The sequence below is a fragment of the Peromyscus leucopus genome, chromosome 14, assembly GCF_004664715.2.
Source record: "Peromyscus leucopus breed LL Stock chromosome 14, UCI_PerLeu_2.1, whole genome shotgun sequence".
Taxonomy (NCBI): domain Eukaryota; kingdom Metazoa; phylum Chordata; class Mammalia; order Rodentia; family Cricetidae; genus Peromyscus; species Peromyscus leucopus.
The window spans coordinates 54959309-55014987 of record NC_051075.1 but is presented as its reverse complement, the minus strand read 5'-3'; the positions used below and the strand labels follow the sequence as shown (position 1 = coordinate 55014987).

Here is a 55679-nt window from a genome sequence, read left to right as displayed (position 1 = left end):
TACAGAATATTTGGGTTCATGCGCTGATGTTTTATTGACTAAAGAACCCCCTTCGCTACAAGCCAATTCTCCATGAAGCAGAAATACAGTGTTTCCCTGGGCTACCAAGCAAGGATCCCCTCTCCATGACTCAGGCTCATACTCTTAAGACCAGCTCTGTCATGTTTGTTCATTGAGGGATGGACACCTGTGGGGGGGGCATTCGAGGGGACCAACAGGTGGCACTGAAACTCATGGAACACAGCTGGGCAGTCGGCAAAGTCATGCCTGAGTGAGCCTTGCAGAGGTAAAGCCCAAACTATGGGTCCTGAGGACCTCATGCTGTTATTGAGCACAGCTCTGTTGCCTTCATGGTCACCACATCCCTCATAATCTATGAGTTGTATGCAAACTCTCAGGGGCTTTCTAGCTCCTCACTGGGCAGTGTTACTGGTACTTACAATAACAGTGATTGACTTTTTCCAATCATTGCTGCTGGAGCAGATTAATGATTCAACCACCACCCTTAGAAAGTATTTAGACATGTAGAATTGTTAGTAATGTTAGGTTAAGGTGTTTTCGTTAATGGCTTTAAGGGAGAAAAATCTTGAGGGGACAATTTAAAATTTAAAAAGGTACACTTTTAATAGTTGAACAGGAAACTGGTTGAGGTCAAGAAACAGGAACAATGGGAGCCTGGCTATTGTGGGTGGATGTACCTTTCTTGCTAGGATGGGTTGGTAATCAAAGATGATGTTTAATTCCTTGTACCCATTTCTGCCCTCAGCTTCCTGATATAAAAATCTGTTGATGAATGGGTATGCACCCTGAGGATTGAAAGAAGAGCCAACTGTTTTTCATTTATAAAAGTTTAGATTTATGATTCTTTTAAGATTTTTTTATAAGATTACCATTTAAGATAAATAATAAAGTGATTGATCCTTTCTTTGTAACCACAAAGTGCAGCCTGCCAGTAAAAGAACTGACTGAGAAAAAATACCTTGCTTGCTCACACTCTGTTAACCTATAACAAGCTGCTTGGACATGAATGTATGCGAGTTCTTAGAGAAAATTTGTTTTTCATCTGTAATACATAAAATGTTTAATCATGTATGGGATATGGAAAACATGTTGGTTTTTACTTGTATTCATTGTAATTACTCACTTAAAAAGTAGCATGTAACCATGTTATAATTTTTATACTGCTTGAGAGATTTTGCTGGGATATTGAAGCCGAAGGGGAAAATTAAGAATAGACAGAGGGATACATCTGGATAGAGGTGAGAAAAGAAATAAAGGAGATGAGAGAGACGATAGAAAGACCCTAGAGGTGTGTGTGTGTGTGTGTGTGTGTGTGTGTGTGTGTGTGCGCGCGCGTGCGCGTGCATGCCTGTATTTCTCTTTTTCGATGGCCCCAGAAAATTAAGTTTTGCTCCACTCACCAGGCCCAGAGAATTAAGTTTTACTCCCTCAGAGAGAAAGGTCAGTTGAATGATTAGTCCACCAACTCCGTGACTCCCCCCTCAATTCCTGAGCTGCTGAAGGCTAGTCCTCAAACAGCAGACACCTGCTTAGTGCTGGACCTTTTCTTTGTTTTATAGCCTTGTGATATAAAATACAGACAGAAAATTATATCTGAAACCCAGATAGTACTCACAAAGCGAACACTGATCACCGGCACCCGGATCAGGGAATAGAACATTTACCACCAGAAGTCTCCTGTTGCTGCAGGCCTCAAAAAATGTATGAAGTAGGATTTCAGCTGATTATGACAAGCTAATACCTGGAAGAAGCCAAGGGCCTTCCAGAGGTCAAGCCAGGCTTAAGGAGTCTTGGTGATAGTGGCTCTTGAATATTAGCCATTTTCTTACAATGAAATTTCTTGCATATTATCGTAGCTCTTTCATTCAATTCCTCTTCTAAGAACAGTGTGTTGATCATTTATTGAGCACCATTTCCCTTCTACTAATGGAATATTTAGATAACTTTCTGTGCTGACAGCTATACACAGCCAGAACCCCAGTTCAAGCCTCCCTGTAATTATCATCATTAGCAGCATCCAGCCAGGATCATCCCTGGACAGACAGAAGTATCTTATCAGAGATACCTCTATACTCTCTAAGAACAGACTTAAGCACACAGACTACCTGTCTGAGAAGGCCTGGCGGGTGTGCTAATTAAGCTTAATTTCCTCCCTTTCCAAGGTCTTATCTCTAGTTTTAGATTTACCTTTAACTATTAACTCAGAACCAAAAGGTTTCTACATACAGGTACTTCAAGCTGACTCAGACTGCCCAGCCACTGAGTACACTCTCCTGCCCTGCCAGAAAAATGAAGCAGCCAAAATAGCTTGGGCAGATAAGGGGCCAAAGGAAAATAAGGCAGTTTTATTTTCACTCACCATTGGTGGATTCCTAACACTTTAACAACTTCTAAGAATATAGTTGAGCACATAAAATCTCCTTTGCTCAGATATTAACCGAATTTAGCCCTCAGTTGATTCTATTCCTCATTAGTCACTTCCCTTTTGGGTTGCAGACAATTACTGCTCTTTTGTGTGGATCTTATTGCCCCTCCTTTTGACGGAATTGAGGGAATTCAAGCCTGGTGACCTTGCCTTAACCAGAGCATTGCTATAGCATGGGTATATAACTGTAAACCTCAGAGACTTGGGCAACTAGACAGAGAAGAAATAAGAGAATGGAAGAACTAGATGGGTAGGAACTGGAGAGGAATGAACTGAGATGGGGAAGAACTAGGTTGAGGGACTAGAAGAGAGGCTAGAGAAGCAAGATGGAAGATGAGGAAGAGCCAGGTGGGGAAGAACAAGATGAGGAAGAAGAAGATGGGAGAGGAGCTAAGATGGGAAAGAACTAGATGGATGAGAACCTAGATGGGGCGGAACTAAGATGAGAGAATTAAGATAGAACTTAGAGGACAGCAGATAAATGTAGAGAGAAATCAGGCAAGAAAGGAGCTAGGCATGAGAACAGAATAGAAGCTGTGTAGAGTGAGAACTGACTCAGAATAATAAAATGTATGGACTAAGGAGTTTTGTGTATGTAGATTCATTTGATATTGTCAAAGGTTAGATTATCAGCGGGTTGTAAGTTCTTCCGAGGATCCTGGGAGAGGACTATCAGTGGGCTGGACCCCAACTGTCCCATCATCCTGTGCGGTCTCCCAGCCTCAGTCCTTCCTCTCCTGCCCTCCTCCTCCCAGACACAGCTCTAGATGGACTTTCCTGGAGGTCTCTCCTTGCTTTGCTTTATAGTTAGAGCAGCTAATTATTCATCCATAATTGGTATGATTTGCCTTGTGGTGTTGTGAAATATTTAGCTATGTAAAGATGTGTTACATTTGTTTATGCTGCATTTGTTTAATTATGTAAAGATGTGTTGCATTTGTTTCACCTTGCCTGACTAAGGGCATTTGATTGGTCTAATAAAGAGCTGAATGGCCAATAGCTGGGCAGAAGAGGGATAGGTGAGGCTGGTGGGCAGAGAGAATAAGTAGGAGGGGGGATCTAGAATGAGAGGAGAAGAGAACAAGGGGGAAAGAGAGGAACACACCTGGGGTAAGAAGCCAGGCAGCTGCCAGACAGACACAAGCAGTGAAAGTAAGATATACAGAAAAGTAAAAAGCTCCAAGGCAAAAGACAGATAAAGAGAAACAGGTTAATTTAAAAGAGCTAGCCAGAAACAAGCCTAAGCTAGGCCAAGCATTCATAACTAATAAGAAGTCTCCGTGTCATGATTGGAAGCTAGTTGGTGACCCAAAAGAAAAAGGCTGGTATATTGTGGTCTGGTTTTAAAGTATGCATTAATGCAGTCAGAACACCACACACACACACACACACACACACACACACACACACACACACACACCTTTTAGGTAACATTGTACTTTTAAGACACCTATAAGGGCTGGGGATACAGCTCCATCAGTAAAGTGCTTGACTTAGATCTCCAGAACCTGCAGTGATGTGTGCTTGTAATCCCAGAACTAGGAAGACAGAGACAGGTGGATCCCTGGGGCTTACTTGCCAGCCAACCTAGCCTACTTGGCAAGCTCCAGGCCAGTGAGAGACTTTGTCTCAAAAAACAAGTTGGATAGTGACTAAGGAATGCCACCCTAGGTTGTCCCCTAACCTCCACACAAGAGTCATCTATGATAGGGTATGCAGTTGTAGTTTGTCCAATGTCACTGCTCTGTGGTACTCTAACTATATATGCTATAAATCCCTTGACCATGGCTGATGTATGTTTAGTTATTTCCAATTTCTTTCTTCCTTCCTTTCTTTTCTTTTCTTTTTTCTTTTTTTGGTATATTGATCTTTGGCTAAACAACGTGCATTCTCACCAGCAAAAAATGAGAGTTCCCATTGCTCCACATCCTCACTAGCATTTGGTGATGTCAGTGCTGGTCTAGATTTCGGAGATGCCAATAGGTGTGTCTTCCAGGTAAGAAGCAGCAGCTTATTATTGCCTTCATTTGTAACCACCTAACGCTGGAGGACTTCCCATGTTCTTATTTGGTATTTGTGTTGTGTTGATGTGTCTATTATTTGTATTTTGTTAATGTGTCTTTTGCTTGTTATAATTGGTTTCTTGATTTTTTTTATTGCTGGGTTTTAAGGATTCTCTATATATTTTGGATAACAGTACTTTATCAGATGTGGCTTTTATAAATATTTTCTCTCATTCTGTGGCTTGTCTTACCCTTTTGACATTGTCTTACAGAGCAGAAGTTTTAAATTTTAATGAAGTCCAGCTAGCCGATCAATTATTTCTTCATGGATTATGTCTTTGGTGTTGAACTAAGATGTCATCACCATACCCAAGGCCGTCTTAGCTTCCCCTGTGCCGCCTTCTGGGGGTTTATAAGTTTGCATTTTATACTTAGGCTTAGAATGTATTTTGAGTTACTTTTTGAGGAAAGGGTAAAGTCTATGCTTTGATTCATTTTCTTCCCCCAGTTGTTCCAGCACAGTGTATGAAGGACTTGGTTTTGCTCCATTATGCTGCCTCCACTCCTCCATGCCTCCACTCCTCCATGTCTCCACTCCGCCATGTCTCCACTCTTCCATGTCTCCACTCCTCCATGCCTCCACTCCTCCATGCCTCCACTCCTCCATTCCTCCACTCCTCCATGCTCCACTCCTCCATGCCTCCACTCCTCCATGCCTCCACTCCTCCATGCCTCCACTCCTCCATGTCTCCACTCCCCTCCCCCCCCCCCCCCCCATCCTCCACTCCTCCATGCCTCCACTCCTCCATGTCTCCACTCCTCCATGCCTCCACTCCTCCATGCCTCCACTCCTCCATGCCTCCACTCCTCCATGCCTCCACTCCTCCATGCCTCCACTCCTCCATGCCTCCACTCCTCCAGGCATCCACTCTGCCAGGCATCCACTCCGCCACCCTAGACTCTAACCTTGGACTCTGGAACCAGAGAACCAATTAAACTTTCTTTTATAAGTTGCCTTCTCAGGGTGTCTTATCTCAGAAAGAAAAAGCAGTACATGTATAGAAGTGTGTCTGAATTCAACATTTAATTCATGTAATGGATTGTCTACCTAGACAATTCTGTCACCTAGGGACAGAGACAGTTCTGTCTCTCCCTTTCCCATCTGTGTGATGTCATTTCCTTTTTCTACACTGCACTAACTAGGATTTCCAGTGTGGTGTCAAAAAGCTGTGGTGGGGGAGGGGGTGGATTTTTCTTGATCTCATGGGAAAGCTTCAAATACCTTACTACTGAGTTTGATATTAGCTGCACATTGATTTGGAGATATTATTTACAAGTAAAGGATGTCCCCTCTGGTCCTAGTTTGCCAGGAGTCTTCATTTTTACATTTTAAAAGGTTTCTATTAATATTCTCTCTCTCTCTCCCCCCCTCTCTCTCTCCTCTCTCTCTTCCCCCACCCCCCGCCACCGTCTGTGTGTGTGTGTGTGTGTGTGTGTGTGTGTGTGTGTGTGTGTGAGAGAGAGAGAGAGAGAGAGAGAGAGAGAGAGGACAACTTCTGGGAGTCAGTCCTCTCCTTCCATCATGTACATTCTGGGGATGAAATTTAGGTCATCAAGCTTACTACGCCACCTGCTCAGCCATCTCACAGGCACATGCCAGAGTTTCTAATCATGAGTGAACACTGGATTTTTTGCTAACTGCTTCGTCAGTACTGCTACAGTTTGGATCTTGAATGCCCCTAAATGTCCACATGTCTGCGTGTGGCTCCCAGGCTGGCGCTATTGGGAAATGGTGGGACTTTTGGTGGGTGAAGGCTAGTGGAGGGGAGGGAGTCAGGTCCTCGGCTGAGGGGGGAGTTAGAAGCCGAGCCCTGGCTCTTCTTTCACACCTGCCAGGAGGTGAGCACCTCACTCCACAATGCGCCCCTCCCATGTGCTACCTCACCACAGGCCCGGAAGCAGTGGGACTGACCAACCATGGACTGAAAACTCTACGACTCTGAGCCAAAACGATCCCGTTTTCTTTACTAGCTGATTATGCTAAGATTGGTTCCTATAGTGGAAAGCTAACGTACTTGTGCTGACATGATGATATTTATTGTGTTCTTCTGCCTCAGATCACATGAACTGATTTTTATTTTTGAATCTTTATTGTCATAATCATGAGTGTTCTGACTGTATATCTGACTGTACACCACATGCGTTTAATATCCACAAAGGCCAAAAGAGTGTGGGATCCCCTAGGACTGAAGTTACAGATGGTTTTGAACTGCTGTGTGGATACCGAGAGTCCAACTCGGGTCCTCTGGAAGAACGATCAGTGCTCTCAACCACTGAGCCATCTCTCCAGCTCCTTAACTGTCTTGTTTTAGCACCCTGGCAAACCTGGAAAAGGTTCCCTTTGATGTCTGTATAATTTTTAATCAAGTGTTGTATTTGAATTGCAACATTTTATTGAGATTTTTTTTGTATCAATGCCCTTAAGTTTTATTAATATCTTTGTCTGGGTTTAGCATCAGTGAAATGGTAGTTTTACAGAATAAGTTACAAAGTATTCTTATGCTCCTATATCCTGGAATAAATAATACAATCAATCAATAAATAAATAAAGTACCTGCAGAGGCCAGAAGATGGCATCAGATCCCCTGGAACTGGAGTTACTGACGGTTGTGAGTGCCCATGTGGGTGTTAGGAATTAAACCTGGGTCCTCTGCAAGAACAACCAATGCTCTTAACCTCTGAGACATCTCTTCAGCCCCTAGACTAACGTCTTCACCTGAGTAGATTCAAATGGTGTTTTTCACTATCTCAACTGGCTTAATACACTTAACACAATGCCCTAAATATGCAGCTCCAGCACCGTTCCCACAGGAGTTTCTACTGTGGTTTGCCGTCCTTGTGAACTGCGATTCTCTGTATCTACCTCCCCGTCTCTCTATCTGGGGCAGGGAGGCAGTGGCTTGCCCTGTGACCTCACTCCTCTCTCAGATAGCTAATCTGGTTTTTGCTGCTACAACAGAGTGGCCAATTCTACGCTCTTCACTTGCCAGCCCAGGAGCTGGGAGTCCTGGTATCTTCAGGGAAAGGATTTGTTGAGGTCTTCCATCCATTTTCTGTCTGTCTTTTCCTCACTGATTTGAAGCGTGTTACTTCCTCAGGTGCGGACGTCTCGGTTATCGGCCCCTGAGCTGTGACTGGTCCTTCCGTTGGCTTTACAGCTATCTTGGATGAACCAGTTCTTGGATGTTTAACATAGTAAGATGTGTTTACTCCTTTTTTGAAGTTATTCTTCGCATCACGATTAAGAAATATTTCCAAACCAGACAGGTGGTGCGTGCTTTTAATCACAGGACTCAGGAGGCAGAGGCAGATAAATCTCTGAGAGTTTGAGGTCAGTCTGGTCTACATAGTGAGTTCTGGGACAGCCAGAGCTACATTGTGAGACCTATCTTAATACCTGTCTCAAAATAGATGATAGATAGATAGATAGATAGATAGATAGATAGATAGATAGATAGATAGATAGCACAGACAGAAAGACAGACAGACAGACAGACAGACAGATAGATAGATAGATAATAGATTCAGGTCCTGGGGAGATAACTCAGTCATGGCCACCAAGGTTGATGACCTGATTTTGATCCCTGGAACCCACAGGGTAGAGAGAGGACTCCTAAAAATTGCCCTCTGACCTCCATTTGCACACGATAGCAGAGGTACCCACCCACTCCACCACTCACACAGCATACACATTTTTTAAAAAATTAAAAAGAAAGAAATATTTTGCTTTTCTGGGGGCTTAAAGATACTCTCCTTCATGTTCTCCTAAAAGTTATGGGGTTTTGGTTGCTGTTATTGTTGATTTTTGTATGGCTTTTTATAGGTGGTGGTAGTAGCACTCTGGGGATTTGGGTTTTGGTTTGATTATTTAGTTGGTTTTGTTAAGCCCAAAAATCTACCTGGCAAGATGTCTGTGAGAATGATGTAAGAGGTACCCCAAAAATCTATTCCTAGCTGGTTGTGGTAGCAAATACCAGTATGATATGCTGAAGAGGCAGAGGCTGAGGCCGGAGGATCAAAAAAGCCTACCCTTTTACAAGAGTATCAAGTAAACTGGCAACGCCAGCCTTTGTGGAACCACAGAAACTCCAAATGCTGGCATCAGCCCGGGAAATGCTTACTCAAACAAAACAAGCCACAGCAGAGAACACCAGCCCTGTCCCAGCAAGTCAGTGCTGTGGGTTCCCTGCTCTCAACCTCTGCCCGCCAGGACAGTAGTTTTGGTAACAACACCCCTTATATCCTGTGTCAGCCCTGAAACGAGCAGAAAGAACCCACCTTTTGTTTTAATGTGATTGTTTGGCCTCTTTGGCCCAGGGAGACTTTTTTCCTTGTTGTGCTGGCTCAGGGCTGGGGGCAGTAAACACTTGTGTGTCAGTAGAGGTGGGGGGAGGGGGCAAAGAGCAACATGGACGTCTTTCTTGATCACTCTCCACCTTATTTTTGAAAGAGTCTTTCACTGAACCTGCTGTTTAGTGTTCCATAGCCTGGCTAAGAGAGCTCTGGGGTCTGCCTGTCTCTGTTCCCCCGGTGCTGGAGTTAAGGTCCATACCACCACATCCTGCTTTTTTTTTTTTAAATATGTGGATGCTGAAGACTGATCTTGGGATGTCATGCTTGGCAGGATTCGATTTGCTCGCTAATTACCTTTCCCAACTCTTCCTCCTCATGCTCCTTTTTTTTTCAGGTAGTATCTGACTTCGCAGCCAGGCTGGTCTTGAACTCATCACCCATTACTCAGCCTGCCAAGTGCTGGGTGTGCTTCTTCTTCTCACCTGCCTGGGAACTGTCTCAGGACGGAGGCTCACGAGAGGCTGAGGCAGGAAGATGTATTTTCTGAGCCCAACCTGGGCTACATCGCATGTACCTATCTCAAAAGCTAGCAAATGAGATGCTTTGAGAAATAGAAATTCTATATTACTAGAAATTATATATTACCTAGTATACTATAACAGTAATTGGGTTTTTTTGTTTGTTTTGTTTGTTTGTTTGTTTGTTTGTTTGGTTTTGGTTTTTCAAGACAGAGTTTCTCTATGTAGCTTTGGTGCCTGTCCTGGATCTTGCTCTGTAGACCAGGCTGGTCTCGAACTCACAGAGATCCGCCTGGCTCTGCCTCCCGAGTGCTGGGATTAAAGGCGTGCGCCACCACCGCCCAGCTAGTAATAGCTTTTCTTGTGTGAAATCTTCAGACCATTCAAGACTGTATTGTAAATAAAAATTCTCCTTGTCCCAGTACAGACAGCATTTTCAACAGTTGCATCATGTGTTATTGTATAGCGATGCCATAACATGAAAACAACACCGTTTCTCCCTTTGTTTCTATTATAAATAATGCAATATTGAAATTTCTTCCATATTAACACTTTCTGTTATTCCTTCAACCTAATGATATTTTAATAACCTTATGACTATCAGGGTAATAGATGTATTTTTTTTAACTTCAGAAATCATAAAAATTCTTTATATCCAAGACCACTGGGACTAGTAGATGGCTGATTAATTGTTAAAATATGGTAAAACAAATACTCATTAGAGAAGAATTTTAGGTAGCATTGTTTGCTACCTAAACTGCTCTGGAGAATGAGAGAGAGGAATAAAATGTCTGTGTTCTTTTTTTATCCACGTGTGTGTGTGTGTGTGTGTGTGTGTGTGTGTGTGTGTGTGTGTGCTGTGAACGCACAGGTACCCAGAGAGCACAGAACAGGGCTTCAGATCTCCCTGAGCTGTAGTTCTAGGCAGTTGTGAGCCACCAGGCATGGTGCTGGGAACCAAACTCAGGACGCCTGCATGTTCAGTACACGCTTTTAACCGCTGAGCCGCCTCTCCAGATCCATGTCTGTTTTGTCTGATGCTCACAAAACACTGCATACAATATGCAACAATCATTTCACGTGTGAAAAACAACCCACCATTGACAAGCTTTTTTTTCCCATCGTGGCCACTGCCTGAGAATCGAGACAAGGGACAGGGTGCGTACAGATGGTTTTGGTGTATCTCATTGGGCATACCAGCCCCTACAGGAAACACAGTTTGGAAGCAATACCAAGAAAACTTTTCTCCTCTTTTTCTGGCTTTTATACATTGTCCCAAAAGTTTAACAAAATCTGTTTAGTCTCTAGGTAACCATTAAGCCAGCAGGACAGAGATTTCAGTGTCCATAAACAACCATACAATGTGTAGCTTAAAAATTGTTCCAGAAAAGACATTAAGCAAACCTACACCAAAAACTATAACAAGCAAAGTAATAGACTCTGGATTGGGGAAGGGTTGCTATATTACAATATCAAAATTTCTAGCTTACAACAAAAAAAGATGAAAGGAAATAAGAAAATATGACTCATAATAAAGATGGTAATGAATAGAAACTGTCTTTGAGGCAGTCGGAAGTTGGCCTTGCTTTTTTTTTTTTAAAGATTTATTTATTTATTATGTATACAGCATGTATGACTGCAGGTCAAAAGAGGGCACCAGATCTCATTACAGATGGTTGTAAGCCACCATGTGGTTGCTGGGAATTGAACTCAGGATCTCTGGAAGAGCAGCCAGTGCTCTTAACCTCTGAACCATCTCTCCAGCCCCTTGAACAGTTCTTATATTCCCAGGTCTGCTGGCAAGCAAGTCTCTAAAGTAGAACCTCATTCTAGAGTTTGTCTACTTGGATTGTATCAAAGGCGTTGGCTTCTGTTGTCGCCCATGAGAAGTCAGAAGTTGGTTATCAGGGCTGGAGAGATGGCTCGGTTTTGCAGAAGACCTGGGTTCTATTCCCAGCCCTTCCGTGGTGGCTCCCAAACCATATGTAACTCCAGTCACAGGGAATCTGATGCCCTCTTCTGACCTCAGTGGGCACCGTGTATACACGAATGGTGCACAGACATACATGCAGGCAAAATACTCATGCATGTAAAATAACAAGTCCAAAAACATGTGAAATGATTGTTGCATATTGTATGCAGTGTTTTGTGAGCATCAGACAAAACAGTGCAGACCTAGGTCTGGAGAGACGGCTCAGCAGTAAAGAGCGTGTACTGCCCATGCAGGAGTCCTGAAATGCAATTATCAAGCCGGGCGGCAGTGGTGGCGCACTCCTTTAATCCCAGCACTCGGGAAGCAGAGCCAGGCAGATCTCTGTGAGTTCGAGGCCAGCCTGGTCTACAGAGCAAGATCCAGGACAGGCACCAAAACTACACAGAGAAACCCTGTCTTGAAAAAAACAAAACAGAAGGAAGGAAGGAAGGAAGGAAGGAAGGAAGGAAGGAAGGAAGGAAGGAAGGAAGGAAGGAAGGAATGCGATTCTTTCCCCCTCATGTGTCTTTCTCCAAGTCACACCACTTTTTTCTTTTTACCATTGTTCTTTAGCCATTTGAATATTATAAACTTTGTGTCTTTTCTTTGGGCTTCACGTTCATTCGTATTTTTGGGTCTGTGAATTCATGTTCTTTCATCAAACTTGGGGGAAAGAAAAGTCAACCATTATTTTCCCAATACATCCCTCTTTCTCCAAGAGTTTGATGTCACACAGATAATTCCAGGTGACATTGGCTGCGGGAACTCTTGTTTTTCAGCCTGTCTGTCTCTTTGGGAGTCATCTACATCCTCTGGGGAACACTAAAGCCTGTCCCTGAGGAGTCAAATCTCGATAGAACAACCTTTTTTTTTTTTTTTCACTTAATCTATACATTTGAGAGAATGTATACACCACAGGGCCAGAGAAGGGAATGTGGTTTAGTAATAGATACGTGAACAGTGCATTTGAAGCATAATCCCAATACACACACACACACACACACACACACACACTGGGGCTTAGGGGAACAGTTATCTATTGGGGGCAGATGGAAGAAGACAATGAGAAGTCCACCAATAATTTAACTGTACTAGGAATATTTTATTTCTTAAACTGGTGGCACAATCACAGGCAAGATATTTTGTATGGCTTTGGTTTTAATTATCACATATTTTTGAGTAGACAAAGACCCGTATCTCAGATGTTAGCATCTCTGAAAGCAAAAATTGAAGAACTGACATAAGATATCTGGGCTCAGGAAAGCTTGGGGTGTGGATGTGAACCCCTGACACTTCCAGAAATGTCCTCTTGGTTCCACAAGCAGCTGAAAGGCTCCTATGCCAGAATGAGCAGGGTGCAGGCTGTGGATACCTACAGGCCATTGTTTGGTCCAGCTCCTCTGACCTAGGCTGGCATGACCTGCTTATCACACATCACCTGGGAGGTTATCAGTGTGCAGGGAAGTGTGGCTGATGACCGAAGGCCTTTATGCTGCAGTGAGATTATTCTTGCTTTATTTCCCCTTTGGCACAGCAATACTTAATATTCTCAGCTCAGCTCCTTCTGTCCTTCCGTTCCCAAAAGAAGTCCCTCCTTGCCTCCAGGGCCTCAGTGTGAAAAGCTACAGAGTAGGATGCTCTGGCTTCATCCTTGAGCAAGGCATTTCCAAATTACAACAGCAGCAGCACTAGTCACCTCTACTAATAACTCTTAATTGACATTGGCCCTTTCTATCCAGTAGGGAGATACCACTTGTGTTTTTGAGACAGGGTCTTACTCTGTTATCCCAGGCTGACTTAGAACTCAATATAGAGCCCAGGCTGACCACCAACTTCTGACTCAGTTTCCCTGTGCTGGGATCATAGGCGTGAACCACAGTGCCAGACTTAGGAGATACATTATTATAGTTGTACTTTGATCTTCTGCATGCCTCCAGCAAGGGACACGTGGCTACTGTTCCCACAGATGAGGAGACTGAGGTTCAGTAATTAGGCTGGGGTCACACCACCATGAAGTAACCCAGCTAAGCCTGCTTCCCAGATTTCTCTCTTTACATGAAAGAGGAATGGATGTCTGAAGGGTAACCAGGACACACTAAATCATTATCGCTTTAACCCTCTGGATTTGGGGAAGTTTGTTACACATTAGTATGCACCTAAAACATATGTTGGAAAATTAGATCACGGATGAATGTTTTGCCATGATAATCTTTAGTGTAGTAAATGAAAAATAGAGGCTATAAAACAGCATGTGCCTTAAGATTTTACTGCTGTTAAAACAAAGCACATGAGGTGCTAGGGACTTGGCTGGCCAGTTAAGAGTATGTACTGCTCTTGCAGAGGATCAACGTTCCGTCCCCAATACCCATCTGGAGTAGCTCACAGTCACCTATAATTCCAGCTCCAAGGGATTCAGTGCCCACTTCTGGACACCATGAGCAACCTGCACACGTGTGCGCATACCCCCACACAGAAACACACATTTACACATAAATTTTAAAAGAGTAAAAATAAATCTTTTTTAAAAAACACATTATTAAAGGCCGGGCGTGGTGGTGCACGCCTTTAATCCCAGCACTCGGGAGACAGAGCCAGGCGGATCTCTGTGAGTTCGAGGCCAGCCTGGGCTACCAAGTGAGCTCCAGGAAAGGCGCAAAGCTACACAGAGAAACCCTGTCTCAAGAAAACCAAAAAAAAAAAAAAAAAAAAAAACCACATTATTAGCCCGGTGGTGGTGGCGGCAGCAGAGGCAGGCGGATCTCTGTGAATGGGAGGCCAGCCTAGGCTACCAAGTGAGTTCCAGGAAAGGCGCAAAGCTACACAGGGAAACCCTGTCTCAAAACAAAACAAAACAAAAAAGCAAAAACAAACAAACAAACAAACAAAAACCACATTATTGGCTGGGCAGTGGTGGTGCACACCTTTAATCCCAGCACTTGGGAGGCAGAGGCGGGCAGATCTCTATGAGTTGGAGGCCAGCCTGGTCTACAAATCGAGTTCCAGGACAGCCAGGACTGTTAAACAGAGAAACCCTGTCTCAAAAAAACAAAAGCAACAACAACAACAAAATCTTTTTAAAAAACACATTATTGGAATCTGTCCCATTCTACTGAAGAGAATGAGGGAGGGTTTGGGTAGTGGATGGTATTGCCTGAGTGTTGATAACTGGAGTCTACAATGGATGGCAGAGTGTCAAACGTCACTCACTCTAAAGAGAGGTGGGAATCTCCAAGCGGTGGTGGCACACGCCTTTAATCCCAGCACTCAGGAGGCAGAGCCAGGCAGATCTCTGTGAGTTCGAGGCCAGCCTGGTCTACAGAGCGAGATCCAGAACAGGCACCAAAACTACACAGAGAAACCCTGTCTTGAACCACCCCCCCAAAAAAAAAAAAATAAGAGAGAGGTGGGAATCTCTATGGACTGCAGCACTCTATGGGACATCAATGGACCAGAACCAGCTCTGCTGCTGTCAAGATACCCAGAACCCTCCTCTCCTGCCCACAGCAGATTAGAACCCACAGAACCGGTACTGACAGACAAGGCCAGGTATATGATGTGATGTAAGGACCCACTATAAAGACAAGTGAATGTCCCATTGTTAAAAAAAAAAAAATATGGATTTTAAGACAGCAGGTCAATATAACAAACAGAAGGCCGTTCTGGGCATTGGGGCCCTATGTATCTCCATAGGCCACACTGCCCTGCCAATGGAACCATCTTTATTCCAGGCCCCTCTGGCCCTTTTTGGAAGGAGGAGTTGGCTGCTCAAAGAGACGGGCTGCCTAGCAGGGAAGAGCAGCATCCCTGTTGGCCCGGGAAAATGGGAAAGAAAGACAAGAATGGAGAGAGGCAGCTGGGCAGGGGCAATGGATGGGGCCCTGTGCTGTCCTTTGCCCGGGCTGGAGCACAGGCATTTCCCATGCGTCCAGTAAAGGTCACTGGGGAGGAATGTCAGTGGGTACTGAGAACTGAGAGGGTACTGGGGAAAGTATAGCCAGAGTCTCCCTCGCCGCGTTTCCTCATGAAAACGCAGCCACAGACCCCACCCAGGGGGCTTCCCACCGAGCTGCTGGTCACCATGGGGTGCTGGCCCAGGGTTCAAAACCAGCCCCGCACCCACCCAGCCTCACCCTACCCCAGCCACTAACGCTGGAGGAAGAAAGAGCGACCCTGACTCCCTTCCTAGCCTTGCCGGATCGCCACGCGTCAGGGCGGGAGCCTATAACGACTTGTGATATTTGGCATTCTAATTGGACTAGGCTAATCTGGATTTTCAATAACTGATGATGACCAGAAAGCTTGTCGGTCTTTTTCAGAAATCTTGCTCAGGGACAGAGGGAGGATTTAAGAAAATGCAGCTGAAGGCTGTGGTTACAGACAAAGGGGTTCCTGCTTACATTTACCATAAGGCTTTTCTATAATCAGGCCCTGTGAATGGAAATACCCCTAAAAGGATATGTGCAGGTATGGATCAGCGGCTGGGGGTTGAGATTTTGTGCTGACAAAAAGCAGCTTTGATGAGAGGAAACATGGTATCCACCATGCAGCTGCTCCTGGAGTCCACGGAGTCCGGCTCACTGTGCCACGCGATGGCAGCTCCTGTCTGTGGACCACCAGCCTGGCTCACCCCCACCCCCACGCCAGCACAAGGCAGGTCTCCCGAGCACCTCCTGCCTTTCGATCCCACTTCAGGACTGGGCAAATGGGAGGGGGGACCTTATGCTCAGCTCTACCTAGTGTCCTGGGGACCTGTTGGTCCCGTGTCATCCTGGGATAATCTCAGGGGCGGGGTTGGAGACGGAGAAGAAGGGCTGCGGGGAGTGGGACTGGGAACCGGGACCGAGAGCGGGTGGAGACACCGTGGAAGGGGACCGGGAACGAGAGCGGGTGGAGACACCGTGGAAGGGGAGTGGTTTGCCTCTGCCTGCCTGAGTCTGTGGGAACAAAACTGCTGTCCGCTGAGTGTGTGTGTGTGTGTGTGTGTGTGTGTGTGTGTGTGTGTGTGTGTGTGTGTGTGTTTGGCACGCACTCATTCACTCTCCCTTTCAAAGCAGCCCTGGCTCTTTTCCTTGAATGCTCAGTGGGAATGACTCAGCTAGAAAGCCAGCCTGCTTCCCACCCACCCCAGGCCCCTCATCTCCTCCCTGGTACACCCACACTGCCTGGCCCCGCCGGGGCCTGAATCTCTCACCCTATTCACTAGGGCCAAGACCCTAGAGGCTGTGCCTCCTGCCACCTCCCCCTGGCAGCCTTGAGGAGGGGCTGGTCCTCCCCTAGTCCCTTCCAGCCGCCTCTGACAGGATTCCCAAGTTCCTGGTTCACACTGGACTTATTCACCTTCACCTTGGTCCTTATGGCCCTCACCTACAGATTTAGCAAGGGAGGGAGCCCTGGTCCGGCACCCAGTCCTACCCCGTCGGGACAGATATGCACACCCACGTGGGTCTCGTGGGTCTCAGCAGTGATGCTGTCTAAAGGAAGCAGGAATAAAGAGAAGCAAGCAGCAGCTGGAAGCAACCTGTGCTCATCTGGGAGAACACACTACATTATATAAAGGATGGTGCCGTCATATGGTGGGGCACTGTGCAGGCGTTCAAGACACGGGAGCTCCAGTGCATGCAAAGAGGGAGCAGTCACAGAAGACAGCAGCATGCAAGAAAGCCGGGTGCCGATGCTGGGTGAGGGTTGGGGCATGCACGTGCTTGCTTATAGCCCTAGAGGCTTTTGTCTGCAGCCCGGGTCCTCGGGAGGTAGGAGAAACTGATGGCGATAGTTGTCCCCGGCCGGTGAGAGGACTAGGAGACTAGGGATGGACGTGGAAGAAGACCTGTGCTGTGGTACTACCCATTCTGAAAGAGAAGCCATTGCTGTTATTGAAAACCACAATTCAGTCTGTGAAAGAAAACGCCATGGCTGTCTGACCTGAGAGCTCAGATACCTAGCCTAGCCATAAAAGGGTACTGCCTCTCTGAGTTCTGTGCTCCTCTGTGCTGGGATCCCCCCCCCCCCACCCCAGAGCTTGATGAGGCCCAGGCAAGTGCTCTGCCAGGGACCTCTATCCTCAGTTGCCTCCAGCCCTTTGAGACCAGGTCTCACTAAGTTGTATCACTCTACCCCAGGCAGGCTTTGAACTCTCAGCCTCAGCCTCTTGAGTCGCTGTGGGATTTCAGGCTTTCATCACAAGGCCTGGCTTCTCACAGAATTTGAACTAAGGTGTGCATCTGTATGTAGAGATGTGTGTCTGTGGGTGTGAGTGGGAAGGCGTTTGTGGATGAAATCCCATTGTTACAGTCTCACCATCATGGATAAAACATGAAGGCATCATGAGCCTGAGGGTCAGAGATCTGATTCTCAGAGCTGCCGGACAGACACACAGGCCCTAGGATACCAGAGGTGTGGGGCTGGCCTCTGGGTATACGGAAACGCATCTGTGAGAATCAGTTACTACTGGGGTCATCCTTTTATACCCTAAGGGGCCAACAGATTCCAAGTCACCCTTACTGGAAGGGGCCCCCAGCAGGGACCTCAGTATTCTGAAGAAATGAGCAAAAGGACCAGGTGGGACTAGAGTCTCTCCACCAAGAACTGTCCTAAGTGAGAAGGCGGGTGGGCGGCAGGTCAGGACGTTACGACTACCAGCAGCATAGAAAACACTTTGCCCAGCTCACCAAGGCAACCGTCATCTCCTGTGCCTGCTGCGCAGTCACCGCATCCCCACCCCTAGTGGTGGGTGACTGGAGCTGGATTTCACTTCAGACAGAGAGAGGCAGTGATGGTGATTGGTGTCCTCACTGGGACAGAGATGCTACTCAGGGACTGGTAGGGACTGGACAACACATCCTTTATATGCAGAGTGGAAATGACCCAGGGTTATATGGGAATAATTCTTGCTCTCTACTGCTTTGATTACCGGGTTCTCATTTTTGTTTATTTAGACCAAGGAATCTGCGGGCAGAAGAAAGTGGCCCGTCATCGGCAAGATGTGGCTCATCCGTAGCCACTGTCCTGTTCCCCCAGAAGTCAGACTTAGAGGAGTTTTAGTTAGACTTAGGAGTAAAGACTCAACCCTCTCAGCCATTGCTGCGGCTAGATTTGGCCGTGTGACTAAATCCCAACTGGTAGCAGTCACACAGAAATGCCGTGAACTAGTGAAAAGGACCCTTCCAGAGAGGAGCCAGCCCTTGCCCCCCCTCTTGTGAGCAGCCATGTGGACCATGAGTTGGAAGCTGTAAAAAAGGATGGCAGTCCCTACATATTTGCAGGCTAACAACCTGATGCAAGGAACTGGGAAGCTTGGATTAAGGATGGGGGGAGCCAGGGTGTGCCCTAGGTCTAGGAGCAGTGGCAGAAGCCCAAGATAGAGGTACCGGATGACTAAGGAGAGCGCTGATGCCTCCCAGCCAAACAGCACGTCCTCCCAGGGGCAGCAGAGTGATGTTGCACTTTTCCTGTCGGAGAACACTTCTCTTGCAGGGGCTGGGGCGGGGGTGGGGGGTGGGGTGGGGTTGCTGCGTAGCTAGTGATAGCTGGGATAGCCTTTGCTTCTCACAGCCCAAATTCAGGGAGTACGCTGCTCAGAGGACAAAGCCAGGGTCCAGAACTCAGAAGTCACTTGCCCAGGGTCACTCACTGGGAAACGCGGGAGGCGAGCCTTGAACTGGGGCTTCTGTCCATCCTGGGATGGAAAAGCTGCAGTCGGGACAATGTGGCTTTCAGTGCACTCCTCTTCTGAACTCTCAGCCCAGCACTGGAGGCCCTGGGGATGGGGGTGGCGAAGCTGGGAGGAAGTGGGTGGGCAAGGGATGGGAAGGCTGTCAGACAATCTCTCAATAGCGTGGAGGATTAGTGGACAGACTGCCCAGTTCTGCCCACAAACCCAGACGGCACATTGTACACATACACACACACACACACACACACACACACACACACACGCACACACACACACACACGAGAGAGAGAGAGAGAGAAAGAGAGAGAGAGAGAGAGAGAGAGAGACAGAGAGACAGAGAGACAGAGAGAGAGAGACAGAGAGAGAGAGAGAGAGAGAGAGAGGGAGGGACGGGGGCAGAGGGGAGGGAGGGGGCGGGGAGGCGGGGAGGCTTTAACTCAAGACACTTTACTGCCATCTACTGGAAGTTTGTCACAGTAACTCCCCTAGAATCATAAAGACGCACCTGGTCCCCTAAAGGGACCTTTTCTTGCCCGAGAGACTGAAAAAGGCCACTGCCACTAGGGTATCAGCTCCTTTCTTTCCTGTGTCCCTGGTTCACAAAAAGTTTATAGCAGTCTGTTGTCCCGTCCCCCGACCCCCCACCCCCGTCCCTAATTTCTCCATGATTTCTGTGGCCCTGTAGAGACCTTCCATCCTTCCAGCACCAGCAGGCACTGGCCCAGCTCCGTCACTGCGGATCTCTTGGGGTTTTCTTACACCCCTGGATCCTCCCTTGTTGGGTAGGTTATTTTTGTTGGCAGCTTGAGACTTAGGTGAAGCAACATAAAATCCTTGGCATAGCCGGGCAATGGTGGCACACACCTTTAATCCCAGCACTCGGGAGGCAGAGGCAGGCAGATCTCTGAATTTAAGGCCAGCCTGATCTACAGAGTTCCAGGACAGCCAAGGCTACACGGAGAACCCCTGTCTCGATAAACCACAAGAGAAAAAGAGAAAGAAAGAAGAAAAGAAAAATCCCTGGCATATAAGCAATACTTCCCCTTGCACCCAAGGGTGGACTGTTAATTCTCAGGGCTGTGGGAGGTGACAGCCAGCACTTGACCTGGCCCTGACACTGTCTGACCTGAGTCACACACGTGTGCCCCAGGAGGTTCCTCACGGGAGACAAGCTGCAGTGTGTTTCCCTTCACAAACAACCACAGAGCTCTAGACCCTGGGTGAGTACCAACACAGGCTCCGTTATAGGCTCAGCGGGCTCGGGCTTTCCTCTTCCCATTTAGCCCTGGCTGGAACCTGAAGCAGACTGGGAGGGACTGAGGGTCCTTGCGTCTCCGGGAAGGCTCCCTAGTGGGAGTCACGGAAACCAGGCATGGCAGCTTTCATTTACCAGCAAGGGCAGGGTTGCTGACAGTCACTTGGCCAGGTCTCTGGAAGCCTCCATTAGGGCTCCAACAGGGCCACCCAACCCTCTGAGATTCTGGTCATTTGTGAAATGAGGCTATCCTATTTATTCTGTGCCGTTGCCCAAGGATGAAGAGGCAGCAAACGGGTCTGCATGGTGCACACGAACACTGGAAATAGGGTAAACACCGAACACGCACAGCTGCAGTGCCTGCTGTGGGCCCTAGGAGGTGCTGGCAGCCGGCTGAAACATTCTCTTCATCGTTCAATAGTCTACCAAGCTGCGGGGAGGCGGGTGGACACACAGGTCTTACGAGCCAAGCCGTTCTCTGTCTCACTCCTCTATGGAGGGGAAGGGAGGCTAGGACACACTCTCCGGAGGGTGGTTGGACACCAGGGTTCCTTCTGACCCAGCCACTTCATGTCTCTAGGTTGTCAGCCAAAGTCATAAGCCTCAGGGTGTTGTATATCATCTCAATGCTACTAATAATACGGAGACGTTAGGAATAATCTAAAGCTAGACGTGGACACATTCTTCGTGAGGGCCAGATGGTCAAGTGGGAAGACCAGTGTTCAACTGAAGCCCAGAGGACATGCTTACTGGTGTGGTGATCCGTGCGTCACAGCTTAACACTACAGTGGAAGAGCCCAGCCTTCCGGCCTGAGCTCTAGACACGTGGCTCTGGCGCTGTGGCTCATGCACATGTGTTACAACATGCTTACACTGATTGCCCCTGGGGAAGTATGACACCTCACTTTTCCTGATCATTTCTCTTCTTCAAGTTCTGTATATTCTGTGTAACTCAATACAGCCCCATACTGGGTTAAATATGATTTGTCGAAGACATCATCTGTGGGTTTAAGGATTTCCTCTTTATGAAATCATGAAGCTGGCTTGGCTGGCTTTCTGTTTAACTTTTATGTTTACAAGATGTCAAGAATTATAAACAAGGGGGCTGAAGAGATGGCTCAGTGGTTAAGAGCACTGGCTGCTCTTCCAGAGAGGGTCTGGGTTTGATTCCCAGCACCCACGGTGCCAGCTCACACCCATCTGTAACTCTAGTTCCAGGGGATCCAACGCCCTCTTCTGGCCTCCATGGAAACTGCCAGCAAGTGATACACAGACATACATGCAGCCAAACACCCATACACATTAGATAAAATTAATCTTAAAAAAATTAAACTTTAAATAAAGAAGAATTATAAATGAGGCTTTAAAAGAAAGCCTTGTGGCCTAAATAGAATAAAGCAATTAAAATTTGAATCGTTTTTGAAAGATGTTTTGTTTCTACAAGGCTGGAACACTGACAGAAATCTAATGTCCACAATTCTGCTTTATAATACTAGTTTCTCATCATTGCCCCATAACACTTCTTTTAGAAGCATCTAGTCACAGGTTTCCTCAGTCTTCATGGTCGCTGTCAGTACCTTTCCTTCTGTATTTAAGCACTCAAAAGCTTTCCATTATTTCTGCATGTAAAAGGAGTCACGAGACGCCACACACAGTGAAACGCTGTGATAGTCTAACAATAGAAGAGATATATTCACACCTTCCGTGACTGATGGAATTGCAACAGATTGGAAGGAGACATTATTACAAGCTAATCTAGGTTACCTATATTTGAACGGGGCTATTTTTGGTATTTATTTTTAATTATTGGTGGTGTGCATGTATGTGAGGGTGCCTGCAGGAGCCAGAGACGTTGGATCTCCCTGGAGTTGGCGGTACGGGTGTTTGTGGTTGCTGGGAACTGAACTTGGGTCCTCTGCAAGAGCAATCAGTGCTCTTGACTGCTGAGCCCCCTCCAACCCCTTGAACATTTTTAACAGGAAGCATGAACGGCATGCCACCTGTGTATGGTGGTGGTCAACAAGCAGTCATTGTACATGAAGGCATGGGACACAGCCACAGGATCATTGACTTGCCGGGTCCAGTACACTGAAATCTGTGGAAGCTTTGGAAGCCCGGGCCTAGCAGGAGGAAGTGGATCACTTAGGCATAGATCTTAGGGGGATATACCTCTGTCTGCTTCCAGCCTGCTGATTCTCTCTCTCTCTCTCTCTCTCTCTCTCTCTCTCTCTCTCTCTCTCTCTCTCTCTCTCTCTCTCTCTCTCTCTCTTTCTCTCTCTCTCTCCTCTCTCTCCTCCACACCTCCTTCCTTTCTCTCCTCTCTCCCTCCACTTTTCCTTCCTCCTCTCTCTCTCCCCTCTCTTTCCCCTCCTCTCTCCCCTCTCCCCCACCTCTCTCCCTCTCCCTCTCTACTTTCTGATCATCATCAACAAACCCCTCACATTCTTGCCACCACGGCTGGGAACTGCTCTCACCACCACGCCTTTCTCTCCGGGATACACTATACTGTCAAACCAGGAGTCAAAATAAGCCCTTCTTCCGTAAGTTGCTTCTTGTCAAGTACTCTGCGTGACAGTGACAAGAAAAGCTACTATAGACCTGTCTGCCCCTGCCATCCAGAAGGGACTATGAGCAAGATGAAAAAGGCAGGCTTAACCTTTCTGGATCAATGAGGCATCAGAAGGGGTGGAGCAACGAGATGGAAAGAGCCTGGGTCTCACCTCCTCATAGAGTCAGCACCATCTTAGACTCACCCCATTAAACCTCCACGTTAATGTAATCACTGTTTCTGTGCTCTGGAACCCAGCGACAATTAATTACAGTAGTGAGCAGCTCACACTGGCCATGCAGTCTCTCTTCCACGTGCTCTGCACAGGTTTAATCTATGTGACAACCCCATGATATTGGAGTTGTACAAAGCCCTATCTTACAGATCGGGAAACTGAGGTGCAGAGAGCTTAACAGACGCTGTGGTTTAAACATGGCTCCCAAATTCTGTGTGCTACAAGTTCACTTCCCCCGTGCATCATGGTTGAGGGGTAACTAAGCCACTGAGTGGGGCTTAATATATTAATGGGTCAGTGGGTTAATATGAAAGTGGCCTTATGACAAAGGAGGGTTCTGCCTGACATACCTACTCAGTCTCACCATGAGACAAACTTCACTGTCCCCCAGCTTAGCAAGAAGCCCTGCCAGACATCAGCACCATGCTCTTGAATTTTTCACCCTCCACCATGAGCTAAACATGTCTCTATTCTTTACAAATCACCCAGGCACAGGTATGTTGTTATAGCAACGAAAACTAGACTAAGACAACTGACTTTTGCTCCAGACTACAGTGAGTGACGTCGGGAGCTCAGGTTAAATGTCAACATTTAGTCCCAGAATTGTTTTTGACTTCTCTTCTCTCTTGCCTCCTTTCTCATCCTCTGGTCCCGTGGACACTTCTCCTCCCTCCTGCAGCCCGCTTTGAGCTCCAGTCCCTCACCCATCCCACTCGTTTCCAAGAAGACGCTCACTCCCTCCCACCCCGGTTCACTGGGAAAGGCTGATTCACACGAAAGCATAAGAAGCCATTAGCAGCACAACCCATTACCTCTCCGTAAGAAAATAAGTTATTTCTACATCATGTGAAGCCTCGTGTGTGAGAGGCATGGGGCCACGTGCTGTGAGAGCTTTGGAATCAAGTGACCTGGATTTCATGCCTGCTGCCAATAATCGTCACGACCTTAGTGAGTCTGAGCCACTCTGAGCTGCCGTAATCTCTATGGAACTGGTGGAGTCTGGCTTTCGGCAGAGCTGTGGTGAGGCTAAGGTAAGTGAAATATGCAAGGGCTCCTGACCCCATTGGCCTGGCACAAAACAGGAAGCAGGAAATGGGTGTCTTTGGTTGGATTCTGTTTATTCATTGATCTCTCAAGCCTGAATTTTTTTAAGTTTATTTATTTTTATTTCATAAGTATGAGTGTCTTGCCTACATGTGTGAGCACATGCAGTATGTGTCTGAGGCCAGAAGAGGGCACCAGCTCTCCTAGAACTGGAGTTAAGGATGGCTGTGAGTCACCATGTGGGTGCTGGGAATCCCTGGGTCCTCTGGAAGAGCAGCCAGTGCTCTTAACCATTGAGCCATCTCAATAGCCCTCAAGCCTGATTTTTAAAAGTCAGATATTGAGATACAATTTATTATTTATTTATAATTGTACTTATTTGAGGGTTTTTTGGTTTGGCTTGGTTTGGTTTTTCCAAGACAGGGTTTCTCTGTGCAGCCCTGGCTGTTCTGGAGCTCACTCTGTACATCAGGCTGGCCTTAAACTTTGAGATCCACCTGCCTTGCCTCTGAAGTGCTGGGATTAAAGACGTGTGCCTCCACACCCAGCAATTGTACTTAGTTGTAATTTATTCGTTCAAATTTTTTTTTAAAGATTTATTAATTTATTATGTATACAGTATTCTGCCTGCATGTGCCCCTGCAGGCCAGAAGAGGGCACCAGATCTCATTACGGATGGTTGTGAGCCACCATGTGGTTGCTGGGAATTGAACTCAGGACCTCTGGAAGAGCAGCCAGTGCTCTTAATCACTGAGCCATCTCTCCAGCCCTCATTCAAATATTTATTGGGCTCCTCCCCACCCCAAGGTAGACTCTGTGTTTGGGGAGACGCTGCAAAAACGCTGCCAGGGAAGGCCCTGCCATCGAGGTTGTTGCTAAAAAGAAGCAATAAACAAAAGATAGAGCAGCCAGTATGGAGAGGCAGGCCTTTAATGCCAGCACTGGGGAGGCAGAGGCAGGTGGATCTCTGTGAGTTGCAGTCCAGCCTGGTCTACAGAGTGAGTTCTAGTCCAGTTAAAACTTCACATAGTGACACTCTGTCCCAAAAAGAGAAAGAGAAAAAGAAAGACACCGAGGAAAGATGCCCAGCGTAAACATCCCGAGGCAGACAGGACTACACGGACAGGAAGTGAGAGGCCATGTCATGTAGAAAGGAAGGGATTCCTGAAGTGACTTCTTTGCTGCTTAAAACTCATGGTGGTGGCTAGAAATATGGCATAACTGGAAAAGTGCTTGCCTAGTGTGCAGGAGGTCCTGTGTCTGATTCCCACGTCACAGACACCAGGCTCCGTGGCACTTACCTGGAACCCCAGTACTCAGAAGGTAAGGGCAGGGAGACCAGCAGGACATGGTCATCTTCAGCGACAGTGAGCTTGAGGCCAGGACTATGTTAGATTCTATCTCAAAATAAATAAATTAACAAATAATAAAAACGAATGAATGAAACTCTTGATAGACTCCCATTTCATGGAGATGTAATTGGAGGCTCAGGGAGGCAGAGGAATTTGCCCAAGGTTGGACAATCGCTGAATAAGAATAAAGGGATTCAAGTCCAGGCCAGTGAGCACCAAACGCTGATGCTTTTATCGTCAGACCACATTGTGTTGTGTAGTCGTCTCTCCTGGGCCCTGGGCTCTCTGCTGGGACAGAAGAGTGAGGTGGGAGGGATCAGAGATAGGAGGAGTGTGCTGCCCGCTGCTCTGTGGCCACAGGGGCATATCCAGGCGGCCTCTGAGCAGCTAAGGGCACTACAGTGGCCTCACTGTTCTAGCCTGCCCTCCCTCCTTCCCTAATTGAGATGTCAGCCTTCTGCCTCATTTCTTCCCATCCTGGACACCTGGCACAGGAGGGCTCTCAGCAGAGGCCAAAGACTTCCCCCTGTGCCTCCAGAACATCCTCCATCATAAAGACACAGACTGTGGGGTGCCAGGCAAGCACACTCTCACCACCCCATCTCCCCTCGGCTCCATGCCCCTCTTCTCTGCCCTGCCCTCTGCCTCCCTCTCCCCCACCCCCACTCTCCCACCTCCTGCATGCTCTGAGATGAAAGGACCAATTAATCCTGCTACCACCCCCACCTCTGAGCTGAGCGGTTTGCTGGTCCCCAGCCATCAGCATCCCTACCAGGGCTGCCTAAGTGGTCCCAGCAAAGTGTGGCTAATTGGGGAAAGATTGCCTCCGTCCTTCTGAGGCCTGAGCCCTACAAAGAGGGGCTCTCCCAAGCTAAGCAAAGATTTTTCACCCCGAGGCGTCCTGTCATCAGAGAGAGAGCCGCAGTGATGGCTACCTGTCATCCAGACCTTGTTGTTTCTTCCTTGACATCTGGGGCCTGGATGCCAAGCACCTCTGTCGCATCCACACCTCCTCTAGCACCACAGACAGCAGAGCACCTGAGGGCATCCATGAGTGTGTGTGTGTGTGTGTGTGTGTGTGTGTGTGTGTGTGTGTTTGTGTGGGGGGGGGCAGCTAGTGCTTACTGAGCACTTCCTACACACCTGACACTGTGCTAGGCACTGGGGACACAGAGTGACTTACATGGTCTACACACTGCTCTCGGGCAGCTGGCATTCTGATAAAGGGGGGCAAACAGTCAAGTGGTGTCCAGTGTATTGGGGATACATACTTCAGGGTAGGGGGACATGGGTGAAGGAGCAGTGTGGTTTCAGATAAGGGGAGATGAGGCAGGTCTTACTCTGGGAAGCGTATGACCCACCTGATTTCTTTATGCAAATGTCACGTTCCAGAAAAGACAAGTATTGGTGGAACCTTTGTGTAGCAAAATGTATTTAGGGAAGTGCATTTATTGGTTGGCTCGTTCTTTGGGGTTTGGGGTGGTTTTTTGTTTGTTTGTTTGCGGTGTTGTTGTTGTTTTTGAGCCAATCAGACACAACCCAGGCTGGCCCTAAATTGGATATGCAGGGGACAGCCTTGAAGTCCTGAATTCTTCTACTACTGTTCCCTGAGTCCTGAGATGATGACAGGAACGCACCGCCATGCCTAGGTTTTCAAGTCACATGTTGAATCCGACACAGGCGAGGCTTAGCTGCTAGCCTGCAACAAAACTTGAGAACCTCAGCTTTCTCAGAAGAAAAATGGGTTTAATACTGCTTCTCTTCCCAGCTAGCTCACAGGGCTATTGAGAGACTCGTGGAATGAGATTTTAATTTGTGGGGCTGCTACCTTATTACAGCAAGGTAATGCAGTTGCTGTTAGAACGGAGGCAATGTGGATGAAGTAAAGTAGCACCTCCAGGTAGACATTCTGGGATAATCCAATTCCGATGTGTGTGGCTGACTGAGATGAGGATCACATGAAGACGGTTTCCAAATCTGGGCGGGCAGGGATGGCGTCTTCTTATTAAGCCTTCTGAGGCTCAGAAGTACTTTGTGGTCCCTCAAGGCTGTGGTTAGTTGTCCGCTGTAGAGAGCATTCTGTGTAGGGGTATCTATTACGGTCTTAATTCAGACTACTGGTCAACCTCGAGACCCCAGTTTCCATTCTCCATGACCTACCTACGCTAAGAGCATGAAAATGAAACATCCCCCCCATTGGCATTCTCTACCCCAGTTTGTTGCATTGAGGAAGAGCCTCCATTCTAAAGGTATGGGGAGCCTGGCAGACATGGGGGGCGGGTCTGTCACCCCAGGGAGAAGCACCTGCTCACTTCATGAAATTTCTTCCTCTGGATACTACATTTTGCGGTAAAATGGAATGTTTGCCACTCAGAAGGGAGTTTATTTCACTCAGATAATACCACTAAATCGAAAGGTTTACAGCACGCATCTCCAGGAGAGCGCTCAGCTGCAATCAGCTACTTGTCTGATTCCCTGCCCCCTCGGGAGCCCCTGCAGGTGCCGCCGCAGCTCGGCTATGAGACTAGATAAGGCTGATGCAGAATGTGGCTTAGAAACTACTTTCTGACGCTGTTTGAGGAGAACAAGACTATCACAGGGTGGGTGGTGGTGGAATGGAAGATCAATGGCAAATGTGTCCTCGCCAGGCATTTCAAAACCTCAAAATACAGGTTTTTCCTTTCCGGCGAGACAAGCATGGATTCATCAAACAGAATACTTGCTCTGGTCTACTCCGGGCAAATCAGAGACACCTCCTTCCCTGATATTTCTAATACAGGATGGGACAGGAGTTCTCATTTTAGAAAGAAGACAAAGAGATAGAGGTAAGAGCCTAGGAGAAAGAGAGGGGGCTGATGGGAGAGAAGAGCACTGAAGTGTCCCTCTGGTCCTGGTACCCCCAGCTCAGCATCCTGTTTGCCATGGTCACAAATATGGACAGTGTTCTCGTCTTATGGGTGAGGATGCAGAGTGCAGAGAGGTTAATCCACCTTTTCAAGTTCACATGGCTGGTAAGCGGCAATGAAGTATGATCTGCTTAACCCAGGGCCACAAAGTGAAGTGACCGGTTGACCTCCCTATGGGGCCTTGTCGGGGCAAAGCACTTGGCTGTTCTTCTTCTTGCTCTGTTGCTTAAGAGGCCGAGGAATCCGTACACTGGGCTTAGAACTCCAGCTCTAACATCCTTTTCTGCTGATAAATTTGGCTTCTTAATAAATAATTCTCCTGTCCATTCCTGTCTGTCGCACCCATCTCCTCCCTCCGGGCTGATTAGTCCCTTCCTCCACTGACATCTTCCCACATTTGCCTAGCTCCTTCTTTTTACCCCTCACACGATAATTCAGCACATGCACACACACACACACACACACACACACACACACACACACACACACACACACCACTCACCTTCCCCCCACACACCCATATGCAAAATATAATTAGAAACACGCCCAACTCTCAAGGTATTTAAGGAATGGAGATTTTCAATCAGTATGGCCCAGACTGAGGCCATTGGGTCCCCTCCATCCCAAGCCTGTGTGAGAGGCAGGCAGAGGGGGGACAAGCAGCTCGTGACTCAAAGCTGCCCTGGAAGGAAAAAGATCTCTTGTGCTTCCCTGTGTCTGTCCTGGGCCAACAGATTCTCAGGAGCTACCACCTGGAATGCTATTCTTCCTCTCATGTATAAGATCCTTTTAGAACACGAAAAGGCTTCCTGGCCCCTTTTTTATTTTTATGTATGCTGATAAAATACAGAGAAAACAGTGTCTGATGATTCAAAAATAGAGGCTAAGCCGATCAGCATATGGCCTTCGCTTCAAAGGATTGCTCGTTTTAATCAACCAGTTGAGATACCAATAAGCATTTATTATGTTTACTTGCACACAGAGGGGTGGGGGAGGCCATGGGGGGCCGTGACAGCTTGGGAGACTGAGGCTAGGAAAAGCATGGATATCCTTATGGTGTTTCATGGTCTTAGACTCCCCCTACATGCATGGATGCACACCACACACACACACCACACACACACACACACACACACACACACACACACACACACACGGATGCCATACTCTAGTGTCACCACCCTCACGCTGTCTCATGGCACACACACATGAAAATAGTATGAGACGGAGATAGATAGGGGCAGGAGAAGCTCAGGTCCCAGTCAGTGTCTGGAAAAAGCCCTGTTGACCTCCCCCCTCCCAAACCAAAGCCGACCCCCCGGGTCCCAGGTGATGCTGAAGTGGGCAGAGGCTGAAACCAAGCACATCGGCTAGAACCAGGTTCAAAACCAGGCCCCACCACTCACCTGCTGCATGACCTTGGGCATGTGACTTAGCATCACCTTCTTGGCCCTAGAATGGGGCTCAGCCAGCTTCCGGGATCGTATTGGAGGATTAATGCCGCTGTCAGGTCGTGGGTTCAGCACAGTGCCTGTTACTTAGGAAAGGGCCAATCTGTAGTGCTAATGATGACCTAAGACACAAACAGTCCTCCATTCAATCTTCTATTCTACACAAGACCCTGGAATGTAGGCTCGCCCAGTAAATACTAAACGGTGGATATTGACACCCAGGTACATTGGCTCTCACCCTTCAGTTCACAGACCTTCTGAGATGATGCTGATTTTCATGGGTGTTGCCCTGGTAAGCAGAGATCTCAACAGCCCACATCCCCTCACCCCTAATATACACACAAGGTTTCCTTGGTCCTGGCTGACAGCAGGGAGGGATGGTAGACAGGAAGAGAAGAGGAGGGGAGGTCAGGGTATGGCTGGAACTACTGGATCAGGGCTGAATCCCCGTCTCCAGTTGGAACTGGGGTTGCAGGAGGGCAGGGCGCCACAACCCGCCCTGGGGGAGCCGAGAAGGGCGGGGATGTGGGGGGCAAGTCCTCAGTGCTGAGCCAGTGGCCAGAGCACCGCCCCCAGGAGCGGAGGGAGGGGTGGCGGAGCTGGGGGGTGCCCAGCTGCCATTCCCGCCGCCTCCTGGCCCCCGCTCTCTGGCACCCAAGTAGGAGGGCGGCAGCTGCCCGCTCCCTCCTCCCCACACCCCCGCTACCTGCCCAGTCCCCGAAGCGAAGCGTGAGGATGCTGCGAGCCAGTCGGGCGAGCCCATAACTTTGCAGCCTCGGGGATAACCAAGGCCGGCGGCGTCCAGGGCTCCTCCGGTCGCGATCCGAGCTCGGTGAGTTCGTTCCCTAGTCCTCTGCAGCGCTGCGGCCGCTCCGGGGGGCGGCTGCCCGGGCGTCCAGGAGGCAGTGGTGGAGGAACCGGCGGGTGCCCGAGCTGCCTGGGTCCGCAGGGCTCCGGTGCCGCCCTCAGAGGCCGGTGGGGCGGACGCCGGTGCTGAGCGGACAGCTCCCCACGCTCGGGGGTCGCCAGCCACTCTCTCCCGGCCTTTGCCGGACGCAGGGCCCCCGGCTGCAGCTGCCCACAGGGCGCCCCGCACTCCCCCAGCCCCTGTCCTTCGCCTTCCCAGAGCCGCGGCGCATCTGGAGGCTGCTCCCGCGCCCCCCTGGCGACTGGCGCCGGGAAGACACTTGCTTCCCTCGCCGGAGCCCGGTACCTAGGGCTCTATGAAGTGGGCAGCGCCCCCGTGGCCTCCGGGGATGCATGGCTATGGGGGCGCTGAGCCCCCAGCGATCACCCTGAGTCGTGCCCTGAGCTGCGCCCCAGCTGTGCAGAGGAACTGCAGGTCCCCAGAGCGGTAAACACAGTCACCTGCAAAGAAGATTTCAAGGTGACCAATGTCTCAGCCCGGATGGACGGGACAGCTTGGACACAGGCCCTGTGGCATCCATCCATCCATCCTGGATGCAGCCACCTTCCCAGAACTTTTCTCGTGCCTCCTTCTGGCCGATTACTTAGACCACTGGAAAGTTCTTCTCCAGAACCTCTTTCCCCGTGGTATCCGAAGTTGGGCAGAGGCCCCCCACCCCGGCTGTAGGAGGTGAAGCTGCATTCAGCTCTGTGCAGGGTTGTCAACCCAGGAAAGGCCGCCAAGCATCCATCCACTAGTCCACCCAGGACGAGCTTCTTGGCATTGAAAGGGTTTAGGCGCCTTGGGGATTGTTTGGGTTTCTCCCGCCAGGAAAGAGAAAGGCGGGTGTGAGTGGGGGATTTCAATTTCATTGCCTCAGAGGAAAACACTCTTTTGCAAAGATTTTATAGAAATAGTCAGGGCCACCAGCGGCTGGAAAATGAACTGATCAGGACCCACGGCACAAGCAGTCTAGCTATGCCTCCACCCTCCCCAGCCCCTGAACACTGTATCGATTGTCTAATTGATTTCTGAAAAGAAAAAGCCAAGTGGCAGGGGGTGGGTGTACACACACATACCCAGAGGCACACCGATAACACGTAGAGTCGCAGGCAAGGGAACACACATCATGATCCACAGCACAACTCCTTCCAGAGAGCCTTGGGTAACCTGTGAGGTCACAGAATATTGCTCCAGATAGGAGTCGGGGGAGGGGTGAGTCAAGATTTGCAAGAGTCGAGCGGGTCTCACCACCCTACTGGATCCTTCTCTTTCTCCTAGAGAAACCTCAGCCAGAGATCCCCAAAATGGGTTGTTTTCACTACCCTGATACCGTAGCAGTTCCTCCTCGGCCCTAAGCCCCACCCCGCCCCACATACAATCACTCCAGACTGCAAACAGGCCCCTCCCTCCTGTACCTGACCCCCACGACTCCAAGGCAACAGGGACTTCTTATCCGAAGTAGGTCTGGCCAGAGGCAGGCCCGCTGTGGTCTCTGGGTTTCTAACCTGCGTGGTCCTAAATTAGGGAAACCGGAACGGGCGGTCCGAGGGGGCAGAGTTTGGGAGATTTGTGTACAGCCCTCCGGACCTTCGACCAAGGAGAAGAGGACCAGGATGACCCTGGACAACGCTGTAAGGCTTCCTCTCTCCTTGCGCCCCTTAGGAATGTAATCGAGGAGGAGGAGGATGCTGGCCCTGCGGCTGCTCAACGTGGTGGCCCCCGCCTACTTCCTTTGCATTTCCCTGGTGACCTTCGTCCTTCAGCTCTTCCTCTTCCTGCCCAGCATGCGTGAGGACCCCACAGCCACCCCGCTCTTCTCGCCTGCCGTGCTTCACGGGGCGCTCTTCCTGTTCCTCTCAGCCAATGCCCTGGGCAATTACATCCTGGTCATCCAGAACTCCCCAGACGACCTGGGTACCTGCCAGGGAACCTCATCCCAGCGATCTCAGTGCCCAGCACCCAGCACCCACTTCTGCCGAGTGTGCTCCCGAGTCACGCTGAGGCACGACCATCACTGTTTCTTCACCGGCAACTGCATCGGTAGCAGGAACATGCGCAACTTCATCCTGTTCTGCCTCTACACTTCACTGGCCTGTCTTTACTCCATGGTGGCCGGCGTGGCCTACATCTCAGCTGTCCTTTCCATCTCCTTCGCCCATCCCCTGGCCTTCCTCACGCTCCTGCCCACTTCAATCAGCCAGTTCTTCTCCGGTGAGTGGGCCTGGGCAGGTCTGGCAGGCAAGACCTCCTAGCCCAAACCCAAGTTTTGTTTTGTTTTGTTTTGTTTTCAAATAAAAACACAGGCTATTCAGTTCAAACCGCCATATAACCAGTTGTTTGGTATAATTATGCCCCAGTATTTCAGGAGGCATACCAAGAGAACAGATTGTAATCTATCAGAGATGCAGATTAACTGGGCATGCTCTGTTTCCGCTGACATTTGGCCCTCCTCATCTCTCATACTATATGATACTCATAAAATTATGGCAACCAAGCTCTACACCTCTCAGGAGCGGCACTCTCCTTCAGAGCTCATGCTATGTTCCCCATTGACCTGGACCCCACCCACCCCCAATCCTGCCCACATATTCCTTCAGGAGCTCTTACCAAACAATCACAGCTACACTTGACTTCAGGTTGTGCTCAGCCGGAGGCTAACTGCTCACCTCCAACCTCCCGCCCACTGGGTTTGACTCCGCTAGGCTCTTGTGCCGTTGACAGGTGGCTCAGAGCCACTTCACGGCTTACAAGTCCACACTCCAGAGATCCAGTCTGCTGTGGGATCTGACCCTTTGGAAGGCTCTGACACCTGCTGGAGCCAAGCACATGAGTCCTCATACTGGTGCTCACCTGGGGATGAGGCCTGTAATTTGAATAGTATGTCTCAAAGAACATCCCATGAAGCCCTGGGAGACTCTGCTCCTGGTGGCAATTCTATTTTACCTGGCCTTGGCGTTTGACCCTACTTCATTTCTTTCCACTCTCTTCTTACCTTGACCTTTGATTGCGACCAATTTGATCTCTACCATTAGTAGTGTGTACACAAAGGTGTGTGTCTGGTGCTCTTAGGTCCATTTCTCAGATAAAGAAACTGAGTCTTATCTGGAACTAAATGACCTGCCTAGCATCTTACTTCCCTGGAATAGTTATCTCTGGCTTGTAACCAGATGCTTAAACCACAATTCAGTGCTCTTCCTCAGTTCCCATAGTCCCAAACACAATGACTCGACCTTCTAGGCTCAAAGAAAGACAAGCTGCTTCTACAGAGAACCTGACTGTCCTGGTGTACCTGGACTGGATTGAACTGGGCTGGACTAGACTGGACTGGGCTGGGCTGGGCATTTGAAAAAAAAAAAAAAACTGGCTATACCCTAGGGGAGCTCTCATTTCAGCCCCTGTCTTATCTACAACCCAGCTTTTCCCAGACATAGAGCTGGCATGCCAATTGGCAGTGGGAACACAGCAGCCCAGGGAGGACCAGCCATGGGAAATGCCTGGAGGGCTGGTGGTGAAGCTGGGCCCAGAACTTGGAGCTCTGGGGCCTTCTGGATCTTGGTGCTGGCACGGGAGGCTGCCAAGACTGAAATAAGCAGGATGGGGGAGGGTAGGTGGGTGGGCTGGGGGTGGAGTGTGAGAGCAGGCAGGTGGAGTGATGAGGAGAGCCAGAGAACCTGATTACACATCTTTTCCCAAGTAGTCTCACAACCATAAAAATGGGTGGTTCCAGAAGGAGGACCTTGAAAGGGTTGGATTTAAGTCTGGGCGTGAGGCCTGGCCATATGTGCTAGGTTTGGGAAATATGGAAGAAAGGAAGCCTCTTGCTTTGATCTGATGGGAGAAAAGAGCCAGCCCATGCCCACCTCAGGGCCCAGGCATCTGTTCTGGCTTTAGAATGAGTCTCACCCACTAGAAAAAGGAATTCAAGACTTCTCATCACCAGACCCACCTCCTCTTCCTCCTTTACTGACACTTCACATCCTTCCCTGGTCCTCTCCACACACATACACTTTCCTGTTCAGCTCCCTCCTTTGAGATTCCTCTTCTCCAGTTCCTGGTCCAAATGGTCCCTCTTGGCTGCTCAGAACAGGTGGGTAGGAGGGTGTACCAAGGGCAGTTGTTGAATAGAAATCACCCCTGAGGTCAAACCTGCCATGAGCACCTGAGATGGCAGTGAGTGGGGCCCTGAAAGCCCCCCACCTTTATGTGGGGGGGAGGGGTTCTGAAAATGCAAATACCACTAAGTCCAGACCATCAGCTAACACCAAAGGTAAGAGAGAGGTCAGTTGAGGAAGTCTGAAACAGATTCTTTCCTTTGGCTTCATGCCACCTGTCTGAGCCCCATTCTTATCTAGAGAATGGAGATGACGCCATCTAGCATGTACCATGGCATTTGGATTAGCATGAGTTAGTAGATAGCACTAGAAGGTCCGGTGGGAGAAAAAGATGGCTAGAACTTACTGAGTACCTATTTTGTGCCCCCAAAGGCAGTGTCTTATTGCATCCAATCCAAATCTGGGAGACGGCTAGTCTATTTTTTTAAGGCTGGGGAGCCAAAGGCTCTGCCAGGTTAACTTGTTTCTGAGCCATGCCGCTTTGGATTCTGGGTTCATTTTGTTCTGCTCTGCCACCCTGCCTGTCTAGTCTTGCTTCCTTGCTGAATGGGCCTCTTTGGGAGGAGGGGGATTGCGGGTGCCCAAATGGATGACAGAATATGCGGGGGGGGGATGATTTGACAGGGGTGCTAGAGACGGCTGCCGGGGAGGAGGGCAAGGACAGAGGAAATTAGATGATGTAATCTTTCAGGTCCCTTAAGAAAGTCCTGTGATTTTTTTCTGAAAGAGGAAGTATTATTACATAGTTTAGAGGCACTGAAGCAGCCAGGCCTGGTAACTTCAAACACTTTGAAAGAAAGAAAGAAAGCAGCTCCCCAGAATAGCCTTTTGTGGCTGCTGCATGAGGCCAGCAAAAGGCAGAAAGGTCTTTGCCTCATGCCTTGATTTAGAAACCTGTGGGAAATGGTTTCCATCTGCCTGGCTTGTTCCTGGGGCTGAGTTGCAAGGCAGGCCTGAGCTTGACAGTTCCGAGGCTCTCACATCCTAGCTTGAGGGCTAGCTTGCACATCAGTATTCCTCGAGCTGGAAGGGCACCATGTCCCCGGGAGTCTCTGCCCTGCACATGGCTGCCCAAGCTAATTTGTACTGACAGGGAAAAAGTGGGTCACAGGATGGTCCAGCCCCATTTGAGTCTCTCTGATGCCCCCAACAATGGTGGAGGGGTTTCTCTAAATACCAGCTGGAACAAGATTTCTGTCCTCTGGGCAGCTGGACCTATTTGTCTCTAACTTTGCAAAGAAAATCCTGCTACCCAGGCTCCTAGGGTAGAGGAAAGAGGCTTCAGATGAGCAAGCCAGCAAATTGATTCATCTTGGCTGCTGAATCCATCATGGATCAAACTAACGGGTGTTGAAGCCTACTTCTCAGGAGTCTGGAAGCTGGAGCCTGAGAAGAGGTAGGCTGGGGCAAGGAGGTGCTGGGGGAAGGGAAGATGAGGGAGATGTGTGTGGGTAGACTGGGTTGTAAAGTGACAATCCCTGAAGCAAGTACCCAAGCCTCACTGGAGAAGGTGGTGGTGGGGTGGCCCCTGAGTTCTAGTCTCAACCCACTGCTCTGGCTGCCAAGCATGCCAGGGTGGTTGTAAGCATGTCAAGGTAGATGTTTACTACAGCTGCAGCCCAGCCTGGACTCCAAGCCCTGGAAAGGTGGGGGAAGGCCGGAGGGTCTTATTCTCTTCCTCTGGGCCTTGATATTCAGCACTGAGTAGAAACCACAGCACTGGAAACTCACAACCCCTGGAATCCTGTAAACCTGCGAAGCATTATCATAGCCATTTGCCAATAAGCAACCTACAGCTCAGAGAGGTTAAGAAACCTGCGCAAGTCCACACAGCTGGGAGATTCAAATCCAGCATGGACTAATCCTCCCACCTCAAACTCCGAGGACTCATGAGACCTCTTACTAGTGGACCTTTGAAAACAGCCACAGAGAGTACTGGGTTTGAAGCGTGTAGAGGAGGTGCTGTCCCGCGGTAGGGTGCTGAACTGATGGCCTGGGGGGGGGTGTGTGGCTGTTAGAGCCTTAGCCGGCTGACGTGACTGACAGGCAGGACTGCTTTGGCCTAGTGTTCCAGTGTCTGCTTCTTTTGTTAACATTAATGACTGAATTGTTCTCTAAGTCAGCTCTGTGCGCTGCCCTTGAAGCTGAGCTTGTGACTTGGTCCCATGACCAGGTCCTGTCCTCCATCATGCTGTCAATTTCCCAGATCCTCCCAGACAGTGCTCCCAGCCTCACCGGAGAACTGACAGCAGTCTAGACGGCTGCCCGGGTGCCAGCTCCCTCTTTAGGGTCCTAAGCTGGCTCCTCTTTCTTCCTGTGTACCCCGCCACACAGCGAAATGGGGAGCATTTCTGCCTCTAGGGAAATGTGCAGCGTCTAGGCTGTGCCAGAAACGAGGACCCTTTTCGCTGAGCCCATCTAGCTTGTTCTCCGTCCCCCTAGGCCCCCGGTTCTTGCCCCCTCCTCAGGAGCCATCAGCACTAAGGAAAACTTGGGGCGAGGAACTCAGCCACAGTCTCACAGGCTGCATTTTGCTACAAATCGCAAACTTCCCTTACCTCGCAGCAGAAAGCGCCAGAGCGAGGAGGAGCGCCTGGGGACGTGGCCTGGGTGTAAAGCGGTCTGGTGTTTCCCTTCCCCCCTCACAGGAGCTGTCCTCGGTTCTGACATGTTCGTCATCCTCATGCTCTACCTCTGGTTCGCCGTCGGCCTGGCCTGCGCGGGTTTCTGCTGCCACCAGCTGCTGCTGATTCTCCGGGGGCAGACCCGCTACCAGGTTCGAAAGGGGGTGGCCGTGAGAGCCCGGCCCTGGCGCAAGAACTTGCAGGAGGTCTTCGGAAAGAGGTGGCTGCTGGGCTTGCTGGTCCCCATGTTCAATGTCGGGACCGAAAGCGCCAAGCAGCAGGACAAATAGCGGGCAAGCACGCCTGCCATCTCTGTGTCTCAGTTCCTCCAGATCGTAAGACCACAGCACCCCTGTCTCCACCTGTGACACAGCACACCCTCCCCTAGGAAGGGCCTCATATCCACCCCAGGTCTTCCACCCTCAGAGGATTTATAAACGGGTGCATTCTGACATGGAGGGGAAATGGCCACCTGGGTACCACTAGGCTGCCCACGGGGCCAGCCAGGTAGGTAGCCGCTAACCTGTTAGGGTGTTTCTGCTCCACGTTGTTATCTCCTGAGAAGCCCCTCCCCACTCCCTGCCTGGCCCATCCACTCTCACGTCTCAGGTCATCGCCGCTTCTGCAAAAGTCCTTCTCTTCGTGTTGATAGTGGAGACTACATTCTTGTTGTGGGTGGGAGACTCCACAGGCCCTGGAGGCTGGTAAACGGTACAGTTAACAAGCATGAACGGCCGTCCAGTAAGCTTTGCCAACCGCTAGTGAAAATGGGAAGGGGTGGGGTCGCACACTCATCCTCTATAAGGGATCGTCAGCAGCGTGTGTGTATGTCGAGGGGACCACAAGCACTTACTTCAATCAGTGGCCTAGCATTTTTTAATGCTGTTTCCTTCCCAGACTGCCCCAGCTGGCCACCCCAGCCCAGCCAGCCCAGGAGTTAGCTGGACATTTCTTTTCCCTGGAATCCCTCTGTCATTTGGTCTCCAGCCTCAGATTTTTGCTAGCTATTGGGAAGGGAAGAAGGAAAGGGAAAGGGGAGTTACCCATAAGTAAATAGGGGAAGTGTGCTTCTATATAGCCTTATATACCATATATAAGTGTGTGTGTGTGTGTGTGTGTGTGTGTGTGTGTGTGTGTGCAAGGGGGCGGGGGTGAGGAGTGTTGTTATGAGCACAGAGGAAAAGTGAGTATTGGAGGGGAAGGATGGAAGGGCAAATGGGTTGACTCTCTTGTAACCAAAGCCATCTGGTGTTTGAATACTACCCGGAGTATTCAAGCTGACCATTGGCGGTATTTTAACAGGATCCAGGCAGTGATCTGCCAGGAGTACTATGAAAGAGACTTTTGATCTAGTCCTAGATGAACTTAGAGATCCCTTGACAGTCCTGATGTCCTCTTTGCCATTGCTGGGTCCATGGGCAAGGTCTTTAGCGACCCCTGGGAGTTACCTGCTCTCATGGGGCAGAGGGTGGGGTGAGCATGGGAAGACTCTAGAAATCAGAACACCGACTTTCTGCACCCAACCCAGCCAATCTGGAGACTTCCTGATGTTAGCAGTGGCTGAGGGGGGCTAGCCCTGGAGGACGGGGAGGTGTAACAGGGTTAGGGTCAGGTGGGGGCAGTTGTAGGGAGAGAAAAGCCTGAAGATCAAGCTCAGTTCTGAGGGGTTGCTGGGGGTGACAGAATATGAGGGTGCAATCGCCAGTCCATTGCTGCCAATCTGACCAGCTCTAGATGGGGGCACTGCCTTGTATTCTGAGACCCAGAGGACCAGACAGACCCATAGGCATATGAAGGAGGGGAAGCCACATAAAAACTCACTCTGGACTTGGTCCCAAGGCCAATCTAACATCCATACAGGCACTGAGGCTGAAGGCCACACCTGGCCTGCAGTATCCAGTGGGTAGCCACAGCGACCCCAACCATTGCTCCATAAGACCCTGAATTCTTGAACAGAGGCTGGGGTGATTTTATGCAGGCCCTCCTTCGGCGCCCTCCAGAGGACTAATGTAGTAATGGGTTTTCTGATCACTCTGCCTCCAGCATTCATTATTTTGGGGCCTCCCCTTTGTTCATCCTGCCTATGTTTATCAAGCACCAACAGTGGGCTGGGTCTCAGTCACTAGCAATCCAGATGCCGATCTGACAGGTCCACTCTACGACCTTGGCAGTCTTTGAAGCCCGGCCCCTTGGAGGAAAAATGTGGTTGAAGGGAAGCCCAGGCTTCCTCAGTGGAGGAGCCGTGAGAGGTGCCTTCACGAACAATTCCGGCCACCCCTTAGCAGCATGAGGAAACAAGGCGGGGAGGTCTGAACAGTTAGTTCAGGACTTGGAGCTCTCTTGACCCCAGAGTTCAAACTTGAAAGCCAGCCCTGTATTGTCCAGGCTCAGCACCATGGAGCCTGATATCCCAGAAGGGAAAAGGGAGAACTTCAGGTGTCCAGCTCCTTAAACACTGGTCGCTGAGGGGTGGCTGTGGGGAATCTGCCAGGTGTGGTATGTGAGTAGCCTCTGTGCCCATGGCCCTCTGTTGTTAATGAAGACTATCAATAAAATATGTGGTTTTCAACTGTATTTGACTCGACTGTCTGGTTGGTGGCAGAACTACAGGAACGGCATGTGCTGATGCTGATTTACAATGATTAAGAATACTTCTGGGGGTGCCGGGAGGTGGTGGCACACGCCTTTAATCCCAGCACTCGGAAGGCAGAGCCAGATGGATCTCTGTGAGTTCAAGGCCAGCCTGGTCTACAGAGTGAGATCCAGGACAGACACCAAAACTACACAGAGAAACCCTGTGTCGGAAAGAAAAAAAAAAAAAAAAAAAAACTTCTGGGAGCTGGAGAGATGCTCAGTGGTTAAGAGCACTGGCTTCTCTTCCAGAAGACCCGAGTTCAATTCCCAGCACACATGGCAGCTCACAATTGTCTGTAACTCCAGTTCCAAGGGATCTGACACCTTCACACCAATGAACATAAAATAATTTTTAAAAATAAACAAAAAAAAAAACTTCTGTTCCAGTGAGTAAGTAACTATAGCAAGATTTCCTGAGTAATGCACTTCTGGTACCCCTGTTCCTCCCTAGAGACCCCAGATTCAGTGAACAATCAGGCACTAATCCAGGACTCTGCTTCAACCCCCTCTCACACTCTACACATGCCTATGTCTGTTGTGACTGGTCAGGGCCATGCAGAGTGGTGGTAGTATGACTCTCAGCCTTGGTGAGTAGTAGGTATATGGCTCTGGGGTCTGTGAACCACAGAGACCATGAATGAAAGATCTCATCTAAGTGCTTTCCTCTCCCCCTCCTCCTTGGTACAGAGGGGTGGGTAGGGAAGAGGATGGGAGGCCATCTGCTTCTTCATCCCAGCCAGCAGGCTAACTCGAGGACAAGCCAGGGCCTCCTGATCCCTCAGGCTGCCAGCACTGGGGGCAGTCAGGAGGGGTACAATCCTCTGAAGCATCCTAAAGACACACAGGACAAATGGGACAAATGCTGACTCTGTGTCACCCACCAAAGCCCAGACCAACACAACAACCAGCAGGCCAAACCCTGATAGACCAGGCAGCCCACTGTCAGCATGTTCTAGACACGTCATGGCCTGTCCATCCCATAGGCCAACACCACACCTGCCCTTTTCAGCCCAGTACCCTTGATGCCCAGCAGGCATACTGCAGGTTCAAGAAACTCTGATGCTGTGGCTTTTTTTTTTACCCTCTGGGAGAGGCTCCTGGGAGTGCTCAGAGAGGCAGAGAGTGTAATGTCCAGGTGTCAGGATAGGGTAAGGTTTCCATTTGTGCAGGCCTGGGTAGATGGGTGAGATGTGTGCAGCTTGAGAGGGAGAAGGGAATTCTAGGTAGGAGCGGCGTGCCTGGAGCCTTAGAGCGCAGGGGCCATCACAGTGTCAGGGAATGAAATCCGAGGGCTGTTAGGTGAGCGGGGAAGACTTTCAACGCCAAGCTGGGGTATCTAGTGAGTTTGAGGGACAATAGGGAGCCACTGACATTCTGGAATGGCAGCATCAGCACCGGACTGCAAAGAAGAAAAAAGTAGCGTCTTGGAGGATAGAGGAAGAGGGAGAAATGAAGTGACCTGACAATCTGGGTGGAGGCAGGGTTGTGGGCTAGGAGAGAGGAGCCATGGGTCAGACACTTCCCAAACACATGGTGTGACTAGAGGGGGCCACAGAGAGGGGACCCAGGACAGCCTGCAGCTTAAGATAGAGTGAATCGGGTGACTTCAAGGGACACTGGGATAGGGAGGTCAGGATGCTGAGGATCTGGGCCACAGAAGCACTTACCTTTATCATTGGCCTAGCAGCAATTGATAATGTCATAGTCAACTGCCACCCTGCCACCTTGGTGGAAGAAGGAATTTGGAGGGACATCTGCAGGCCAGACTTTGCAGCAGGACTCTTGACCCCCAAAGCTAGTAAAGGCTATGTGCCTATTTCAGAAAGAAGCCATGGGTACTCTGGCTTGACATTCAGTACTAGAGGGAGACACCTGCCCCTTTCCCCCCAGTGCCTAAGTATCCCCCTCCAGACAGTGTATGCACTCTGTTTTGACCCATGTCCTGGTCAAGCAAGGTATAAGCACCCCACTCTTAGGTCCAGGAGCATAAAAAAAAAACTCTGGGAAGAGAGCAAACTCATGGAACTTTGAACTTACGGACCCTCTGCTTCAACAAGCTGGCCCTTAGCTCCCAAGGAACTGAAACTCTTTCTCCAGGGCCTCCATGGTCCTCCACATTGTCTGTGCATTTGCCTGACCCAAAGGGCCCTGGCTTCTATTTGTGCCTGGGTCCTCCATGTGGTCCTGCTCTGTCTCCAGGTATCCTCACAGGGATACTTTCAATGTGCCCTCCATGTGGGTAAAAAAAAAAAAAATAGGGCTGGAGAGCTGACTCAGTGATTAAGTGCACATACTGCTCTTCCAGAGGACCTGAGTTCAAGTCCCAGCACCCACATCAGGTGGCTCACAATCACCTGTAACTCCAGCTCCATGAGATCCCAATACCTCTGGCCTCTTCTAGAACCTGTATTCATGTGCACAGATACACTGAGACACACTGACACACATATACCAACACACTCACGCAATTAAAAGATAATTTAAAAAAAAATTTAGGGGCTGGAGAGATGACTCAGAGGTTAAGAGCACTGGCTGCTCTTCCAGAGGTCCTGAGTTCAATTCCCAGCACCCACATGGTGGCTCACAACCACCTGTAATGAGATCTGGTGCCCCCTTCTGGCCTGCAGGCATACATGCAGGCAGAACACTGTCTATATAATAAATAAATCTTAAAAAAAAAAAAAAATTAAAGAAGGATGTGCAGGAACTAAGGACCCAACTGCTTTAGTGAGGAGGCGGAGCCTAGATCTCCCCTGCGGCCCCGTGAGCCTGCTGTGTGGCGCGGGAGGTGCCTGGAAACAGCTCCTCAGCCCCCACCCTCCATCCTCCCATTGCACACCGTGCCTGCCGGCCCAGCTACTCCACTCATTCTTCAAGCATTCACTGACTCTGACTCTGTGCCAGGCACGATGCCAAGCACCAGAAAAGCAAAGATGAATGAGGCCTCAGGGAGCTCACGGGGAAGAAGACAAATTGCAGACGGTTGTGATTCAGCAGGAGGAGCCGGCTGACGGGAGGACAAGGCGCTACGGGAACCTGCAGGACTGCACAGCACAGCACCCCCTCAAACGTGGGTGGGCTGGAAGGCTTCCCAGAGGAGGCAACATGGAGGAGATCAGGCAGGATGCATAGGAGCACACCAGGCAGGCAAAGCCGGGCTTGGGGGTGGGAAGGGAGGAAGGGTGTGCATCGATCAACAGAGAGGCTTCTGTGACTTCTGGGAATTGCAAGTCAGGGTTTGAAAGTGATGAGGTGCGGGGATGTGTCCGCCAGCCACAGTTAGGGATCCCCATGCTCCCCAACAACCCTGCCTCATCTCTTTGATAATTTTATGAAACCACGCCTCACCTCAGCTCCTGCTGTCCTTTGGGTGAGGAAAGTGCCAGTGGATGTCTGAGTGGTCTCTGCATCGGAGACCATTTCTGAGGGAATCTGCCCAAGGCTGCTGATGAATTTGCTGGGAACATAAATAATCTCTTGACTCCCTGTGCCAGATGAGGGGCTCATGGGAGCTCCTCACCACCTCTGCCTTCCTGAAGAGCTTCAGCAAGCAGAGCGGAAGGAAGCCTTCCTACCCGATGACTTACGGGAAGACCATGAAATGCAGGGGCTGACCCTTCCTTGTCCCCTTTATCTTGCCTGGCAAGACAGTCCCTTGTGGCTGTCTACGCTCAATGACCCGGTAGCCCCTCACAGTTCTTCCTTTAGTCCAGATATCTTTAGCCTAGATATCTCCCACCCTGTCTACATCTTGTTCCTCGAAAGGGCTTCGCCTCACCGGAACCAGACTAGTCTGGAACCATCTGCCTGAAGTCCCATGGTTCTCCGCTGCTGTGATCGCCTCCTCCTGTGGGTTATATAATGCCTGCACCACACACCTTCCGGGGGCAGGGGTGGAGAGGGTGGGGTCTTTTGCCCAACTCCATTCCATGCTGATATATTCTTTTTTCTTTTTCTTTTTCTTTTTCTTCTTTTTGGAGCTGAGGATCGAACCCAGGGCCTTGTGCTTGCTAGGCAAGCGCCCTGCCACTGAGCTAAATCCCCAACCCCTGATATATTCTTAATAGGATTAATAATGACTAGCATTGACCGGGCATTCCCCATCTGCCTGGCCCTTGTTCTTCATATACTTTGCCTGTATTATCGTTTATTCTCTAGAGCAACCTTGTGAATAGTCAGCTCTGTTATAACTCTATTTTCCAAGTTTGGAGGGGGGGGCGCTCAGAGAAAGTTACAAATTTGCCCAAAGCCTCGCAGATAGTAAGTGGCACCGCCTAGCTTCATAGCCATGTAGCCTGCTCTGGTGTCTAGCCTTTCTCTCCAGGCACCAGCCTCTGCATTGTGAATTATTGTAAACATTCAACAAATTCCCTGCTGAAAAGAACAAGGAGTCAAACTTTCCCTTGATAATTCTTGGGTTCATTCCTTTATTGTATGCACTGAGCAGCTAGAATGTAACAGGAATTAGTGGTACAACCTCTGCCTGGAAGGGATGCTCATGATGCCTAGTGAAAGTTGGTGTGCCCGGCCTCCCCAACGTGGGGATAGTGACCACTTTACAACTTTCCGGGTTCTGGGGTGAAGCTTCTCTAGGGAAAAATCTGAGGTCCTTCTGGCTGCACCCCTACAGAGACCCCCCTGAGCCGGGCGGTGGTGCAGCAAGCCTTTAATCCCAGCACTCGGGAGGCAGAGGCAGGCAGATCTCTGTGAGTTCGAGGCCAGCCTGGGCTACCAAGTGAGTTCCAAGAAAGGAGCCAAGCTACACAGAGAAACCCTGTCTCGAAAAACAAAACAAAACAAAAAACAGAGACCACCCCTACAGAGACCAAACGCGGTCAAAGGACCCTCATTACCCAGCTTCTGGAGATGCAGTAGAGGAAGTATGGGCGCGGGGAGTGGGGTGGAGGTGGGGGTCAGAGGCAGTAGGCTGCGAGAGAAGACCTCTCCACACAAGCTTGTCTACAATGCTGGGAAAAAGACGTCCCACGGAACCTTGGCTGGCTGCTGGCGTGGCTCACAAGCTAAATCCCCCAGGCTGAGGCCAGCAAAGATGCGAAGCCCTGCAAGGAGGGGGCCCGGCACTACCCTAAACCGGAACCCCAGCGAAGCAGGGAGAAGCTGGACTCAGCACTAAGAGGCCTTCAGGACAAAAGGCAGACCCACGTGCAGACTCTTACGCCCTTCCCCGTCCCTGAAAGCCTCCTCTCTGGCTTGCTTATGACGCCTTTACTCCTCACCATTAGTATCTCCCCGCCAAATATTTTCGAATTCCAGGCGGCGTTTGCCTCTAAACCTCTTGAAATGAGACGCCTCCTTAGGTAGAGAGCCAGCGGGCAGGCGAGCCCATGGCTGGGGAAGGTTTGAACTGGCATGGGAGGGTGGAATCCCAGGGGTGCACAGGGAAGGAGGCCCTCCCAACAGGAGCTGTGGGAGGGACGCTGCTTAAGGACATCTCCAAGATCTGCGGCAGGAAGAAGAGCAGCAAGACATCTGGGCAGGGAGCAAGGGCAGAATTGAGCAGTGGCCTCACAGGTCCCCAGCCAAGGAGTTCACCCCCATCCCCAAAGATCACTACATCGAGTACCTGGTGATAATGAGTCACTGGGATGAACCCTAAAGAGACAAGCATGATGACGCACTTCGCCACAGACTGCTGCCCCACACCCCTGCCTGTTGGGTCCCGAGAGATCTGTGAGTTTATAACCCCCAAAGGTCAAGCTTCAGGGACGCTGAGTTCTAATCCTATCTGTGGCATGGATATGCTGTATGGCCCCGGGCCACTCTGTCCAGTCGCAAACCTTCCACCTAGCATGTCGTGCTGTGGACAGTGGTAGACAGCAGGAGTCGAACCTAAGAGGAGAAGCCGTGGGGTGTATATAGTTTGAGAGCTGGAAAGACAGAAGATGAAGTAACCTAAATTCGACTTTGATGGATAGGCGCTGCAGAAGTCGCATGAGCCAGGGGAAGCTGTTCTTGCGTTTAGTCCAAGACTGTAGAGATTGCTCACAGTGTCCAGGTACAGCAGAGCATGACGATGGAAAGGGAAGGCCAGCCCAGGGCGGCGAGGCCCATCTACGGAGCCCGCCGAGGCTGAGAAATCCCTCGCCTGAGCAGCCTAATTAATCCACAACAGCAGGGGAGAGAGTGCGGCGGCTCTTAGAGAAAGGAGTTAATTAGCAACGCGTTCGGGGGAGACAATTAAATTACAGCAGACAACAGTACGCTTGGAGGACCCCGGAGCCCCCTATGCCGGTCGCCCAGACCACGCGTGGGGGTGGCCTTTCCACCTAAGCCACCAGCGGCGCACGGCGGGTGGGCGGGCGGGCGAGCGCTGCAGTGCTCGGGTCTGCCGGAAGGGGGCGCCGCCGCCCGCCGCACCTGAGGCCACCCCCTGCAGGGACCATCAGCGTGAGACCTACCCCGGGAACCAGAGAGCCTGCCGGTGTTTACCTCGCCAAGTCACAAAGGGCTTTAGCCCGGAAAGGGAGTGCTCTGGGGTCTAAACTCATGCTACCAATCATGGGTAGCATCTCTGCATGGGTCAGGGGGCAGACAGCCTGTCCGGGAGGGCGGGGACCCGGCAGCTTGGTCTGCACAGGGGCTGTGCTTCCGCAGGTTCCCGGGAGCTGGCACCTGGCCTCAGCCCTCGCTCTTCAGCCGGTAGGTAGCCTCCCTCGCTCACCGCCACCCGGTGGCTTTGTTACAATAGAGACCTTTCTTGCTCTCGCCTAGCCCCAGGGCTGGTGAGTCCTTGGCTTAGGGAAGTTCACCCAATCATGACCACAGCGCTGTGCAGGGCGATTAATTAATTCACCTTGTTCTGAAGAAGAAAGCCCGGCTCAGAGAGGCTGAGGAAGTGGCCCAGAAACACACAGTGAGTGGAGGAGGTTGACGTCCACATTCCAATGGCCTCCGAGCCCCTCCCCAGCCTCTAGCCTGATCTTAGCCCAGACCACTAATGCAGAGCTTCACATAGGTGCTAATTAAATGAGGACTCCAGGATGGATGGCAGATGTGTTTCCTGTTTGCCAGAGTATTGAGAGAGATGTGGGAATCGCATGAGATGGTATGTGTGTAAATTCCCCGGCAGTGCACTGGGGCCAGCAGAAGGCGGTGTCCCTGACCCTTGACAGTTCTGGGAATCCCTGGGGAACCTTGTTTAAAACGCGGCAGGGCCTCGCCACTCTGCATTTCTCACAAACGGCTTCTGCTCAGTTTCCACCTCCCACCTGGTCTGCACATTCACAGTCACCCCAGGAGTTTCAGAAGTTACTGAAGGGTGTGGATGAAGGGGGAGGTCCTCCCTCCCAGAGAGTCTGCTCAAACTGGTCTGGGTGTGACCTGGCATGGATTTTTTTTTTTTTTTTTAAACGAGGTCCCAGAAGGCTATTGCTCAGCAGCCAAGCCTAGAGCTCTCCGTGGGTGTATGTGAGAGTGAAGGTGTGAACAGAAGGGGCTTATCACAGGTGTGAAGGACAAACTGGACGTGGAGGCTGAGTCACCAGAGAGGTGGGGCCCGCTGTGAGAGGAAGCGACCTGGCTAAGATGGGGCTGACAGCCATGGTCCTGACCCTTTGCTCCCACCCAGCCTGGATGGGGTGAGGCCCTCGACAGGCTGGGGAGCCGCAGAGCCGTTTGGCAGGTATTCCCCAGGATGTGCCCTAAGAAGGCTTGTTGTATTCTGGGTGTCTGGGCCGGCTGCCAGAGGCAGGCTGGGAGCTGGCCGATATGCGGACTGACTGTAAGTACAGAGCAGAAGGCTGGTCTTGGACTGAGGCCAGCTCAGCCAGCCCGGCCCTCGGCTTATTAATCCGCACAGTTTACCTGCGGTGATCACTTAGTGATCAGTGCTATTGAGCACTCACCACGGGGGGTCACAGTGAACTCCTTTACATTAAGGCCCAACAATCTTTTAATGTTGATAGGAGCAACCCAACTAACGAGGAAACAGGCCCATCGGGGTGATACCACTAGTTAGAGTCCTACAGACCGGGCGGAGGCCTGACACCACATTCCCTCCCCCATGAGGCCTCCGTTTCTGTTCCTGCTCTCTCCTTGACTAAAACACTACTCCAGGCAGTCAGGGTGACACACAACTGTAGTCCAACTCTCAGGAGGCTGAGGCAGGAGGATTGGAGAGAGCTCGAGGCCAGCATGGGCTATAGAGAGAAACCCTGTCTCAAAAAAATCAGGATTAGGGCCACTGAGTTGCTCTTTATGTAAAGGCACAAGCTGCCAAGCCCAGGGAGCTGAGTTTGATCTCCTGGACCCACCTGGTGGAAGAAGAGAAGCAACTCCTAAAAGTTGTTCCCCAGCCTCCACACATTTGCTGTGGCATGCAGGTATGCACACACACACACACACACACACACACACACACACACACACACACATGCACATAAGAAAAAAACAATTTTTTTTTTTTTTTTTGGTTTTTCGAGTCAGGGTTTCTATGTGTAGTTCTGGTGCCTGTCCTGGAGCTTGCTCTGTAGACCAGGCTGGCCTCGAACTCACAGAGATCCACCTGTCTCTGCCTCTTGAGTGCTGGGATTAAAGGCATGCGCCACCACCGCCCAGCTAAAAATGTGAGTGTTTGTTGCTGCTGGAACCAGCAAGCCAGGATGTGTGGGTGCCTTTGCTGGCAGCTGCCGAGGCCGGATGACAGACGACAGGCACTGCTGTTAGGTAACAGGAGAGCAGAGAGTCACCCAGCAGGATAGTCTACCTGAGAACTCTCCCAGTGTACCGGCATGGCGTGAGGGTGGGGCATTATCAACCAACCAATAGGTTGCACCTGTTACAGTACTTCCCTTTGCTCTCAATTTAGCAGGGAGCTGAGGACTCTGGCCTTCCTCACAGGGTGTGACCCCAAGGTTATCAAAGTGCTGATCTTTGAAATAAAAGAGCCAGGCAAGTAGGAGGTCTCAGCTCTCCAGGCTTTACGCACCAACTGTGTGTGTGTCTAAGGCCTACTGAGAAGAGACACATCAAAGGTGTCATCGTCGTCCCCCCCCCCCGTGCCCCCCTCTGCTTTAGTCATCATCCTGGAACGGTTTTATTGTCAACTTGACATATCAATTGTCACCTGGGAAGAGCAAACCTCAACTGAAGAACTACCTCCATCAGCGTGGCCCGTGGTCATGAACGTGAGAAATTAACGTATGGGAGAGATTAATGGAGGAGGGCACGGCCCATTGGGGGTGGTGCCACCCTCGGGCAGGCGGGCCTGGGCTGTAGGGAAAGGCGGCTGAGAAAGGCGTAGGGGCATTCCTCCGTGGTTTCTATTTTAGTTCCATCCTGAGTTCCTGCCCTGACTTCCCTCAATGATGGATTGAGACCTGGAAGTGGAAGCCTTGTAAACCTGCTCCTCTTCTAAGTCGCTTTTGGTCACGGTGTTCATCACACCAACAGAAAGCAAACTAGAACTATATCCTTTTACAGCATACAGCCAGGTCAGGACCTGGACACAAACCATAGTGACCATTTACGGAATCTGTTGCCCTGAAATAACAATGGCATTGCTTTGGTCAGGTAAGGTAGAGGAAGCATTAAAACCTCCAGAAGTGAAAATGGCCAAGATCTGAGAATACACTGTGTGTGTGTGCACGCGTTTTTGTTTTATTTGGGGTCTCGGGGGGGTGGGGGGGTTGCTGATGTTGAGACAGGGTTGAATGTAGCCCGGGTTGGCCTTGAACTCCTGATCCTCTTGCCTCCACCTCCTAAGTACCAGGACCACAGGCACACAGCACCACTCCCGGTACTAAGTCAGAACTTTTACCACAGCCAAGCTTTCCCAGGGCCAGAGGGGCTTCCCAGTGGAGAACACTTCAGTACTTGAGTCAAACCCCCCAGGGCCTTTCAAATGCTAGGCAAGTACTCTGTCACAGAGCTGCATCCCCAGCCCTACAGAACACGAGTCTTTGAGAGGAGCAGATGAACACCCGGAGGGCGAGGACCACATCTGAAGATACTTAAGGTTCCTCAAAGTGGAATCTCCTTGGGGCTGACCTGTGCCGTCTGGTGCCTGCCTTCCTGACCCAATGCAGCTGAGACCTCTTTTCTTTTGAATGAAAACAGCAGCAGCAATAAAAAGAAGCGAGGCCGAGTCGGGTCCCACTCATCCCAATCCTCCTGTAGCCGGCAGGTCAAGGAGGCCCATCCTGGCTACAAGCAGAATCGGCATCACCACTGTGACCGGACTGGGCTCATCAGCAATGTTAGTAACGTGGGCTTCACCACATAGCTAAAGCCTGTAAAATGCTGCAGGAAAGAATCACAAACCAGTACAAGGTCCGCATGCTTCTACCTACACCTTGGCTTGATGAGCATCTATTGGGAAAGCCTTGAAGGAGGCTTCCGCCTCGGCTTACCTTGACCTAGCTGCCTGCCAAAGTGCAGGGACAATTGCTTGGGCCAGGCCTCTGCTGCGTCGTCAGGCTGGGTACCCACGGCTCTTGGTTGGTTGGTTGTCGTGTCCGCTGCCCTTCCAGTTTGCTTGGGGGGATATTTGTGTGCATTCCCTCAACAGAGAGAGGCCCAGAGGCCTGCTTAAAACCGAGGGCAGCGGGAGGAGACATGCAGAGTGAAGCACTCCCACGAGACCCCAAGGCCTGATAGCCAGGCTTCCCTGCATGTCAAAGGTGGCATGAGACTGCCTTATGTTTGCGTATGCCTTCTTCCTACTTCTTCCCCTAACTTTGAGGTAAACAAGCCCAGGGAATCTTACCTCAAAATATGACACCCTAGGGGCTCAAGAGATGGGTCAGAGCGCTCGCTCGACAAGCATGAGAACCGAAGTTTGACCCCTAAGCCCTCCGGTAAAAAGTCAGGCGTGACTGCTGGTGCCTGTAACCCCAGCCCTGGAGAAACAATCACGGGCAGAGCTTAGGAGCTTGCTCGCCAGCGGGCCTAGCCAAACTGGCGAGACTCTTTTTCTGTGAGAGAGCCTGTATTAAGGCAACAAGATCGAGAGCAACAGAGGAAGACTCCTAGTGTCCTCTTGCTCCAGCTTGCACACACACACACACACACACACAAAGAACGAGGCACCCTTGGATGCTGACTAAAGACTCTTAGCTGACAGCAGACACTGGAAGAAGCTTTGTTCCGTTATCCCTTTATCTGATGAAAGCCCAGACTGTCCCTTTCCAAGGAGTTAGTGAGTTCATATTCTAGAAAGGGAGGCTGAGGAACAGCACATTTTGTCAGAAGCTACATTCTCCTTAGACACTATGACCCTTGGACTTGCCTGCATCCCCCCCCATCCCCCACCCCCCTCACCCCACCCCACCCCCACCCCGCTCCATGCCCTTTGCAGAAGGACGGAGAAGCCTGCACCTGGCTGGGTTACCTACTCAGCCAGTGCTCTTCTGAGATTCTCCATTCATACATGGATTGCCCTTTCTCCTCACAGTCTGCTCTCAGTTCATTCCAATGAACCTTCAGAGGTCAACGGAAAGCTCTCCTCTGGCCCCTCCAGGGTCAATTTATTCATTTTAGGAGAAGTGAATGGAGATGGTTGCTTTCATACAGCTCTCTGTGAAGACATGGCTTATTATTGGGTGCTGTGGGGGTCTAGCCCCTCAATAGTCCCCTCTCAGGGTCTGGGAAGAATCTACAACCAGCTGAAAATTTAATCTTTGATGAAAAGAAATGAATCTATGTACATGAAACTTCTTGGTCCATATACTTCATTATTCTGTATCAGTTCTCTGTCTACATATCTTCTACTCTGCTTTCATGCCTAGCTCCTTTCTTGCCTGATTTCTCTCTACATTGATTTTCTGTCCCCTCTAAGTTCTATCTTAATTCTCTCATCTTAGTTCCGCCCCATCTAGGTTCTCATCCATCTAGTTCTTTCTCATATCAGCTCCTCTCCCATCTCCTTCTCTCTCATCTTGTTCTTCCTCATCTGGCTCTTCCTCATCTTCCATCTTGTTCCTCTAGTACTCTTCTAGTCCTTCAATCTAGTTCTTCCCCATCTCAGTCTGTTCCTCTCCAGTTCTTACCCATCTAGTTCTTCCATTCTCTTTTCTCTTCTCCATCTCATCCTCAAGTCCTCTCCCTCAAATCCTCCTCCAAGTCTCCTTATACCTCTCCTTATCCCTCTCAGTTCTCTCAAGTCTCTGAGGTATTCAGTTATAAACCCAAGCAATAGCAATCCTCTGGCTGAGCAAGGTCACCAGGCTTGAATTTTTGCAGGGTCCTAAAGGCAGACAAGAGTTTTCCTCAGAGAGTGACTATCAGGTTTTCTTTAACAGCCAAAAAAGGGAGTGGTAAAGGAGGAGGTCCACTGAGAGCTAATGATCAGTTAGTATATCAAAAAAGGAATTTATGTGCTCAGTCTACATTCCTACAAGTGGTTAGGTAAGAAGTTAGGAGTCCATAATGTTAGTAAGGCTGTATAAGAAAGGAGGGTCTCAGCCGGGCAGTGGTGGTGCACGTCTTTAACCCTAGCACTCGGCAGGCAGAGCCAGGCAGATCTCTGTGAGTTCGAGGCCAGCCTGGGCTACAGAGTAAGTTCCAGAGAAAAGGAGCAAAGCTACACAGAGAAACCCTGTCTCGAAAAACAAAAACAGAAAGGAAGGAAGGAAGGAAGGAAGGAAGGAAGGAAGGAAGGAAGGAAGGAAGGAAGGAAGGAAGGAAGGTGGGTCTCACCTAAAATTACACAAGAAATAAAGCTATCTACTTGACCTAGGAGACAGGTGTTGTTTCCATAACTTCTTAGTTCAGGAGATCATTTGGCCTTGGATGCTTGATAGGTATTTTAGATAAATACACTGTTAGGAGTTCTTGGAAGCACACAAGAAAATCATCTTAGGAACTGGCTAATATATATACACAAAAGCTAAAATACCACCAAGACTTCTTAAGCCATGGCTTGACCTTCGGAAAAGTCCTTGACCTTTCCAAATAGTAACTTTTGTGATAGTAACTGGGTTCCATTACATTTTCCTGCGGCTTGCAGCAGCTTACCATCAGTAGGTCAGAGCAGATCTCCATTTTTCAGAGCTTCTGATTTCTTACTACTACCCCCAAATGAAGAGTGCCAGGCCCTCCCATGGGCTTACCCAGTGGGCAAAGCTTGAGGACTATTCCCAGAGAACAGAGGCCACAGTTCTGCTGTTACAAGGGCCTTTATCAGGAGGAAGGAGTATTCTTCCAAGGCCACTGCAGTTCTTGAGATAAAAACTCTATAGGAAAATTAAAAGCATCTATTTTTACTCTGAGATTCTTAGCCACTCCTGAAAACCTTGCAGAGAACACAAGCATTCATCCTGACCAAGGCCCTCAGAAGAGCCAGCCTCAAAATCCCACTTTCGGTTTTTTTGGTTGTTTTTTTTTTTTTTTTATTCCCCCTCGTTTCCTATCAGCTTCCACCCACTCGCTGTGTTCATTTGGTATGCCATGGGCTTTTCTCACTTTCTTGCTCATCTCCAGCTGCTGAAATTTGGGGCAGGAATCATGCAGACTTTTTTCAAGCAATTCTCTAATGTCTTACATAACCAACCCTCAGAAATACAGGGAAGCCACGTGTTCTAAGAATGAAGAGGGATTCTTAGAGAAGAAGCCAAAGCGGTCACGTGTGGACCCATGGAATGCGTCCTTCCAGGAAGCCGGGCAGAATAACCATCCTGGGTTGCGACTTGCTCTTTTGGGGTTAACTCTAACTAGACATTTTGGCAGTAGGGTCTTTAATTACCCGCAAGCGAGTGACAGCCTCTCTGAGGCTGAATTCCATTAGAGGGTCTGCATACAGGAAGACTGCCTTACTCGGCGATTTTAAGACTTAAGATAACATCCTTCCACGCTGTGATCTCAGGGTGCCCCCATCCTGTTCTCAGCTGAAGTGCCAGAGATAAAAGCTGCCAGGGCCAGGACACACAGGTGCTTCTTTCTCAGCTATTCGGACTGTGCTGTGCCACGGAGACACAGACTTCTCATCTCACATCTCTTTCCCAGCAGACAAAAGGAAGGCCGGGACCGGAGGACAGACCTCACAGAGCACCAGAGCATCTGTATAACCCTGACTACTGACGGTGAAAATGTTCACTCGGCCCACAGCTCCTGCTAACACATGGAGAAACATCACCCCTGCTTGCTTGTGGGGAGAGACGTCGGAAAGGAAATAAAAAGCCGACTGACACCACTCTAAAACGATTTTTTTTTTAAAGTCACACCTTTCATCTCAGATGAAAGGACTGTTTTCAGAAAACTGACCAGCAAAGAACATGATGTCATTTGATCCTCGGATGCCCTTATTTTTAGTTAATAGAATCTGATGGAGGCTGGGGAGATGGCTCAGCGGGGAAGAGTGCTTGCTGCACAAGCTTGAGGACCCGAGTTCGAATCCCCAGCACTCGTGTGGTCCCGTGCATCTGTCCCCAGCACCAGGGGTGTTAGACGCTGGGTTACTGAGACCAGCTGGCCACCCGTCTAACCCAAAACCACGGAGCTCCAGGTTCAATGAGTGGCCCCTGTCTCAAGGGGATAAGGCAGAGCATGGCAGAGGGAAGGGCACCTGAGCACACATCTGCACACACGTGTACATGCATGCATAGACCACATACGCACAGACAATTCCTTTTTTGAAGACGAGGGAAGTAGCTCAGTGTGGTAGAGTGCTTGTCTAATATGCAAGGCCCCGGGTTCAATCTTCATTCAGCACTCAAATAAATAAATAAATGTCTTACGTGGCAAACTGAGGCAAGAGGGCCACAAGTTCAACATCAGTCTGGGCTAGATAGCAAGACATTGCCTCAAGAAAGAAAGAAAGAAAAAAAAAATCTGAATGCAGGTGTTTTGTTGTTGTTGAGACAGGGTCTTGCTTGTAGCCCTGGCTGTCCTAGAACTCTGTTTACCAGGCCGGTGCCAAATTCACAAAGATCCACTTGCCTCTGCCTCCTGAGTGCTGGGGTTAAAGGCGTGCGCCACCACATCTGGCTGAAGGCAGTTTTTACATGGGCATGAGTGAATATGCAGGCTGCAATCAGGTACTTATGAGAAGGCTGACGACATGCTTCTCCAGAGTCACATTCCAGAGGTAAGATCCGACCGGACGCTGACATAAGGTCGCCTTACTGGAGCACAGGCGATCCATTTTCTAAGCTCCTCAAGTGAGTCCTTTCTAGTCTGTTGATTTTACTTATGGCTCATCTAATGCAGCTACAGGTCTTTTCTAAAAAGCAACTTTTAAAATTGCATTTCATGCATTCGTGTGTATTTGGGATGGGGGTGTGTGCACGCCATGGTGTACATGTGGAGGTCTGAAAACAACTTCCAGGGGCCAGCTCTCTCCTTCTACCGTACAGGGCTTGGTGGTCAACCCAGGCCTCCAGCAAGTACCTTTACTCACTGAGCAGTCCTGCTGACCCACAGCTACAGATCGCATAAAAGGTAATGCTGGGAAGAACCTCAGAGCTAATCAGTGCTTTCTCAGTCAGCTCAGAGGCTACGTGACCTAACCAAAGTCACCAGGAACAGTGGGTTGGGCAGGGACGGGGCTTTTTCACCCGGTGGTAGAGCAGTGGCCTGCCATGCCTGAGGCTCTAGGTTCAATCTCCAGCGACATGGAACGAAAATGAGACAGAAATGATAAACAAAAGCCAGTCTTTGGTGTCTTTGGCACCAGGCTGTGAACTGTG

General features: G+C 49.8%; 1 protein-coding gene across 1 annotated transcript; it reads left to right on the top strand.

The window, feature by feature from the left end:
* The first annotated feature begins 30499 nt into the window (after positions 1-30499).
* Positions 30500-39975, top strand: Zdhhc22 (zinc finger DHHC-type palmitoyltransferase 22). The gene is made up of 3 exons (XM_028876159.2): positions 30500-30587; positions 32328-32876; positions 37426-39975. The coding sequence occupies exons 2-3, from the start codon at positions 32351-32353 to the stop codon at positions 37689-37691; spliced, it is 792 nt and encodes a 263-aa protein (XP_028731992.1). The 5' UTR covers positions 30500-30587; positions 32328-32350; the 3' UTR covers positions 37692-39975.
* Positions 39976-55679: the final 15704 nt, after the last annotated feature.

What these genes read in the sequence shown, in the direction of transcription:
- Zdhhc22 (XM_028876159.2), top strand. Translation starts at nt 32,351, where the DNA reads ATGCTGGCCCTGCGGCTGCTCAACGTGGTGGCCCCCGCCTACTTCCTT. An exon ending in AATCAGCCAGTTCTTCTCCG is followed by an intron (nt 32,877 to 37,425) that starts GTGAGTGGGCCT and finishes CCCCCCTCACAG; the next exon opens with GAGCTGTCCTCGGTTCTGAC.